Here is a 72,089-nt window from a genome sequence, read left to right on the forward strand (position 1 = left end):
CCATAATTGTTTTAAAACATCACAACCACCAAACAAAAAAAATTGGGCTCCGGCTAATTCTCGAAATTTCCATCATTGCCCAATCCTGAAGCTCAATCCTTCACTGCACCATCACCACCGGCTCCACTTGCCTCTCCACCATGATCCTTGCCAGCGCCTCCACCCTCAAGCATCGGGATCTCCTCAGCCTCTTCATCATCCTCCAGCTCTGCCAGCCTCGCCTTCCAGCCCTCCACGTCCCATGTGCTCCTGTCGAAAGCAGGATCCTGAGCCTCCATAGCCATTTGCAGCTGGATCTTGTACATAGCTATTGCAGCAGAGACCTTGGCATCTTGGGTGATCTCATGCTTCTCATAGTCAAAGTTGATCAGCATCTTGGCAGCATCATCCTTGGTGGCTCGAAGCTCCTTCTCAAGATCAGCTATCTTGAGATCCTTCAACACCCCAACCTGTTGAAGGTCAGCAATCTGGCGATCCTGATCCTCAACGTGGCCAACATATGTCTCTACCTCAACAAATTTCTGCAAGGAAGACAAGGAATGACCTCAGAAATCAAGTGATCCTTAGACTAGCAGGATACACAAGCAGGACAGTGATCCTTACCTCGTTGATGTAATCCAGACACTGTTGGCGGAGCAGGGGCAGACCTTGCAAATCCTTAGAGGCCTTTCTCTTCTTGCTTCCTTTTCCCCTGATAGGTGCTTTAGGGGCTGAAGCAGTTGGGCTAGCAGCAGGAGTCTTCTTCCTTGAGGATTTGACATTAGTAAGATCATCGATGCCGAACTTCGAAGCAGACTTAGAGGATTTTCCAGCGCCTGCACAACCAAAACAAGATAAGTATCTTAATTTTATTTGACTCTCATTATATAAATACTCCTTAAAAGAGGATACTTACTTGACATTGTGACAGAAGCAGAGGATACTTCCTGAGAATCCTGGGTGGTGACCTGGAAAGTTCTTATTTCAGGATCAAGCTTCCTAAAGGCCAAGAGTCTCTCTTTTGCAGCAGGAGTCAACTTAAGATGAGAAACGGATATAGCTGCACAATAAGGAAACAAAAGAATGTCAGTGATCCTTATGCTAAAGGATAAGTTCTACGGTGATCCTTCCAGGATCCTCTATCCTACCATGGGTAGCCCACTTCTTAGGCAGATCCCTCCCATCAGGGATGGTATCTCTCCTCACAAAAAAGAACCGCCGCTTCCAGTTCATGTCATTTTTGGTAACTTTGAGAACAGGGTGCTCTTCTCCAGCCTTTCGTTTGAACAAGTATCGGTGGGATCCAAAAGTTGTGAGATCATACATCTCAGCCAGCTCCGCCATACCCAGATCAATTCCTTCTTGTTCGATGATCCTTTCAAGGGTGCATAAAACCCTCCAAATCATCGGCATAGCCTGGATATAGCAGATGCCGGTAAGAGAGAAAAAGGACTTGGTGAACTGTGGGAAAGGATACGAGTATCCTATCATGAAAGGAGTGACCGGGAAAGCAACCCAAGTCTCAGAGATGTAATCGCTCAGAGCGGTAGGGCTAAAAGATTTAAAGAGGGTGTTCACCGGAAAACAATGACGGATCTTGTCAATTTGAGAATCAGTAAAACAACACCTCTCGGTGGGGGAATCCTTGATGATCCCTTGACCCTTCAAGGGGCTGTTATTCTTAGGATCCTTGCTGGGAGAGTTCCGGAGCAACATATTGAACGAAATAAGAAAAATAGAGCAAGCAAGAGAGAAGGTGAAGGGGAATACCTGTTCAATCCTCTGGTCGCGGTTATAAAGGGAAGAGTCCTTGAATTTAAATGCAAACGATCCTATCCCTATTTCTATTTATAATGATGATTTGTGCAGGGTTGTCACCTCCATGACGTCAGATCGCAACAGATAGTTCATTCTTAACGGCTATATATCCGTTGAGTTAGTTATAGATAAGATCCGGTAAAATATAACTCGTTAATATTATATAATTACTCCTTATATTTTGGGGGCAATTGTTAGGGCAGGATTTTAATGACATGTGATCCTTACATGATATCCTAACGAGTGATCCTTGTTTCTTTGGCAGATAGTGATCCTCAGAAGAGCTTCAGGATCAGGATCATGGATCATCCTAAGGATCCTCATACTAACGATTGTTCTCTTTGAATTTAATGTTGTTTTGCAGGGATTACGAGTTGGACCTGGTCTTGGCAACGTTATTAAGGAATCTTTCACGTAAATCTCGCACATACATCACCGGAAATAGACGTTGTGGAGAATATGGAAACTTAGCACAAATTACGGGCAATTAGTTAGGCTAAATTTACTTCTATTTCTAAAGGGGTAACGAGCTAGTAGTTAGGTGACTTGCCTAAAATTCAACCACACACGCTTATATAAATGGCACTCTACAGCATTCGGAAGACACAGCACATTTCTCACACGCTCTAGCATACGATACTATAGTGATCCTTGTACCTAGCTCGTTACCATCCAAAGTTGTAAACATTGTTTGTTGTATTGAAGTTTGGTGATCGGTAGTTTCCATCATCCGAGGTTTTTTATGCCGGAGATCATTCATTGATCAAGGGCTTTTTCCTCGTATAAATCCTTGTGTCACTTGTGCAATTTTCATTTAAGTGATCCTTATCTTTGTTCATCATACCAAGCATCATTCCCCGTTTACAAAGAGTTTGGTTGCATAATCCTTGTGTGATTTTTGACCAAAACAGTATGCACACCACTTTGATTTGTCTTTAGTTGCAGCTGGTTTGTCATTTTTTCTGGGCCATCTGGCATTTTCTCCGAGATTCTGCATTGCAAGGATTAGTTCATGGTTATCAACGGAAAAACAATATTCAGAAATCGGAGGATAATCCTCATCATCTTCTTCTTGGTCAACAGCATGCACATTCTGGTTGTCAGTTCTGTTATAGGATTTGAATTTGTTGCTTTTGAAAGAGGATCCTTGCTTTTCTTGTCTTGAGGATCATGCTTGTCTCTCCTGGGTCCTCTTGTCATCCTCTAACCGGATGAATCTGAGTGCCCGAGTCCTTACTTCATCTAGGTTCCTGCATGGTGTCATAACAAGATCATCATAAAATAATGAATCCCTAAGCAACCCCATCTTGAAGGCTTCAACAGCCGTGGCTATATCCAAGTTGGGAATGTCCAAGGATTCTTTACTAAATTTGGTTATATAATCTCTTAATGATTCGTTAGGACCTTGAGTTATCCTATATAAATCACTAGTCAAACGTTCAAATTTTCTGCTACAAGAAAATTGATTATTGAATAAGTTAACTAGGTTAGCAAACGAAGTAATAGAGTAAGGGGGAAGACTTAGCAGCCATTTGAGAGCTGATCCAGTAAGAGTGGATCCAAATCCCTTGCATAGGCACGCTTCCTTTAACCTTTCTGCAATCGGATTGATCTCCATCCTTTCCCTGTATTGTGCTATGTGTTCCTCAGGATCCGTTGAACCATCATATAGCTTCATAGTTGGAATATGGAATCTTTTGGGTATCTCAGCATCACAAATTGGTGGTGCAAAACGAGATACCTTATGGCTTCCATCTGCAATCTCCGGGATAGGTTTGACCACCCCTGGAACACTTGAAATCATATCCTTCAGTTTCTGCAGTTCTTTAGCCATAGCATGGTTGATACCTGCATCCTGCATGAATCCATGGTTAGTGGTAAGAGAATTATTAAAAGTGTTACCTCCCATTGGGTTCAAGTTAGGAATACTGGATATGAATCCATATTGCTGGGACTCTGGGATGATGGAGGGACCAGTGGAAGCAATGGTCTGCATTGGAATAAAATCTCCTTGATGGACATCTGAACTTCCTGTTTGCAAACTCTTCAAGGATCCTGGCATCTGGAGGGATCCCTGAAACTAGGATGATCCTGGAACAAAGGAGGATCCTTGAACCTGGGATGATCCTGGAACTAAGGAGGATCCTTGAACCTGGGATGATCCTGGAACAAAGGAGGATCTTTGAACCTGGGATGATCCTGGAACAAAGGAGGACCCTAGAACCTGCTGTGCTCCTGAGTAGGCTCCTGAATTCATGAAGGATCCCATATGCTGGGTATAGGATCCTGCTGGCTGGAAATATGAACCTGATGCCTGAGTCACTATTGCTGAGCCGAGGTGTACTTCTCTTGATCCACCCACATGTTGAATGTCTGGGACCTCTGATAGCTGAGAAGTAATCATCGGAGTATCAAAATTCAAAGATTTGGGCATCAGTGGAGAATGATCCTCTGCCGTTTTCTTATGTCTTTTGAGAAATCTGATTTCCTCAAGGATCCTGTCATTAGTTTCATCCTGCCGCTGAATACGATCCCTCATCTGCAAAATCAAAGTAAATATATCACTAGTACTGGGAGCAGAAGAAGTTGGAGCAGAAGAAGATGGAGTTTTAGAGAAAATGGGAGTAGGTCTCTTCTCAGCATTTTTCTGAGATCCAGCAGGTGGTGGAGGCAAAGGTGGAATGCCCTGAGATGAAGTGACTGCAGACATCGCTGTAGAGGTATTCTTCAACGATGAAGCCATGTATGCAATGATCCGGAATGATCAGCAACGGGAAACTTTCTTATGAATGAAGCACCAATTGCCCCACGGTGGGCGCCAAACTGTTTTGGTCAAAAATCTCACAAGGATAATGCAACCAAACTCTTTGTAAACGGGGAATGATGCTTGGTATGATGAACAAAGATAAGGATCACTTAAATGAAAACTGCACAAGTGACACAAAGATTTATACGAGGAAAAAGCCCTTGATCAAATGAATGATCTCCGGCATAAAAAACCTCGGGTGATGGAAACTACCGATCACCAAACTTCAATATAATAAACAATATGTACAACTTCGGATGGTAACGAGCTAGGTACAAGGATCACTATGGTGTAGTATGCTAGCACGTGTAGGAAATGTGTTGTGTCTTCCGAATGCTTGAGAGTGACCTTTATATAAGTGTGTGTGGTTGAATTTAGGTAAGTCACCTAACTACTAGCTCGTTACCCCTTTAGAAACAGAAGTAAATTTAGCCTAACTAAATGCCCGTAATTTGTGCTAAGTTTCCATATTCTCCATAACGTCTATTTCTAGTTATGCATGTGCGAAATTAGCGTGAAAGATTCCTTAATAACGTTTCCAAGACCAGGTCCAACTCGTAATTCCTGCAAAGCAACATTAAATATAAAGAGCACAATCGTTAGTATGAGGATCCTTAGGATGATCCATGATCCTGATCCTGAAGCTCTTCTGAGGATCACAATCTGCCACAGAAACAAGGATCACTATTAGGATATCATGTAAGGATCACAGGTCATTAAAAATCCTGCCCTAACAAGCGTTACCAGAAATCTCGTTTTGGTTAAAAATTTCCAGAATATTTTATAAGAAAAGTCCTCGTTTTCACAAGGTTTTTTTTTAATAGTTGTTAAAACTTTAAATCCTGAGGTCGGCCCTGCATGGCACCTTTCTACGAAAGTTCGACAATATGGGTAAATCACTTGTATATAGGAGACACCAGCGGTGCATCCATCATGTTCTATCCATATGGTTTCCGTTTCGCGGGTCAGTGTCATGCGTGTCGACATAGCATAATTGCGATGACTCGACCCAAACAAGGATGGGTCGACTCAAGTCTCGGTAGATGTATTGGGTAGGCTGAATGATGAACTCGTCTTTCGAACTTAGCTTAACAATATAAGCAAGGGCGATAAACGACAGTTGATGCATTGCGAACGATGGAGGCATGCGATTTGAGTAGATTGAATACCACAAACGTTAACCCCACGTGGCCCTTTTCCACGAAATTCTGCTAGTAGGGTTGAAACATCACCATGTTCCAGCCTTATTAGTTTTGTTTCGTGAAGCGAGGTCACACGAGTTAACCTAACACTGATAACACGAATAATGATGAGCGATAAGAGTATCGTTTCGATGAGCTTTGCGCGAAGAACGTTTAAGCAGAGAGCGACGAGCGGTTTGCGACACTTGTCTAGCGATCCGCGATAAACGATTCGCAGCAAGCGATTAAGCGATAGGCTAATAGCGATTAGACAAAGGTTGATTCGATTCCTCAACATCATAGAATTCTGACTAACATTGAGCCCCACACGGCCTTTTTCCACGAAGGTCCATTGATACGGTTAAAGCTTTGCCGTTTTAAACATATAAGTTTCGCCTCATGAAGCAGGGTCGTGTGTGCTACTTAACTTGATAACACCAAAAGACTAGGAGTGATAGCAATGATTGATGAGTGATAGGATGATTCACACAGTAGAGATCACGATTCACACAATATAATTGATATCGATTTGCGAGATAGATTCAGAGATAAGCACAAAGAGTTATGTGTGCGATGCTTGATAGATTCAGGCAGAACTGCGATTGGGTTTCGATATGGACTTACGACTAGTCTTGCGTTGCTTCAATTGCTCTTCGGGGTTAACTTATTCAAGTTCATCGATGTGGCAATTGTGTTGCGTTCGCCGTCTTACGAAAGTCTCACAGCGATGCGATTTAGTTTTGATACGCCTTGCGATCGATTTGTAGTGTGTCAAAATAATCCACATAATAATAAATATTAGTATAATAATAATAAAAGTAGTATAATAGGGCTACGTTCCAACTCCACATGGCACTTTCTTCACAAGACTTCGGTTAGTATGGCGAAACACCGTCATGTTTCCACCATACGCCTCCGTCCCATGAATAGGTGTCACACTTTGTCAGACATGGTCAAGACGCTTATATATAGGAAGTACCAGCGGCGTATCCACCACGCTTAACCATGCCCTGAACGTAAAGGCATCATTGAAATTTACTACGATCTCCGTGCACTAACCAAGATAATCCCGTGTGCACCCGTGATTAGTTGATTCTTGCACGTATATCGTACCTTATCTCAAGAATGCATAGTAGGGTTGAAATGCATTATATAGTACATAGTGCTAGCATATAGATTCGTGCGCGAATACGAGAAAGAAATAGAATCCATATTGCGTCGATTTGACGCATAAGGTTCCACACAAATGTAACGGCGATAAGACGTACGATTACAACAACATTAGAAACGAAGTAACGTTGTTGTGGAAAACTCCTGCGGTTGCTGCTAAAGTTCTTCAATGCTGTGGCCCTGAGTGACAGTTCCAGGTATGATGACCATACTTGTTGCAAGTTACGCAGTACCGGCAGCCTGTTCCAAGTGGATGATGATACGTACACCGGAGGCACTGGGGATGGCTTCCAGTGTATGTGCGTTCCGCAAGAACTGGAGCAGATCGTAGCGGCTCAGGTTTCGAATCTCTTCCACGTTGGGTTCCTTTCTCTTGCGGTTGGGCTGAACTTCTTGAGATGATGCAGTGTCGTCGGAAGCTTCGTCTGATGATTCACTTGAGGCGTCGTCGGAAGAATCCTTCGAAGAGTTCTCAGAGGAATCGTCGGAAGGATCTTTAGAAGAGTTCTCATGGGAGTTGTTAGATGAACCGTTGGTAGATTCGCCAGAAGAATCAATGACAATTGCTTGATGAGCCTGTTTGACTGGATTCTGGGAGAAGAATCCACTCAAGACTCATTTGTCGTTAATCTCTGCAGCCAGTTGATAGGCTTCTTCTTTGGTAGCAGGTCTTGCAGCTTCGACGAAATCACCCACACACTCCGGCAAACCGCGAACATACTTCGCGATGGCTTTCATCGGAGTGTCAACTTGACTTGGGCAGATTACACTAAGCTGTTTGAACTTTGCAATGTAGCCAGCATTGTCACCTTTGTCTTGCTTGATTTTCCAAAATTCGTCTTCGAGCTTCTGAAGTTCGTGAGGAGGGCAGTACTCTTCCTTCATGAGTTTCTTCAACTCATCTCAGGAGAGAGCATAAGCTGCGACGATCCCACGTTTGCTACGTTCGGCGGTCCACCAGTCGAGTGCTCGTGATTGAAATACTCCGGTAGCGCAAGTAGTTTGGAAATCCTCGGGGCACCCACTCTAAAGAAGGGTAACCTCGATGGCATCAAACCACTGGAGTAGTTGAGAAACATCGCCTTCACCCGTGAAAGGCATTGGATCACAGGCCTTGAAGTGTCTGTAGAGGAATGCAGGTTCCGTCTTAACGTCTTCCGGGGTTCGAGAGTTGCTGAGAGAGTGCACTCGTGCGACAATTTGAGGGATAACCTTAGCCACTTCCTTGGCTATAAGGGAAGCAATCCTCTTATTGTCACTTCGTTTGGCGCGTCTCCTGGCTGTCCTTCTCGAGGTAGAGTTGTTGGAAGGCATCTAGACAGAAGGATTTGGAGTGAGATTCGATCATAATGGTTTTTGAGTTCTTGATGCGATTCGATTCGATCAAAACTTGATATAGTATTATATAAACACATAGGAGCCACATAGGAGGCACAAGATTCCTAAGTTCTCACACAATTGATTTGTTTTGTATATATATATATAACTGTAGATTATACATTTACACTTAGATATCGATGCAGAATTCGCGAGGACGCGATGGAGAGAGAAATAGCGAGAGCGAATTCGAGTAATTAGACATCAGTTTTGTTGTGATTATTCAGTCGTTGTTTTAGATTGCGATGGCTGTGCGAGTTGTGCGTTTCGTAAAACAAGGAGCGAAAACTGTTAAATCGAGAAATCGGCAATTCGCAAAGTTTAAATTCGTAAACACATAAGCGTAATTGATACCGTAGGCGCAAAATAGGTAGAATGCCTTGGGTGTTTAGGCGTCGACTACCCAAGTAACCCAACTATACCCAACAAGTTCGTGCACACGCGTTGACCTAGAAGACTTATGCTTCCACTAGGATGCAGCTCATGGCATTCGTCCTCCTAGTCGTCACGTAACTCGAGTCGTCGTTATGGTCGAGTCCTTGGTGAGAGCTTTTATAAACCATTTTATAGAGTGGAACAGTTGATTAAGGTATGGGTTTCACCCCTGACTTAACAACTTCGTTCCTAATTGTGGTTGTGCTCTTCGAATAAATCCGAGAGTTCCACTAGAATTTCGAAATGGAGACCTTTCGTCGAGATGCGGATGTCACTCCTGGCTCAACGAAGAGTTCTCGTGCTAGAAAGATACGCTGAGTGAGTGATCTTATCGAGAGTTCTTGGTTTTCACACTTGGTCTCGACTGGATCACTCGGTTTTGTTAGGCGAGTATTTTTGAAAACATGTGTATTGTGTATGCCTTAGGAAAGGCTAAGTAACATTCCAGCCTTAGGAAAGGCTCTTCGTGTGATACTGTAGTATGCGGTGTTCACACAAAGTTGTAACTTTTAACAAATTCGATCGAGAGTGTCAAGTTGGCCCAAACAAATCCTAACAAGTTCGTAGGAGTCGGCCTGTTGGTACTTAGACTATAGACTAGGTCAATCCCAAGACATCGACCCGGACTAGGTCGAGTCACAAAACTTCACCTAATTCCCTATAGTTATGGCTCTGATACCAATCTGTCACACCCAAATCTGTCACACCCCAACCGATGGCGGAATCATCGGGGCGCGGCACTAGGCGAATCAGATTGCTCAAGAGAATCCATAACAACTATATTGCGATAATAATTATTACATTTGTTATCCCATACTAACAACATTACAATCACATAAGTTATCACAGATTTCTTGTCCTCTCGAACAATACAAATCCGACAACCTAGATTTTATGTGGGTTTCTAGACTTCCTAGCTTGATTTGACGTAGACTTCGACTTATATACCTGCAACATACGTTGAAAATAACGTCAGTACGAAGGGTACTGGCGAGTATACAAGTTTTGATAGTAGCATAATAGATAAAAATAAGTGCTGTGAATTCCTATATACATAACGAGATACACAACATACGCACTACCAGACTAATGCTCCAGCTTTGTCTCTACGGCTTAGATTCTCGATTGCTCGAACACCTAAACTAGACCCCGTCGGGTGCTACAGATCCATACTAGTTAAGGCGGGAATCCGCGAGTAAAATTCCTAGCGCATACATACTAGCATCACGTGTAACTATGCATAAGTCATTAGCAAGTGATAGATTGATTGATTGATTGAACACATTCGATTTGCTTGATTGATTAAACACATTCGGTTTGCTTGATTCATTGTAAACGTATGTTACACCCAAAATATGATTAAAAAGGGATTCGAGTATACTCACAGTCGGTGTTTAACTAGTAAACACAACTTGGTTGGATTGAGGGGTGCACGTCCGAAATTACCCTGATTACAGTTCGATAGCGTAAGCGTTGGATAACGTGTTAAGAAGTTGGGCAGTAATCTGGTCGGAAAGGCTGCTGTTCGATCGGATGGGCTGTCCGATCGACTTGCATGTCCGATCGGCTAGCATATTCGATCAGGTAGCCTGTCCGATCGGCTCGCTTGTCCGATCAAATGGGCTGTCCGATCGGCTTGCATGACCGATCAACTAGCCTGTTCGATCGGCTAGCCTGTTCGACCAATTAGCCTGTTCGTTCAGCAGGTTTTTGACTAAGTTTTGAAGGTTTTTCGGTGGTTTTGACTGAGACGGTGTGCTTTCGTGCTAAACAACTGAAATTCCAACATTTCCGACTTGTTCTGATGGCCGGGAATCACCCCGTTCCATCAGGTTTGGCCGGTTTTTGACGGTTTTCCCTTGTAAATCCCGGAAATCACCCGTTCTTGATTAGAAATCAGATCTTGAACCAACTCAACACTATGAATGAGTAGAAAAGTCGGTACAACTCTGATTCCTTCGGTTTTTAAGTGCATTAAGTGTAAAAGAGTTGAAGGAAGGTTGGAAATCCATCTTTCAGTCCTTTCACACATGATTGAATGCAGATTTGTACAAAAAACATTGTTAAATCTTGTGGAAATCCTCCAGATCTGAGTTGTTCTTGGTGAAATGAGGCCAAAACATGAAGTTCATAAGAACACCATGATGACATCATCTTAGAACACCTCAAATCCGCTGATTTCATGGTTAAAAATTAGAATTTGAAGGATAGAAAGATGTAAGATTGCGTTTTGATCAAGAAAGTACAAGATTTGGGTTGAAAACTTACAAGAATCGCGAGGAATCGAGAGAAAAAGAGGCAAAAACGTCCTGGCCGGTCGAGAGCTGTCACTTCACTGTTCAAGTGAAGTGAATGGCTATTTATAGGCAAGGAGGAAGAAAGGGAGGGAAAGGTAGGCCGTTCGATCGGCTGGCCCAGCTGTTCGGCTGGTCTGTCCGATCGGCTGGCCCAGCCGTTCGGCTGGCCCAACCGTTCGGCTGGCCTGGCCGTTCGGCCGGCCCAGCCTATCGACTGGTCCTTCGTCGTTTCGTTTCGGCGTTGCGATAGTTTTGTCTATACATAAACTTGTATTTATTTATTATCATCATTATTATTATACATCAGTACACGTTAACAATTTTCGATTTCGATTTGAATTGATTTGATTCGATTCGATTAACTTCACCAACACCACAACTATTATCATTATTTATTATTATTATAGATATATATATAGGTCCATACGTAATTATCTATATTTCGATTCACCTTGCGATAATCGGGTTGCGCGTGACCTCGATTGCGCTTTCGAATATTGCGACGCATCACGGCCATCAAGGAGGGTAGTATCGGTCCTCTCTTGATGTCATCGCGAGCGTTGGTATGTTTGATGTGATTTGATATTGAAAATACTGAGATATAGCATTATAATAGATATTGATACATTATGATCTGAATCTCCGGTGCTTGGCGTAACGAGTATAGCAAGTAGTAACAACGCACAAAAGTGCGGGTTGTTACAACTTTTGTGCTCGGTTTTCCAAATTCGATCCGATCGGATCGGATCGGTTGTAATTCAATCCGAGCATGAGCAGACCCTCGATCGGATCGGATCGGCTCATGAACACCCCGTACGTATGCTCACAAAAGTTCGAGCCAAATGCAATTTGGGTCTCCGAACAATTTAGCTAGGTCGAGTTCTCAAAATCTTTTTTTTTTTGCTTCTTGAATCCTCGTATGGTTAGCTAGGTCGAGTTCTCTCTTTTTTTTTTTGCTTCTTGAATCCTCGTATGGTTAGCTAGGTCGAGTTCTCAAAATATTTTTTTTCTTCTTGAATCCTCGTATGGTAAAAAGTGCTGACATCTGAGTCCCTGCATCAAACTTCTGTTAGATGGATCCTCATTTGATTAGCCGGTTGTTAGTCAACACCCTATACAAAGCCCTAAATCGTCTCAATCTTCATGCAACATTCGATCAACACTCGAGATGGCAGAAATGTATTGGCGAATTCTTTCAAGAGACGTGTATTGCGATCCTGAAGACTATGTTGAAAGTCATTGTTTTTCCTCTTCAAGCAACCCATTTCAGGACCAAACAGAGCATACTGAAGATGTGGATGAGTCTGACAGTGATGAAGATGATGTAGACTATGTTACTGAAAAGGATAACAAAAACGTATTGTTAAATTTTAAAGTAGATACGCAAGAATTTAGATCATGTGTTAACATTGACCCAGAAGAAGTCAACGACATAGTTGAGGATGCAAGAAATATGATTGTTGATATGGACCTTATGCACAAAGACATAACATGTGATATACATGACTTCAGTGAAGGCAGTGAAGAATGCAGTGTTTTGGAGAGGGTTGCTAAGAAAATAGGAAACAAAAAAAAAGAAAATTTGTTGAAATTCGTGACTCTTTGCTTCCATTTTATATTGGCCAGTTGATTCTACCTAGGAGAAATTGAATGAAATGGTTAAAAATTATGCTGTTAAGGCCCGGAAGCAAATTTACATTTTGAAAAATGAGCATTTATGGTACCGGATTGTTTGTTTGGGTACAAATCCTAGTCTCAAGTCTCGGAAGGTGGGTGAGGGGAAAAATGGAATTACATGGGGTTTAGGGTTAAAACATGATAAAAGGCACAGGAAACCCACTTACCCCTTTACAGATCAGATCTCAAGGAAGACAAGGGCAGACGTTTTGTATTCATCAACAGAGGTTCTCTTTGGCAGATGTTTGGTTCAACAGTCTTTGTGTTTATCAACACAAGTTGTTTGGTTCAACAATCATTCTCTGTTTCAGTAGATATTCTCTGTTTCAGGGATATATAAAATCCCGATTTTATATTCTTTGTTTTTAAGATTTACTGAGTAATACTTGCAATTGTTTATTTTTTGTCTGGTTAGTTTCTTTCAGATTTTTTTTTTTATTTATGGTCTTCTCTTTCCATGTTGATTTTTACTTTAAAAAAAAATAATTTTGTGTTGTCATTGTTTTTTGTTTTCATTTATTTGTTTTCGGATTCATCATTGTAACTTTTAGATATTTTGAACTTTGTATCATTATGGATGTCTTATTTTTTCAGATTTAACAGGAAAACAGGGAGAATGTCTTTCTACAAGTGCTTTTCATCAGTCACCAAGGAATTCTTGGTACTGTTTTAATGTTTATGATTTAAATTCATGTTTAATTTGTTTTACTAATACGTATTTTGAAATGCTTATCATTGACTGATTACGTATGTGTTTATCTTACATGTTATACCCGAACTCTTTTGCAAGACATGGTTATCATCTGCTGTTGATAATAACAATGTTGTCATAAGGTGTGTGAATGATAAGACTTGGTTGGTTAATTTTGCCGGACACAATGGTCGTTTTGCTTTCATGGAAGACTAGGAAAAAGTTGTTGCTGATCTTTCTTTATCCGAAGGAACGGTGCTTGTATTTAGGAAAATCGGACCATATACTTTTTTGCTGACACCTTTTATGAAGGTTGCACCTTATCGGCATTGTCAGCAAAAGTTTGTTATGTGCAGCGCTATTTCATCTTTTATGGATAAAAAGTATATTGAGTCTTTCTGCCATTTTGTTAATGAAAATACAGTTGAACGTTTGGTAAGTTATAGTCATATCTATTTCTTCATGTTTTTAAACAGAGTAGATTATTTTTAAGGATGTCAATGCTAACATTTTTTTTATTGTAGCTTCTACCCACCGATTTTGTGAAGAACATTATTGGTGTTTCTAAGCTGAAGGGAGCGATGGAGGTTTATATATGCCTGGAATTGGCTTGATGCTTTTATTGAAAAAAAATCCTATTAGCATGTGTTATTTCTTTGGTGATGGATGGAAGAAGGTCGTAGGTTTTCTAGGTTTTAATGAAAAATGTGTTGTTGCTATAAGATACCTTTTTACTACAACTTTCATTTGACTCTCTTTGATGTAAATCGATGTGAAGTTTTGGTACCTAAAGCTGTAATGGAAAATACGGCTGGTGGTGTTGATAAGCCTGCTGGTCAGACTTCTAGTGCTACTCCTGTAGTAGTTGAGTTACCTGATAACCAACCAGCCTTTGATGATGAATCTGATTCACTGGACGAGGATAATGATCATCATGACTCAGGTGATGGTACTTCTAGCAGTGACGTTTCTATGGATGATGTTTCTGATGATGAGGACGATGAAGATAGTGGTGGTTCTTCTGATGATGCTAAAAATGATCCTGATTATCATCCGGTACAATTTGTATGGAAATTTGACTGCCGCTTTGTAAGTTATGTTATCTATTCATTTTATGCATCTGTTAGACACGTTTAGTAGATTTGCTAAAGTTATTTTAAAAATATGTACATCTTCATATTGATTATTGTATTTTTATTTTATTTTTAGTGCCTTAACGCAAGAGTTGCTGAGATGTCGCGTATTAACATGTCGTTGAAGTTGACCATTCAGAATCTGCATGGAGTAGACACTGTCATTGATTTCCGACCTGAGAAGCATGATCAAGGCTTCAGATATGCTGCAAGTCAATGGCGAAAAAAGTTCCTCATTCCGAATGATATCAAGGCACCGCAGAAATGCACATTCGTTTACGAACCTGATATTGGCAAGTTGATTCTGAAGAAGGTGTCCATGTAGTTTGTGTTGTGGTTGTTGTTAGAAACTCTTTTAGTATTTTGTACCAACCTTATCGTTTGTGATTTTAAACAATTATATATATATATATATATATATATGGGTTTTTGTAATGGTTGTATCTAAACCGTTTTGATGTTCTGTTTTGTAAACTTATTTAAGATATGTTATGTGTTATGGTTGTGTCTAATATTGATTAGTTTCTTTTGGACTTTTATACATTTGTATTGTATGACTCTTTTTTCTAATTATGGATGCCTATTTCTTCATAAATAACACGATTTATGTTTGATTATAAATTTGTATGAGTATTTTTGGAAACTGTTTTTTTATTAACACTGTTATGGAAACTATTAAATACATAGTCAATTTATATTTATGTAGTTAGTAAAACTATTTTTAAATATACAATATAATCAATTTATAGAAAGTATTAAATACATTTAAAAACAAATTTGTAAATTAGTTTTTTTGTTAATATACAATGAAAAAAAACACAATCCGAAAAAAAAATATTTATAAGTTTACATATAATACATAATTTCGTGAAAACCTGTATTTATATATTTAAATTTGTAATCACAAATTTTATGTTTTATAAATTTATAATATATCTTCTTTTATAGAATCATGATATATTTTTGTAAATAATAGAAAATTACTTGCACCATAATTGTGCCTATTACTATAACCATAAATAACTTTCTCTTATAAATATACATCATACCTAAATCATCTTCATCCAATTCAAAGTTCAATTATCATTGAAGATGCTTAATTGTTTTTTACGTTATCTATCAAACAACAAGATGAATTCTTGGGTATGTCGATGTTATTATCAAATTTATTTCTTTATTACATGTTTGTATTAATTTTTACTTTGTATACAGATTTTATCGAAGAGTTACCACAATTGGGTAGCTGATTACAAGTTAGCTCCTGATGGTATTGTTCAAATCATTACGATGGATGGAAACATGTTACTATAACCGCTTTTCTTTAGTAGTATTTGACAAATTTTATAAGACTTTCTTTAATATAAATAATTATTTTTGTACTTGCAGCTTATCGATAGATTTTTTGTTCATCATAAGTTGAAGAACATACTACCTACAAAACATGTTACTATAACCGCTTTTCCTAACCGTACATGGTTGGTTGTTATGGAAAAACATGGTCAAAATTTTTATATGACTACAGGATGGAACTCCTGTTGAACATTAGTTTATATCAATTTTGTAAGTCTGCACTAATTATTTTTTTACTTTCTATTAAAATGTGTTATTCATGGTTTTCTAAAAGTCACCCGTGTTTGCACACAGGTCTTACTACCGGTAGTATCTTATAAATCAACCCTTCATCCAAGTTAAAAACTAACAAGGACCAATCTATAAACCACAAAACTTTAGTGACTAACTTTAAATAAAAAAGACCACATGTTTTGCTATTTAGTCCTTGCTGTTTTGAACATATACATTTATCGGTACAAAAGGAAGATAAATTTTCTGCACACAAACATTCTCGTTGTGCAATTTGGGGAAGAAATAGATACATAGGAAACCCTTCTCCTCTGCTGCTTGTCCTCTCTCTCCCCACCATTAACGGACCCCACAATTCCTCTTAACCCCTTCTTCTCCCCCTTCTTTTCCTCTCTCACTCACTGCCATTATGCCAGCTTCTTCCTCAGGTACTCCCTCTCTCTCTCTCTCTATATATATATATATCTATCCATCTGTATCTATATCTACACACACACTATTCGTTCTTGTATTGTTCCGATTCCGCTCTTAATTTCAAATTCAGCCTCCAAACACTTAGATTCTAGGTTAAATTGTTGCGATTCTGTTGTCAATTTCAATTTAACCGTGAAATAGTTCGTAATAATTAGGTTAGTTATTGCGATTTTGTTGTAGATTTCAAATTCAGCCTCCAGATAGTTCCGTTTTAGGTTAAGTTGTTATGATTCTGTTGTCAATTTCAAATTTATCCGCGGAATAGTTCGTAATTAGGTTAATTGTTGCGATGTTGTTTTGAATTTCAAATTCAGCCGTGAAATTGTTTGTAATTAGGTTAATTGTGGCGATTTTGATTTTGAATTTGTAGAGACGAGGAACAGGTGGAGGAAACGGAAGCGAGGAGAGCAGTCTCGAAAACCTAGACATCAACCGCAGCTTCACCACGATGAAGATGATGAGGATTATGAAGAAGAAGAGGATGTTGACCTTGATCAGAACAATACACATCCTGAATTTGATGATGACCCTAGCAATTCGTCTGATCCGGTTCCGGCTCCGGTTCCTGTTCCTGTTGCAAGAGCCGGAAGTGGAGCAGAGACGGAGGTTTTGTCGGATGGGGCGGTGAGAGTGTCGGCATTTCCTTCGGTTGTAAAGCAGACGGTGAACCGGCATCATTACTTGGTGATGCAGGTTGCTGCAAGGGAGAGGGCTTGTCAAGGTGGAGATAGTACTGGTGGTGGGATGAATTATTTGTTTTTGGAGAATGTTTCGCACGGGCAGCTTCAGGCGGTGTCTGCTATGCCCAGGGATGCTCCGGTTTTGGCTGGCGGAGATTCGGAAGGGTCTTATGTTATTACGCCGCCGACGATTATGGAGGGACGGGGTGTTGTTAAGAGATATGGGTCGAATCGGGTTCATGTTGTACCGATGCATGCAGGTATAAGTTTTTGGCACTATAAGATTATAATTATTCTGCAAAAGAAAACACATATTTAGACCCCAGTATGTTGCAATGGTTCTGCATCTCTTTGCTTTGATAACCTATTTTGGAGAATTAGGTTTTAGTAATTGTGTATACTTGTTAACCATATAAAGTGGCTTGTATTTCATTTTCTGTTGTGAGTTTTGGTGTTCTTTTCAAGCAGATTTAGACTCCATTTGTATGTTGCAGTTATTCAGCCCTTTTGTTTTTTTTTTCACTCACATGTATAATTAGGGTTTAGTAATTGTATGCACTCGCTACTCATATAATGGCCTGGATATGATTCTCTGTTGTGGCCTGGGGGTTTTGGTGTTCTCCTCAAAGAGTTTTAGACTCCATTTGAATGTTGCAGTAATTCTCTTTGCTTTGTTAATCGAATCTATCTTGGACGATTAAGTTTTAGTAACTGTAAAACTTGTTAACTATATAAAGTTGCTTGGATTTGATATTTTGTTGTGCGTTTTGGTGTTCGTTTCAAGCAGATTTATACCTCATTCTACCTTGGATAAATAGGTTTTAGTAAATTGTATGACTTGTTAACCATATAAAGTGGTTTGGATTTGATATCTGTTGTGCATTCTGCTGTTCATTTCAAGCAGAATTAGAACTTTATTTGTATGTTAGTAATTGTATGCACTTGACACTCGTTACTCATATAAAGTGGCTTGGATTTCATTTTTGCTGTGGATTTTATGTTCTTTTCAAGCAGATGTAGACCCCGATTGTATGTTGCAGTTGTTCTGCTTTTCTTTGCTTTGATAACCTATCTTGGAGAAATAGGTTTAAGTAAACCATATAAAGTGGCTTTGATTTTACTTTCTGTTGTGGGTTTTGGTGTTCATTTCAAGCAGATTTAGACCCCATATGTATGTTGCAGTAATTCTGCTTCTCTTTTGTTTTTTTTATCTAACTTGGATAATTAGGTTGTAGTAATTGTATGCACTTGTTACTCATATAATGTGGCCTAGATTTGGTTTTCTGTTGTGGGTTTTGATGTTCTTTTCAAGCAGATTTAGACCCCATTCTATCTAGGGTAAATAGTTGTAGTAATTTTATAACTTGTTTACCATATAAAGTGGCTTGGATTTGATTTTCTGTTGTGCGTTTTGGTGTTCGTTTCAAGCAGATCTAGACCCCATTTGTATGTTTCAGTAATTCTGTTTCTCTTTGCTTTTTTTACTTGTAATCTAACTTGGATAATTAGGGACTTAGGTTTTAGCAATTGTATGCACTCATTAGCCACATAAAGTGGCTTGTATTTCAATTTCTGTTGTGGGTTTTGGACTTTTGGTGTACTTCTCAAGCAAATTTAGACCCCATTCTATATTGAATAATTAGGTTTTAGTAATTGTATGCACTCGTTAACCATATAAAGTGGCCTGATTTTGATTTTCTGTTGTGCTTTTGGGTGTTTGTTTCAAGGAGATTCAGACCCCATTCTATCTTGGATAACAAGGTTTTAGTAATTGTATGCACTCGTTATCATACAAAAGTGGCTTGGATATGAATTTCTGTTGTGGGTTTTGGTGTTTGTTTCAGGCAGATTTAAGCCATGTTTGTAAGTTGCAGTAATTCGGTTTCTCTTTGCTTTTTTTTTTTTTTAATTTTTTGATTTAACTTGGATAGTTAGGTTTTAGTAATTGTATGCACTTGTTACTCCTACAAAGTAGCTTGGATTTGATTTTTTGTTGTGGATTTTATGTTCTTTTCAAGCAGATTTAGAGCCCATTCGTATTTGCAGTAATTCTGCTTCTCTTTGTTTTGTTAATATATCTTGAATAATTAGTTTTTAGTGATTGTATGCACTCGTTAACCATATAAAGCGGCTTGGATTTAATTATCTATTGTCGGTTTTGGTTTTCTTTTCAAGCAGATTGGTTTTCACCAACGACAGTAAACAGGCTAGAGAGACAAGCCGTGCCACATTTCTTCTCCGGGAAGTCCCCAGACCATACTCCCGAAAAATACATGGATTGTCGTAACCGTATAGTTGCTAAATACATGGAAAATCCCGCAAGAAGGTTGTCAGCTACTGACTGCCATAGTTTCTTATCTGGTGTGGATGCTGATGATGTAACTCGAGTCGTACGGTTTCTCGAAAACTGGGGTGTTATTAATTACTGCGCTGCTCCACTAAATCATCACGAGCCGAGAAACGAGGACTCACGTCTCACAGAGGATTCAAAAGGCGAACTACGTGTGCCGGCAACTGCTCTGCGATCTATCGATAGCTTAATCCAGTTTGATAAACCGAGATGTAGGTTAAAAGCATCAGACATATATCCAGAGTTGGCCGTTGAAAATGAACAAAACTCCGATTTGGATAGCAGAATTCGCGAGGCATTATCTGAAAATAAGTGCAATCATTGTTCGCGATCTCTTGGTATAGTCTACTACCAGTCTGTCAAAGAGGTGATTTACAAACCATATTGTTCTTCCCATTCTAAGCAGTTAATGCGGTAGAAAATTAGATATCGGTCAAGGACCGATTTATAGATATCGGTAATCGCGGTGGGATATCGGTAATTTTAATATCTTGCTGAATTTATATATGGATATAGCAATTTAACACTAACAATTCGGTATACTCTCCTACCATTAACAAAATAACCTATAGCAACTTGCAAAACACTTAACAATTGTAGCAAGTATCAACTGATTAAGACTTAAAACACTAACAATTAACAATTAAGACTTAAAACACTAATAGCAGCAATAAGAAGAAAAACAAATGGTAGAACTAAGAAGAAAGGTACTGATATCGGGAAAATTGGTGATATACCGGCCAAATATCTGTCCAATATAGGTCAATATATATCGGTACCAATATTCTGACCGATGTTTTGCATTGATATCTCACCAGGGGATCAATAACCGATATATCACTGATTCGGCGATATTAAGTGCATAATTTCTATTTCTTGTTTAGCATTTATTTGTTAAAGCTTGTATTAATTTTATGGCAGATTGAGACGTTTTTATGCTTGAGCTGTTTCAATGAGGGGGCATTTGTAGCGGGTCATTCAAGTCTGGATTTTATTAAGGTTGATTCCACCAAGGATTATGGAGATCTTGAAGCTGACAGCTGGACCAATCAGGAGACCTTATTGTTACTAGAAGCCATGGAAATTTTCAATGAGAATTGGAGTGAGATTGCCGATCACGTTGGCACTAAATCAAAAGCTCAATGTATCCATCATTTCGTACGCCTTTCGATAGACGAGACTCCTTTGGAAAGTATTGAGATTCCAGATGCTTCAAACTTGCCAAATGGTAATGGATGTGGAAAACCAAAATCATATGCAAATGGGAAAGGTATGTCTGCAATTTCAAATCTTTTTTTTAATCAAAGTTATGTCTGCAACATTTTCTTGCTAATGCAGCGTCCGTTATTGAAGACCTTGAATCCGAAGACAGGTTGCCGTTTGAAAAATCTGGAAATCCTGTTATGTCTCAGGTGAGTTGCTTGTTTGTCTTGGTTTATCATATATCTTGAAATATACGAACACTTGACAGTTATACAAATTATGTAGAATTTTTACAACACAGTACATTTTGATCTGTGTATCAACTTTGCATCTAAATATGCCAAACATCACCTGAATATTTCATTGGTTCATTAACCATTTTCCTCTTCAATTTCTTATGACTCCAGTGATCTCTGATGAACAGTTTTTGTTTGAATGAAGGAACAAACTAAAAAAAGGAATAATTATCAACATCATAAGAAGCTAATTTTAATGTTATATTACTAGTTTCGTGAAAATAACGTTAAAAGCGCGGGACGGTTAATCATGCATCATGTGGTGGCTTACATGCACTAATCGGCCTTTGTCCCGATTGCCGAGTATTATGTGTCTTATGTTCAAAGCTTGATGCAAAACTACCATCGAGGCGGCCTCTCTATTCCTACGGGGTAGAGGTAATAGGTAAGGCTTACCCTCCTCAGACCCTACCTTAGCTTTGCTATTGGTGGGATTTACTGAGTACGATGATGATCATGATGATGATAAGAAGCTAATGTCACCGGGTTTTGATTCATTAATGTACTAGGTTAGAGACGCCTGTATTACACGGGTTGAAGAAAGAAAATATTAAATAGCTAGTAATGATGGTTTATTAGGTATTACAAAACAATATTCCGGGATAAAATATATTTACAAATATAAGAGATATAATACGAATGTTGGGCTCACATAATTGTGACACATGGTGCAAAGAATTACTTATTTATTAGGTATAAATTTTCTACTTCCGTGGCTATGTTTGTCCCAATTTTAAGCATGACTAATCCCTTATTTTATGTCAGGGAACATTATTTTATAACTTATTAATATTGGGTGTGTCTAGAAAGTTATTTAGTAAGAATATTTGGTGACATTTTGGTCTATGTTGCCCCTTAGAGAAAAAAACTAATATTTGATGGTCATCCTATTTCTTTCTTATGCTGTTACCTTTGTATTTGGTTTTTAGGTTGCCTTTTTGGCGTCTGCTGTGGGGCCAAGAGTGGCTGCAGCCTGTGCACACGCATCTTTGGCAGCATTATCGGAGGATGATCGTCAAGGTGCTTCTGAAAATGCAGGAGTGATGGACGGATCTGGGTCTGAAAATAGGTATCTTTTTAATTTCTTTCTGCTAACATTATGAATTTTCAACATGCTCTTGCATTATGTTTTTATATGTTTTCAAAACCTGCGTCAAGGGAAGCGATTGGTCTGCAACAAAAAATTGCAGCAGGATAATACACCAAAGACACTTAAAGGTTATGATTGAAGAAACTGTAAAAACAAGCAGAAACTAGGCTAATAGATCCACTTCTGAAAAGTAAAAACTATACATCTATTTTTGTACAAGTAAATATGCATTTCAGACAACGTTTATATAAAAGCAACTCAGATACATCAAATTACAAATGATGTTATAGAATATTAGAATGTAGAACATATTAGATTAAGTTACATTTTTAATTTGATATTCGCAGCTTATTGTTCATATAATACAGTTGTTGCTGACATTTTGATTGCTGCTAATGATATTTTGCTAGTCATTTTTCCCTTACTTGTATTGTTTACCCTGCCTTTCTATAATGAAAAACGAGCTACATTATTTGTGTTTGTTTTAAAGGATGAACTCAGAAAACATGAATGGTAGAGATGCCAGAAACCCGACTCAACAAAAAGGTGGATCAGATCTTGACCTTTATTGTTCTTGTTTTATTTCTCTTTTTCTGTAACCTTGTTGTGTGACCTCTTTTTTTTTTTATTATGTCTCTCAGTTGAGAACTCTGGAGCCAATAATGCTACTCCTCTATCTTCTGAAAAGATGAAAAAAGCAGTAAGAGCAGGTCTTTCTGCAGCTGCAACTAAAGCAAAGCTGTTTGCAGATCATGAAGAACGAGAAATCCAAAGGCTATCAGCGAATATAATCAATCAGCAGGTATATATATATACGTCTTTGTACTGAAATCGAATATCTTGGAATTATATGTATGGAAATTAAAAAAATTTGGACAAAAATCGTTTCAGATTAACTTAAATTTTGTTTTGACCTGTCAAGACCTGAAACCAGTCTATTCATAACTGGACCGGTCATGGCAAGCGGTCCATTGGTCCAATCCGATTCAAACAGTTATGATGTCATAAATAATTTTAAAATCATAACTACATTTATAGCTAATTTAAAAAAAAATATGAATCTAGTTTATATTGTTGTGCATTTGCACATTTAGTTAAATATAAAGCCTTAAATAAGTAAAATATGGAGCATGAACAAGTAAATGAATCGATAAATAAGATTTTGAAGCAAAAAAAAGATAATTTCGAAAACTGGTTCGGTTCAGCGATTCAAATACATTCAATCGCAGCGGTTATGTAGCTGGTTTCTGGTCCGGTTTTGAAAACAATGTCTGAAGCTATTCGTTATTTGATACGGTCATTTTGCCACCCCAACACAACATTAGGGTGTTCTTTTGTACACTGTCCGCCTCTTTAAAGCACATGGACTCTTTGTTTTGCCTTCTCATTACTTTACCATGTGTGTTATGTACACGTTTTAATATAAAGTAAGATTCATATACACGGTTTCTGACAACTTATTGATGCTGAACATTCTCAGTTTTTATTTATTTGATCTAATTATTAGAGTGTATTCAAGTGTGTTTACTTTCATGATTTTGTTTAAAGGTAAATCTGTTTCCTGCAGTTGAAGAGGTTAGAGTTAAAGCTAAAACAATTTGCTGAAGTGGAGAGCTTATTAATAAGAGAGTGTGAACAGCTAGAGAGAGGAAGACAACGAGTATCAGCTGAGCGGGCCCTCATCTTTTCCTCCCAGTTCGGACCCGCTGGTGTATCGAGGCCCACAGGTGTCGGCCCTTCAATGGTGAACAATAACCCGGGACCAAGCAGGCAGCAAATGTCGGGTTCAGGCTCAGGTTCACCTGCTCAGCCCTTCATATCTGGGTTCCCGGGCAGCCAACCAATGCACCCACAGATGTCTCAGCAGCCCATGTTTGGGCTGGGTCCAAGGCTTCCGCTTTCGGCTATAAACCCTTCAACAACTTCATCAGCCTCACATCCCATGCTGAGGCCAGTGTCAGGAAGTAGATCTGGTTTTGAATAATTTAAAAGATTTTATTAACACTATCTTAAAATTACCCGGAAAGGTGAATGTGGAGCTGATAGGGGGTTGTCGCCTGATTAGGGTGCTCCTTATGTTATCCTGACTTAATATGCTGTTTTTGACGTTAGAAGATTGTTGGTATTATGGTGTTGTACAGTGATATTGATCATGTAGCAATTTAGCATGTGCGTTGCATTATGATATGGACTTAGATATCATTGTATGTTTTCCTTATTTAACAGTGTCGTCGTTTTGATGAAAAGTCGAGTCAAAGTTACTAGTACAAAGCTTGAATTAGGTTAGTTTTCTTTTTTGCTTTCAACCTCTTGTATTTAAAATGGAGATCTAAATAGACGTGATAAAAAAATATTGTCAAGGGGTTGAACAGTCGATGCCATAGCTGTTCATTGACCGTGCTTCCCTTGTATATTTTTATACGTAAGAACTGATGGAACTGATGGATTAGATCAAATACAAATGATCATAGTTGTAAGAAGGGTACAAATGCTTCTAAAAATACCCACTACAAAAAAAAAAAAAAAAAACTTAAACATCCACCACCACCCAAAAACCTAAACCCTCACCCACTCCCTCTCCATTTTTTTTTGCCGAGGGGGTGGGGGTTTTTGGGTAGTGGTGGAGGTGGGGGTAGATGTTTAGTTTTTTTTTTTAGGTTTTTGGGGGGTGGGGGGGGGGAGGTTAGGTTTTTTGGGGTTTTTGCCGAGGGGGTGGGGGTTTAGGTTTTTTGCGGGGAAGGGGGGGGGGGTGTTTAGGTTTTTGGGTGGTGCTGGGGGTGGGTGTTTAGGTTTTGGGTGGTGATATAGTGGGTTTAATTTTAGGTTATTGGACACTTGTCACTCTATAAATCATTCTCACACTTCTTACAATTAAGAGCATTTGTAGAATAACTTGACCCTAGAATTGATTTAATGTTTTATCTTCTATTTAAGTTAACTAATTTTTTTGAATGGAGTTAGTGGGTTGGATAAAAATGACAAAAGCCAGAGACTAAAATGACAGAAAACAAAACTATTTGGACTAAAATGACAAAAAAAAAAAAACTATTTGGTCTAAAATGATAATTTTGGTCAAACCTCAGGGCCTAAAATGACAATTTACTCTCTATTTAACTAAACGAACGAAATTTCTTGTTCGTGTTTGTTTGTTTAATAAACGAACGAACACAAACGAACTTCCCGCCAAACATTTCACAAACTGTTCACCGAACATTTGGTTCGTTTGCAGCCCTAAATACAACCTTACTTACCTATATTCAAAGTATTTAAGTGAAAAATAATTGTTTTTAGAGTAAACTGCCATTTTGGTCCCTGTGGTTTGGCCAGTTTTGCCACTTTAGTCCAAATCTCAAACTTATTACATCTGGGTCCCTGTGGTTTGCATTTTGTTGCCTAACCCCATTTTTTTTGACTGTTACAACCGCCTATTTTGTCCTTTAGTGCAGGGGCATTTTGGTCCATGTTAATTTATTATAACATTTCAATAATTAATAACATTATCTTCAAGAACATCATCAAACTTCATCATCAAAACCCAGAAAATCCAGAAAATCAAGAACATCATTTTCAAGAAAATCAAGAACCCAAAACAAAACCAGAAACCATCACAAAAATCAAAATACAGACAACAACAAATCAAAACAAAAACCGCTTTGTAAAAAGAAACGAGGCTCCAACAACAAATCAAAACAAAAACCGATTTGTAAAAAGAAACGAGGCTCAGATCTGTATCTTCAAGAACATCATCAAACATCATCATCAAAACCCAGAAAATCCAGAAAATCAAGAACATCATCTTCAAGAAAATCAAGAACCCAAAACAAAACCAGAAACCATCACAAAAATCAAAATACAGACAACAACAAATCAAAACAAAAACCGATTTGTAAAAACAAACGAGGCTCCAACAACAAATCAAAACCGGCATGGCTGCAAACAGAGGTTGCAAGCGCACTTGCCCTCCTCCGATTCTGCCACGCCAAGCTGCGGAAAATCTCAAATGTTGACCCAATTTTGACTCGGATTAGGTGAAATCATCACAGCCTCGTGGTGAAAATCTCAAATGTTGACCCAATTTTGCCCTCCTCCGATTCTGCCACCACCGTCTCCCCACCACCACCCTCCACCACCGTACACCCTCACAACCGCCGCTTGCTCTTGCTCCAGCCCATATTTAACACCTCCATCAAAATCAAACCCTAGCGGCGGCGATGACGGTGGTGATTTATTTGGAGAAGAGAGAGACGGGGTGAGAGGAGAGAGACGAAGGAGAGAAAGAGACACGACGTCATCGGCGATGACGGTGGTGTTCCGTTTTTCCAACAGGTTCCGACTCCACTCCCCTTCTATTTTGACTTTCCTTAAGTTTTCAAGCAAAAACCGGCAGATGATGTGACTTTTCTGTTTTCCGGCGACATGGTGGTGGTGGTGTTGGACGACGGCGACGTTCACGGGAGTGGCGGTGATGGTGGTGCTTGGAGAGAGAAAGAGAGAGTGTGTTGTCGATGATGATGATGAAGATGAGCTGCTATATGTGTATATTAATATATATATATATGTATATATATATATATTAATTTTTGAATTAAGAAAATATTAAATGAAAAGCAAAATGACCAAAATGCCCATGCACTAAAGGACAAAAAAGGAGGTTATAACAGTAAAAAAAAATGAGGTTTTTGAATTTTGGACTAAAATGGCAACAAAATGCAAACCACAGGAACCCAGATGTAATAAGTTTGAGATTTGGATTAAAGTGACAAAACTGGTCAAACCACAGGGACCAAAATGACAGTTTACTCTTGTTTTTAATTAGCCAACAACAGCTACGTCAATATCCATATTATATTATCGTCTTTACTCCTTGGGCTTAGTAGACAACTGAAAATCATTATACTTGTTATACACAAACAAAACCATAGAAATAACTACACAAATAAATATTATCATATTCATAAGTGGCGCAGCTATGAAGGGGCCGGAGGGGGCATCTGACCCCCCGAACTTTTTGCTCAGTAGTGTTATGTATGTACGTTTCGTATAGAATTTTTTAGGTATATACGTTTTCGACCCCCCGGTTTTATAAAAAAAAATATTTTTTAGGTATATACTTTTGGTCCGGTGACTTCCGACCCCCCGGTGAAAATTTTCAAGCTTCGCCACTATCATAGCATATTGCAAGGATAGAAAATTAAAAACGGTTGATATAAAATTAAGAGTAAACTGCCATTTTGGTCCCTGTAGTTTAGGCATTTTTGCCATTTTAGTCTAAATCTCAAACTTTTTACATCTGGGTCCCTGTGGTTTGCATTTTGTTGTCATTTTAGTCCAAAACTCAAAATCTCTGATTTTTTACTGTTTTAATGTCCCTTTTTTGTCTTTATCTGAAGGGGTAGTTTGGTCATTTAATTTTCATTAAAACAATTCATTTATTAAAAAACCCCCCAAATATAAAAATCCCCTGATCATCATCATCTTCAACCTCATCATCTTCAAACTCTGCACCTCAAAAAATTCAAACACCACCACCTCCTCCACCATCACAACCCACCACCACCTGCCACCACCCTCTCACACCCCCTGCAACCACCGCCCAACTACCCAACCCTACCCCCACCCCTTTTCTTCTCAGACTTCACTTTTCAGTTCTATTTGGTCTGCTTCTTCATCCCTCCTTCCTTCCCTAAACTGCTTCCTCCACAACTACAAAAACAAATATCAATTTAACTATATCATCACACACACACACACACATCTTCCGCATTTCATGCCCTAAATATCTACAAACCACCACTTCACAATCATGTCTGAAAACCCAGAAGAAAAGCTCATCGCCGTCGCCCGTCACATCGCCAAAACCCTAGGTCACACCGATAACGCCCTCACCGACGACATCCTCCAAATCTTCTCCAATTTCGACAACAGATTCAGAGAAAAACTCACCGGAACTCTTTCACTTTATTGCTCAGACCTGCTGCTGGATAGGGATGACAAAAAAACCCGAGCCCGACGGGTATACCCGAAACCCGACACAAATGGGACGGGTATACCCGATACCCGACGGGTATTGGGCCGGGTATGGGATTAATTTTAAAAATTTTCGCGGGTATGGGTCGGGTATGGGATTAGGTGATACCCGACCCGATTACCCGAAATCACATACCCGTTTACCCGAACTATATACCCGATCATATACCCGATTTTTTTTTAATTTATACTTTTATTTCCATTAACCCTTGTTTATTAGTGATTTTTTTAGTATGTTCATAATGTGAAAAAATAATTTTACTTTTAGTATATGCATTTGATAATAGTATTTATATTTTGTATGTTGTGAAGTATATGCATGTGAGTGTATAAGTATTATAAAATTATTATTAATTTATGATAAAACTTATATGTATGTAATGTACATTTTTAATTTATAATAGTTGTTGTATAAATAAAATAATATAATAATTACAATAGTAAAAAAGTGTATTTAGAAATCCGAACGTATATCTTTTAACAAACTAATGGGTAAACCCGATACCCGTGGGTATACCCGATACCCGACGGGTAATTACCCGACAAATACCCGACGAGTATTGGGTCGGGTATGGGACGCGATTTTATAACCGGGTACGGGTATGGGATTACCAATACCCGATCCGAACCCGACCCATTGCCATCCCTACTGCCGGAACCTTGAGGGTAGTGCCGGAACTGTTTCACTTTATTGGTACCTGATTTGCGATTCCTTCTCTCTCTCTCCTCTTCTGATTTGGGTGTGGGTGTGGGTGTGCGGTTATCGGAGACGGAGGGGTGTGGGTGTGTATGGAGAGGTGGTTGTGGGTTCCTGTCGGCACAAGAACGGCCGCCGGCCGGCTGGATTCTGCTCAGTCGAGAGAGAGTGGCAGAAGGTGTGGTGGATGTGGTTTGCAGAGAAAACAATGGGGTTAGGGTTATATATGATGTGAGAGAGGGAGAGTTATATATATATATATTATATATAATTAATTTTGTTTTAATTTATTAGAAGAGTAAATCAGAATGACCAAAATGCCCCTGCACTAAAGGACAAAATAATCAGTTTTCAACAGTCAAAATAGAGGGTTTTTGGATTTTAGACTAAAATGGCAACAAAATGCAAACTACAGGGACCCAGATGTAAAAAGTTTGAGATTTGGACTAAAATGACAAAACTGTCCAAACCACAGGGACCAAAATGGCAGTTTACTCTAAAATTAAAATATATTTTTACTAGGAAAGAAATACTTAAAATGTAAAACACAAAATGAAGAAACATACGTGAAAGAATATATTTTTACATAATAAATAACCAAAAAATATAAAAAAGCCTTTTTTTCGGGAAGAGAATATATTTTCACACAACGAAATAGCAATCTCTATCATGACAAATTAAAATAAAATGGGAGTAGACATCAACATCTCACTGAACTACACTATGGCGAACTTGTGGACTTCACTACACCACAAAGTGAAGATTTTATAAATATATCTCCTCTTCAAAATATCATAACAGTAACAAGAAAAGTAAATAAAGAGATATCTTCAGAAAATTGTATATTGTTAAATTCCGAAAACATTACATGGGATCCTTAGGAATTTTAAATTTGTCATACATTGGCAAACCTCATAATCAACAAGTGACATTTATTTATTAACAATTTTTATACCTAAAATAATCATGCATTTGTAACGATTTAATTATTTAAACCCGCGTCACTCTTGTGGAGGATAATCACCATACCATTGACAACTGAATAGTGAATTAACGACATAAATAAAAACATGTAAATTAAGGCAATGAGAGATTTACGTTTTTTACACTAAAAATGTAAAATTTAAATCACTGGAATCGGGAAGAAGCCTTCAATACTGAAATGAGGCCCCAAATGATGGAATATGTCGGACAACTAGGCCAAACCGCAACATAATTTGGGACATCAAGACACGTCCATTCATCGCGTATGGGCTCAATAACTTTGCTCGTAGTTTAAGTCTACCCGGTCCAAATAATAGCCCGCTAACTTTTTAGAAAAAACCACTTAAACACAAAATCACAATATAATCAACGCTTTGATCCTCTTTTTGCAACTTTTCTTTATTTGTATATCAAAACCTTTTCTTTCAAAAAGTGTGGAAACATATCTTTCATAAAAAAAACTTTATTGAATCTGCATCGGGTCTGCATCCATAGCAAACAAAACACGTGAACCATATTTTGGATGCTTATGGCGATCCCCGTGAATAAACATGACACTCTTTAGTCTTTATCTTATTACATCAAATGTCTATTAATAGCATTTCATTATATAAAAAAAGACTAAAGTACATATTCCAATAATACATCATATATTTTAGGTTTTTAAGTTCCATAATTCATAACATAACATTTTACCCGTCAAACTTAACCAAAAAAACATTGATATATTAGTTTTCATGTATTTGTTCAATGTGTCATGCCCTTAGACCGCTCAACGTATAATAAGATTTAGACAACCTGCGTAATTGTCTATGTGACACGATTTTAACAGTCTCTTTTTATTTTGTGTCTTGGGATATTTGCGCACTCGTTGTCTATGTGTGCCAAATGTCAAGATTTGAATGGTTTATTTAGTAAATGTATATAAATGAAAATATAACTCAATGTTAAGTTTTAGAGATAATATCATTTTTAGTGATTTTTCCCTTGTAAGTTTTGCTTATTTTTATTGATTTTTTCCCTTATAAGTTTTGCTATTTTTTAGTGATTTTTTCCCTTATAAGTTTTGCTATTAAGTTTTAGAGGTAATATCTATATTTTAGTGATTTTTTCCCTTGTAAGTTTTGCTATTTTTAGTGATTTGTTCCCTTGTAAGTTTTGCTATTAAGTTTAGAGGTAATATCTCTATTTTAGTGATTTTTTCCCTTGTAAGTTTTGCTATTTTTTAGATATTTTTTCCCTTGTAAGTTTTGCTATTTATTTATTTTTCAATTGCATATGTGTATGTATATGTAACACATGTCAAATAACCAATGTACAACGGTTACTAACCAAAAGCCCATGAATATAACATACAAACAAGAGTATTCACAACTCTTGTCACATGTACAACTTTCACCACCTCCAATGGCAAACTCCTTCATCCTACTACATCTCTTCTTCATCCTATCATTTCTTCATCTCCACCATGCCCAATCTCAATCCTTATACACACTCCAATCCCTCCTTACCACCTTCAATGCACGAGGTACAACCAACTACTGCACCAACAGTCTCACTAGCAGTGTTGCAATCAACCTCCCCACCCCTCCAAACTCATCTCTAACACTTGTTTGCTACAACAACACCATCACCCAACTTCACATAACCGGAAACAACAACAACAACAACAACTATGAAAGCATATCAACAACCGCATTCTTCTACACGATATCGGCTTTGTTCCCGAGCTTGAAAGTGATATCATTAGTGTCCTTATCCCTCAACGGGCCTTTACCCGCAACAGTTCTTGCTAACACATTCTCCTCGTTAGAAATACTCAACATTAGCTCAAACCGATTTAACGAAAACCTACCCATCGAGCTATCTTACTTAAAAAATCTTCAAACACTAGTGTTTGATCATAACGACTTCACAGGTAATGTCCCTGACTGGCTTGGCTCCCTCTCGTCTTTAACTGTTTTAAGCTTTAGAAACAATTCCTTTAACGGGATTTTACCGTTTTCGCTAGCGCGATTAACCGCTCTTCGTGTTCTGGATCTCTCAAACAATCGTTGGTTATCCGGTGATGTCCCGGTTGATTTTAGAAACTTGACTAATCTTCAAGTTTTAAACCTTGAAAACAACCAGTTTGGGCCTAGTTTTCCTGTTTTGCATAACCGGTTGTTAGTATTATCACTTAAGAATAACCGATTCGGTAACGGTATTCAAGGGTACGATCTACGATCGTTTTACCAGCTGCAAAGGCTCGATCTTTCGTCAAACGAGTTCAACGGGCCTTTTCCGGATTTCTTGTTTTCGCTTCCTTCAATATCATATGTTAATATTTCTAGCAACAAGTTTACTGGAAAGTTAACGCAAAATGTTACGTGTGGGGGTGAGCTTGGAACGGTTGATTTGTCGTTCAACCGGTTTACTGGAGAGTTGCCTGGTTGCATGCAGAGGGATGTTGTTGTGATGTACCAAGGGAATTGTTTGTCGAATGTGGGTTCGAACGGGCAGCATAATGTATCGTTTTGTCGTAACGAGGCGTTAGCGGTTATGATCGAGCCTCGTGGAAGTGGGAATGGTTCGGAGAGGTCGTCGTCGAAGGCTAAGATAGTTGTGGCTTCTAGTGTTGTGGGTGGTGTTGTGGTTGGAGGGTTTGCATTGTTTGGTGTGGTGTTGGTTGTTGTTAGAAGTGAGTTTTTTGGTGGTGGGTGTGCTGCTACACCTCAGATTAGGGTTTTGCTTGAGAAGGTTTCACCTGCTTATACGGTTAAAATGCTCAAAGATGCAAGTAAGAAACTCAATTCCTTATTTAGTTATTTTTATAAACTTAATCATAAACAGAAATTGGTTAGTTCAAGCTCGGATAAGCCGTAGCAACAAGTCTATACAAAAGACTGCTTAGTCAGTATGTCACATCATTTCAAATTCTAATTTTTCCTCTGACAGTAAACCATTCGAAAACTCCAAGTAACACTCCACTATTTACCCATTTTTTGTACTTAAAAAAAATTATTGTGAATGGGTGGTCCCCACTCATTCCAAACCTTACCCGCCCGGTTGAGCAAACCTCCTACCACTAAACCACCTCCTTCGACACGGAGGTTTGTGGAGTGGACCCCATGAGCGGACTTGTTGTTGCATCTCTAAGCTCGAGCTTTTCTCATTTGGTTTATGAGGGATATCGAATTTTGCTTGTTTTGAGCTCTATGTCTAAAACTTAGGCTCGGCATGTCAATAATTTTCAAGTTTGAGTTTGACTCGGTCCCATCTACTATATTATTTATTGAATATTAATTTTTTTCATATAAGTATTTACAACTATAACTTTATGTATATAATATTTACTATTTTGTTTTGTCTTAATTTTGATATAATAATTCTTATATAGTTATACAAATATATGCTATCTTGGTTATATAAATAATATGTTCGTATAGGCTCGTAAAGCCGATATATGAAGCTTAAGTGCAAGCTTGTTTAGGCGATCGTTAAAAACTTTTAACAAAGCTATATTCAACTAGTTTACGAATGGCTTGAGTTAGTGTTAGACTAATTACATCCTATAGTTAGGAGGTAGGAATGCCTATCAATTATCACTCACTCATCACTCATAACTTTCAATCAAGTTCCGCTAAGTCATCAAGCATTATTCCATCACTAGTGATAGATTTTAGTGGAAATGTCCATCACTTGTGATGGAAGTTCATTCATTACTCACAACTTTTTTTTTTTGTTTTTAAATTACAAATTAACAATAAAAACACTAAAATTATAAATTATAAATTTCATTTAAATTAAAAACAATATTTCTAGAAATATTTTAGACTACAATAAAAATAAAAACATACATAAAGAAAACATACTCCTCATCCGAATCAGGAAATTCCAAACCTAAAGAACCTACAAGTTCAATTAAATCGTATCTCAACCGAAAGTGAATTTCTTCATCACGCAAGTCTTGCTGGATATTTTCGGGAACGGGAACTTGTGTAGGAGGATCCGGCACCCAATCTGGAGATATTGCACGTCCGTCTTCTTTGATTAGCGTATTGTGCAATATGATACATGCATATACTATGTTATGTATTGTTTTCTTATTCATTGCACGAACCGGTCGGTTTAGTTTGCCTCATCTACCTTTTAAAACACCAAAAGCCTTGTCAACATCTTTTCTTGCCGATTCTTGCAACCTTTTGAACGCCTTTTCTTCTTTGGGCGGCTCGAACTTGCTTCAAGTGCGTTATACACCGTCTCGAAAAATTCAATCGTCTCATTGTTAGAAAACGTTTGGCTATCGCTATTGCTGTCCATCGGAAACGTCGAATTCGTAGGAAAATCCATTTGTGAAATATGTAAAATGTGTGATATATGTTTATGTTTTGGTGTGGGTGAAATGGTATAAAAGTGTGAAATATATATAGATTGTTTAAGGGTTTTTTTATTAAAGAGTAAACTGCCATTTTGGTCCTTGCGGTTTGGCCAGTTTTGCCACTTTAGTCAAATCTCAAAGTTTTTGTATCTGGGTCCCTGTGGTTTCATTTTTGTTGCCATTTTGGTCCAAAAGTGAAATTATCCCAGATTCCCCTAATTAAACCCTCAACTTTTGTCCTTTTCCACAGGGGTAATTTTGTCATTTTAGTTTTATATAACTGATTATTAATTAAAATAATAAAACTCTCTAAAACTAAATAAATCAACCAGCACATCATCTTCCCCAAGTTGTTTCAAAACCAGCATAATCGATCCCCTAATTCACCAAAATCCTCTCTCTCTCTTTCTATCTCTCTCTCTCTCCTCTCTGCCGCCACAAGCACCAAAGAGAGAACCCCCTACAAAAAAACAATCCAAGATCAATGAGAGAACAGTCTGACCGGATGTTCATCGGTCAAAACCCTATAACAGCAACCGGTGAACACCACTAATGGTGGGTTTCCGTTCATGAACAAGGAACAAAGACGGCTGCCGACGGCTATGGGTATATAACACCACCGCCACCATGAACACCACCACCACCGCCACCGCCACCTCCTCCCCCTTCTCACTACCACCACCATGAACGCCGCCATCACATCCTCCCCCCTAAGCTCAACCCCATCTAATAAACCGAACCCAAGTTATACATCTGGTTATACTCGCCGGAGAGGGTTTGGGGGTTGGAGTGAGAGTATGAGGGTTTGGGGGTTGGGGGTTGGGTTTGGGGAGTGTGTAATCCTCTGTTCCTTCGTGTGTAATCACTCGTCTCGCTTCGATCGTCTCCGTTTCTTCTGTTATTATCTTCCGCCATTGAAGAAGATGATAGAGGTGGAATGTGTGGGTTCGGAGACTCTAAACTAGGGTTTCTGCTTGCTCTGTTTTCTTTTTGTTGTTATGTGGATGAAGAGAAGATTATGAGGGTTTTGTTGTTGTTAAATGACCATTTTGTCCCTGAGAAAAAGGACAAAATAACAGGGTTTGTTTTGGAGAAATCTGAGTTGATTTTGCTTTTGGACCAAAATGGCAATAAAAATTTAAACCACAGGGACCCAGATGCAAAAACTTTAAGATTTGGACTAAAGTGGCAAAACTGTCCAAACCTCAGGGACCAAAATGGCAGTTTACTCTTTATTAAATAACGGTCCAATTCAAATGGTCAAACACCACACACGGTCGAATTTTTAAAGTTTTCACGCGTTAAAAAGTTAATGTATTTTGGGTTTGACGCGTTATATTGATGGGTGGCGGCGGTGTTTTTTTTGTTTCCATGCATGGTGGAGGGCGGGGCGCCCCGACCCCCTTATACATACCAAAAGAGTGGACAATACTTCAACCAAAAATAGATAATGAAAACCTTCCACAAATAAAAATAAAAAAAACTAAATCACAATATTAATTTCATACCCAAAATAGGATATAGAATGTGCGATGTTTAAACCCTAACGTCATAAATTTTAAATATTGTTATTATTTTTGTGAACAAGCCTTTTTAATTCATTTGTCCATAAAATTATTTGTGTATATATTTTAGTTTATTCACTTTTCAGGTCATAGATATTAAATTCTAACGTTTATTATATGCTTTTTGGACCATCGGTTCATATATCCATGGCGTACTGTCGTTCACGTGAGCATATAAATCCATGAAAATCATTAATCGACGGTGAGCGGTGTTGGACTGTTGGGGCCTCTGTGTTTCCACCTTCTGATGATATATTATTAAGTAACTAAAGATTCACAATTTGCTAAAAACAAGACAAAAACCCAAAAATATGACAACTGACCAACCTACAAACAAATGGAATCTGGGCCCAAGGATATAATTGAATTGAATTGAATTAGCCTAGAGATTTCCATAGGCTGATTGTGACTGTTCCATGAATGGTTCTCTTTTTATTTGGATATAATAAGAAGTCTATGGTCCGGGTCGAGCGGTTTTAGTTTAAACTGTAAGTCAAACTGTTAGTAACGTTGATTTCCAATTAGTGTAAACTAAAATCAAAACGTTTGGCGGGCGTTGTGTTCTAGCGCCCCCATGCCACATCACTATATTAAAGCTCCAAACACCGCACCGAGGACGTTAAAAGGGGGGTGCCACCTAAAATCAACCAATCACTCCTTTTTTTTGTTTTTTTTAATTTCTAGTTAAACCACAACATGATAGCTAAAAGGTGGTTAGTTAAAGCCCATCATCTATATGAGAGTAAAGTGACATGGCGTTTTGTTGATAATATCTCAGTGTAACTAAAGAGTAATGAATCCAATTATCTATGAAGTCTTTGTTGAAGAAACATTTTATTTAATCTATAACTTTCTTATTTCGATTAGATATGTCTATTTCTTTTTTTTTTTTTTGAAAAGTTGAGAGCAAAACCAAATTGATGACCGGTTTGGACAATTTAACTTAATTAAACCGAATCATAAACACCTTAATGCAGGATATATTTCTGAGACGATGAAGCTAGGAGCGGTTGGAATTCTATCATATCGAACTTATGTTTTGGGGGAACTAATTGAAGCTACAAATAATTTCCACGAATCCAACCGCATGGGTAGCGGGTCGCATGGTCAGGTTAGACGTGGCTTGTTTTACCGATGAAGTAATTCACCGTACTTTAAGATTTATGGTATTGTTTTTGCTAGTAGGATTGAAACACATTATGATATATTGTATGTGTGACAGCTTTACAAAGGGCAGCTTAGTGATGGTACTTTGATTGCTATTAGAAACTTTAAAATGAAAAAGAGGTGCACCATTCAGAGCTGTACTCGCCAGCTTGAGCTAATTTCTAAACTCAGGCATCCGAACCTGGTCAACCCAGTCGGTCACTGCTTTGACCGCCAGCTGGACGAGTCGGCCATCATCCGTGGTGTCTTTCTCGTGTTCGAATTTGTCCCAAATGGAACACTCAGAGAGTTTCTAACAGGTCAGTATTCAATTTCAAGAAACAAAACATCAAATGCTTTGACTTTTGAGGTCAAACTAGTTTTTCCTAGAATCATTAATTGGTATGCATATTGCTTAAATATAGCACCATAAATACACATCATTTATAGTTGTTTGTCATATACCGGTCTGATTATCAAAAATTTTCTGAAAACTTGAAACATTACTAACAATTTGGAAGTCAAATATCGGTCCGTTTGACTCTATAAGTCAAACCAACAATCTCCAAGACTTTAACATACCTGAAATTTAAATTGACAGCTGGACAGAAACTCTCCTGGGCACAGAGGCTTGCGGCTGCTATCGGGATTTCGAAAGGGATTCAGTTTCTAAGCACACATATCACCCAAAGAATATTCCCAAACAACCTTAAAATAACTGATGTTTTGTTGGATCAAAGTTTTAAGGTGAAGATCAGTGGCTACAGTCTTCCTTTGCAAGCAGAATCTAAGGTATGTAGTTTCTTGTAATTCAAGTAACGCTTCTGTAAATGCAAGTTGCAATAGTATAAGGTTTTTGACTGCAGGTGGCTGGACATTCTGTCTCCAAATCATGTGAAACTCTTAGCAAAAGGTAAATAAAATAGTTTGACTTTTCCGAGGTCAACATTCGTCATGCGTCTCCCTAATGTTAATATACATTTTTTATAGGTTTGACTTTGAGGAGAATGATCATGACCATGTTTATGACTTGGGAGTTATCATGTTAGAACTCATCCTGGGAAGACCGATCAATTGCATAAACGATACAACTATTGCTAAAGACATGGTTAGTCATAGTTATGAGTATATGTATGGTTATATATATATACAAATGAGTAGGGATTGAAAACCAATCCGAACCTGAAACATTTGAGACTGGTAACGGAAGACTGGTTTTTGGGTACAACTTACGGGACCAAATATGAGATTAGTTTTAAAAATCTTCATGGGTATAAGACGGGTATGGTATTATGTGATACCTGGCCTAATTACATGAAAGAAACATACCCGTAAACATTTTTTTTATTATTATTATTATAATTATTATTATTATTATTATTATTATTATAATTATTATTATTATTATTATTATTATTATTATTATTATTATTATTATTATTATTATTATCCTTGAGATCTCCGATTTTTAGTTCTTATATTGCTAGTATCCTTGAGTGATAAAATAAAATAAGAATAAAAATATTAAAACATGTATTTGGGAATCCCAACAGGTAATCTTTTAACAAACTAAGGAGTATACCCAATACATACTAGCAGATATTGAGTTGTGTATGGGACGTTTTACAATCGAGAATTGTACTGATATTACTATTGTTTGTCCCAAACTTGTCCCATTGCCATATCTACAAATAAGTAGATCTTGGTTGTTTCAACCTAATGCGGTTTGAAGGGTTACTTTTTGTTTCAGGTACAAGTAAGTTTGGTTGTGGACGAGATAGCTAGGAGGAGTATAGTGGATCCTTTGGTTTGCAAAGAATGTTGTGATGAATCTTTGAAGACTCTAATGGAGCTTTGTGTTAGATGCTTGTCTAATGATCGACCCTCTATCGACGACGTGTTATGGAATCTAGAGTTCATAGCTCAGGCCCACTTATCGTCAATTGAAGAGCCAGTTAGTAATCGAATGTCAACATCCATCGAGTGTATAACATAGAAGTTGAATTAGTTTTAATCATCTAGCTAGCTTATGCTTATACACGTTTCCCGAATGATGTTCGTCGGGTTTAACATGAAAAGTTTGCTTGATAGGTTGCCAACGAAGTATCGAATTGCAAGTCACGTATTCGATACATGATGTTCTTCGATTAAATACAACTATTTTTACTAGAAAATAAAGATTTGTGTGTTGCACAAATGAATGACAATGATCAATGTATAAAAGAAAAAAAAAAGCTAATCAATCATAGCTTAAAAACTCATTAGGATAACATGATAAACTAAAGATCTAGCATGTTTATAATGGGATATATACATTAGGTTAAAGATTCTTTGTGTATATTACATACTGTAGGGAAAGAACAAAACATTCAATCTGGAGCAAAAATCTTTTAGGGAGGGTCGGGTACCAAGCGGGTAGGCTTCCCCGGGTTTCAACCCGGGCCAGCACACCGCCGCCACCACCACGGATAGGGTGGCGGTTGGCTTGGCCAACACCTAAACCCGCTTGAGATTCGCTTTGTTCGAGATTTTTTTGACCGTTTAATTTAGTATTTGACCATTTGATTTAAAAAAAGTATTCAAATTCAAATACTTACCCTTCTTCTATTTAACCACCCATACTATCTAACCAACCCACAAAACTCTCCATTTTTATATTTTTTCATATACCACTTCCATCTTTCATATTCACAAAACTTAATATGGCAATCTCGTGGACCGAAGAGGAAGATATCGTGTTATCGTTGTCTTATGTAGCAATCCATCACGAACCCACATCTCCTACTCGACGGACCACTTTTTGGAACCCGGTGCACTGCCAATTTGTAACCCATGTTGGTGAGGCCAATCGAACCGTGGATCCAATAGATTCATCATTCGCGTTTATCTGTTACAAGATTTCAAGATTCCATGGTAGGTTCTTGAATGTGCCAAATCCCCACAACGAGCTCTCTGAGGAGGAAGTTATTACAGTGGCACTAATTGACTACAAACACCACTACAACAAGGACTTTAACCACGTAGCGGCGTGACGAATTATTTCGACCTATGTTTTAGTTTTAAATTTTTAGGTTTTATGTTATGTAAATTTTTAAGTATTGTGTTTTATTTTGATGTAAGGTACTATTAAGCTTTATGTTTTAATTAGGTATTAAGTTTTAAGTAGTGGTAATGTAAAGTTTTAGGTTTGCACGTTTAATTTTATTTAAGTTTTAAGATATTTAGTTTTGAGAATATATTTAAATTAAAGAAAAGTTTGTCGCTAGCGTAGGCGTCACCACCACTTACTAGTTAATAGGTAAATTGAGTATTTTTTGAGTTGGCGAGTGATGGTTGGTCGGGGCTAGGGTACTTACCCTAGAGCGTCCCTTCCTCCCTTATAGGGATGATGACAATTCATTAGCTAAGATGCCAACGTATTGCGAGCTTGAAGCAACATGAAGAATTGTAGTTGTGTTAAAAAAAATTCTCGAAATTCCGTTATAAATTCTGTTGAAAACAAAGTTGTATTAAAAATAAATTAATTTTTGGTATCGTAAGCTCTATTGAGCGGTACCAGCCTAACCGATTACAACCGAAAACCAGTACTGATATTCGTATATTGGAACCGTGTCGATATCCTTTTGAGCATATCACGATTTTATTTTTTGGGTTTTCTCTTTCGTTGCTATAGTAAGTATCAGTATCGTAACAAACGAAACTGATATCAACCGAGTTCCCGCGTGCGAGGGAATTTTATTTATTTTTAGAATGAAGAGGAAGAGCCAATCCAAAAGTAATGTAATTTTTATTGGGCCGAGAATCAACCAATGGACTACATTAAGATACACAAGCTTCAAAACTAAATAATTGGGTCACACATTGGGTTTAATTTTTTATTTCTTCATAAGATTCTATGGAGCATGGGAAGTCAAGAAGCTCCTGTTGGTATCTAAATTCTAAAGTCAACCATTTGTATAAGATGAATCTTACTTAAAACTCAATTACAAGGAAAAAAATCCATTAAGATCAATATGGTTTTAAATTCTTTGTTGTAATTTAAACCTTATATCTAATTCTAATACAGTTACTCATTCTAGAATTTCTTTATTGGAATTAAACCATACGCTAAAAACAATATAAATAATCTTACCTTTTGATTTTAGAATGTCATATATAATACTAGTAGTCTAGTAGTCACCAAACAGAGAGTGATTTTCAAACCATTTAATTAACTTATACGAACTCGGTTGGTTAATGGGTTGACTCATTTAACCCATTGAATTATATTATAATTTTTCATAATGTGTTTATACATCTTAAGTTAAAATGGTTGGGTATTTATTTTATACTATAGTTATATTAACAGAGAAATTGATATAAGCATCTAAAATTAAATTGTAATTTGTTAGGACCACTTTTTCTAAAATACTAAATTACATGCTAAGCAAGATCTTTCGGACATTGAAATACAATTTTGACACTTAATAGAAAATTTTTACAAAATTTGGGCATGACCCGTTTGTAAAACGAGCATACCCCCTGTTTTGACATAACTTACAACGTTTACACTACGACCTATTTAACATAAAACCATCCCAACAAAAACAACAAGTTTTCAATCCTAAAACATTTCAACAAGTTTAACAAGTAATAAACATGACCCAAAAGCATGCATATAAGTTGCGGAAGCGCTTGGTATCATAAGGCTTGAACATGTGCTCGTCCCATATCTCCAAATCGCCTAAAGAGGTGCTTTACCTACATTAACATTCACAATTTAAAAGGTTAGTTATCTCATGGAAAATCATAATCCTTTGTTTTAGCTTTATACATATAAAACCTTCTTACTCTTAAGCATACAGCAACCCAATAATTGGGTTAGGCATAACCACTCTCGTAGAGAGTTCGACATACACATTCGACCCGTGTAATTGGGTTTAGCATAAACACTCTAGTAGAGAGTTAAGCATACACATTCAACCCGTGGAATTGGGTTTAGCATAAACACTCTCGTAGAGAGTTAAGCATACACATTCAACCCGTGGAATTGGGTTTAGCATAAACACTCTCGTAGAGAGTCAAGCATACACATTCAACCCGTGGAATTGGGTTTAGCATAAACACTCTCGTAGAGAGTTAAGCATACACGTTCAACCCGGTGAAATTGGGTTTAGCATAAACACTCTCGTAGAGAGTTAAGCATACACATTCAACCCGTGGAATTGGGTTTAGCATAAACACTCTCGTAGAGAGTCAAGCATACACATTCAACCCGTGGAATTGGGTTTAGCATAAACACTCTCGTAGAGAGTTAAGCATACACGTTCAACCCGTGAAATTGGGTTTAGCATAAACACTCTCGTAGAGAGTTAAGCATACACATTCAACCCGTGAAATTGGGTTTAGCACAAACTAAACATTACTTTCATTAGCATACCCAAATCCACAAGGGATTTGTCGCTTACTTACTACATTGTCACGTTCGTTATACAAGGATAGCTTTACATTAAATTTATTATAAACGGGAAATATAATAAAGATTCGTGTAAAACGAAACTTACCTCGATCTTGCGCGCCTTCCGGTTTCTTGGTGCTTGTACCTTCTTCCTTTATGCCTACATCACGACATTCATTCCTTTGTTTAGTTTATCGCTTCATTCTACCATTTTTCCAAAATACACATACATTCCTCATTTAGGCATTTTATCGAACACATGGTAGGCATTATGGATATGGTACAAGGTACAAGTCTATAAAGCATGTTCCATGAGTTTATGATCACACAACAATCTCATTCATTCAATTTCACATAGTTATTCTATTCTACATCAATCTAATTATCATTCTAGTACTACAAGAGAGTGTGAACAGCTAGAGAGAGGAAGACAACGAGTATCAGCTAGAGAGGGTCGGGTACCAAGCGGGTAGGCTTCCCCGGGTTTCAACCCGGGCCAGCACACCGCCGCCACCACCACGGATAGGGTGGCGGTTGGCTTGGCCAACACCTAAACCCGCTTGAGATTCGCTTTGTTCGAGATTTTTTTGACCGTTTAATTTAGTATTTGACCATTTGATTTAAAAAAAGTATTCAAATTCAAATACTTACCCTTCTTCTATTTAACCACCCATACTATCTAACCAACCCACAAAACTCTCCATTTTTATATTTTTTCATATACCACTTCCATCTTTCATATTCACAAAACTTAATATGGCAATCTCGTGGACCGAAGAGGAAGATATCGTGTTATCGTTGTCTTATGTAGCAATCCATCACGAACCCACATCTCCTACTCGACGGACCACTTTTTGGAACCCGGTGCACTGCCAATTTGTAACCCATGTTGGTGAGGCCAATCGAACCGTGGATCCAATAGATTCATCATTCGCGTTTATCTGTTACAAGATTTCAAGATTCCATGGTAGGTTCTTGAATGTGCCAAATCCCCACAACGAGCTCTCTGAGGAGGAAGTTATTACAGTGGCACTAATTGACTACAAACACCACTACAACAAGGACTTTAACCACGTAGCGGCGTGACGAATTATTTCGACCTATGTTTTAGTTTTAAATTTTTAGGTTTTATGTTATGTAAATTTTTAAGTATTGTGTTTTATTTTGATGTAAGGTACTATTAAGCTTTATGTTTTAATTAGGTATTAAGTTTTAAGTAGTGGTAATGTAAAGTTTTAGGTTTGCAGGTTTAATTTTATTTAAGTTTTAAGATATTTAGTTTTGAGAATATATTTAAATTAAAGAAAAGTTTTGTCGCTAGCGTAGGCGTCACCACCACTTACTAGTTAATAGGTAAATTGAGTATTTTTTGAGTTGGCGAGTGATGGTTGGTCGGGGCTAGGGTACTTACCCTAGAGCGTCCCTTCCTCCCTTATAGGGATGATGACAATTCATTAGCTAAGATGCCAACGTATTGCGAGCTTGAAGCAACATGAAGAATTGTAGTTGTGTTAAAAAAAATTCTCGAAATTCCGTTATAAATTCTGTTGAAAACAAAGTTGTATTAAAAATAAATTAATTTTTGGTATCGTAAGCTCTATTGAGCGGTACCAGCCTAACCGATTACAACCGAAAACCAGTACTGATATTCGTATATTGGAACCGTGTCGATATCCTTTTGAGCATATCACGATTTTATTTTTTGGGTTTTCTCTTTCGTTGCTATAGTAAGTATCAGTATCGTAACAAACGAAACTGATATCAACCGAGTTCCCGCGTGCGAGGGAATTTTATTTATTTTTAGAATGAAGAGGAAGAGCCAATCCAAAAGTAATGTAATTTTTATTGGGCCGAGAATCAACCAATGGACTACATTAAGATACACAAGCTTCAAAACTAAATAATTGGGTCACACATTGGGTTTAATTTTTTATTTCTTCATAAGATTCTATGGAGCATGGGAAGTCAAGAAGCTCCTGTTGGTATCTAAATTCTAAAGTCAACCATTTGTATAAGATGAATCTTACTTAAAACTCAATTACAAGGAAAAAAATCCATTAAGATCAATATGGTTTTAAATTCTTTGTTGTAATTTAAACCTTATATCTAATTCTAATACAGTTACTCATTCTAGAATTTCTTTATTGGAATTAAACCATACGCTAAAAACAATATAAATAATCTTACCTTTTGATTTTAGAATGTCATATATAATACTAGTAGTCTAGTAGTCACCAAACAGAGAGTGATTTTCAAACCATTTAATTAACTTATACGAACTCGGTTGGTTAATGGGTTGACTCATTTAACCCATTGAATTATATTATAATTTTTCATAATGTGTTTATACATCTTAAGTTAAAATGGTTGGGTATTTATTTTATACTATAGTTATATTAACAGAGAAATTGATATAAGCATCTAAAATTAAATTGTAATTTGTTAGGACCACTTTTTCTAAAATACTAAATTACATGCTAAGCAAGATCTTTCGGACATTGAAATACAATTTTGACACTTAATAGAAAATTTTTACAAAATTTGGGCATGACCCGTTTGTAAAACGAGCATACCCCCTGTTTTGACATAACTTACAACGTTTACACTACGACCTATTTAACATAAAACCATCCCAACAAAAACAACAAGTTTTCAATCCTAAAACATTTCAACAAGTTTAACAAGTAATAAACATGACCCAAAAGCATGCATATAAGTTGCGGAAGCGCTTGGTATCATAAGGCTTGAACATGTGCTCGTCCCATATCTCCAAATCGCCTAAAGAGGTGCTTTACCTACATTAACATTCACAATTTAAAAGGTTAGTTATCTCATGGAAAATCATAATCCTTTGTTTTAGCTTTATACATATAAAACCTTCTTACTCTTAAGCATACAGCAACCCAATAATTGGGTTAGGCATAACCACTCTCGTAGAGAGTTCGACATACACATTCGACCCGTGTAATTGGGTTTAGCATAAACACTCTAGTAGAGAGTTAAGCATACACATTCAACCCGTGGAATTGGGTTTAGCATAAACACTCTCGTAGAGAGTTAAGCATACACATTCAACCCGTGGAATTGGGTTTAGCATAAACACTCTCGTAGAGAGTCAAGCATACACATTCAACCCGTGGAATTGGGTTTAGCATAAACACTCTCGTAGAGAGTTAAGCATACACGTTCAACCCGGTGAAATTGGGTTTAGCATAAACACTCTCGTAGAGAGTTAAGCATACACATTCAACCCGTGGAATTGGGTTTAGCATAAACACTCTCGTAGAGAGTCAAGCATACACATTCAACCCGTGGAATTGGGTTTAGCATAAACACTCTCGTAGAGAGTTAAGCATACACGTTCAACCCGTGAAATTGGGTTTAGCATAAACACTCTCGTAGAGAGTTAAGCATACACATTCAACCCGTGAAATTGGGTTTAGCACAAACTAAACATTACTTTCATTAGCATACCCAAATCCACAAGGGATTTGTCGCTTACTTACTACATTGTCACGTTCGTTATACAAGGATAGCTTTACATTAAATTTATTATAAACGGGAAATATAATAAAGATTCGTGTAAAACGAAACTTACCTCGATCTTGCGCGCCTTCCGGTTTCTTGGTGCTTGTACCTTCTTCCTTTATGCCTACATCACGACATTCATTCCTTTGTTTAGTTTATCGCTTCATTCTACCATTTTTCCAAAATACACATACATTCCTCATTTAGGCATTTTATCGAACACATGGTAGGCATTATGGATATGGTACAAGGTACAAGTCTATAAAGCATGTTCCATGAGTTTATGATCACACAACAATCTCATTCATTCAATTTCACATAGTTATTCTATTCTACATCAATCTAATTATCATTCTAGTACTACAATCAAGATCATACATCAAGATAACAAGGATTCTTAACACTATGATCCTACTAATCTTAACTCAACTTCAACAAATGGGGTTTAACCAATATATTTCCTACAAGCCAGAAATCAACATGATTCTTGTTCTAGAGAGAAATTCTAACTAAGATTTCTCCTTTTTGATACAAGAATTCGAGATTTGGTTGAACCCATCTTTCTACAATTCATAATTTTCATGATTAAAACTCACCTCTTTACTAGCCAAGGTTAGATGCTTGATTTTTAGGGCTCATGCATAGGAATTTCACACAAATTGTGACTCAATTTGCTTGATTTCTAGTAGCTAGGGTTTGGCTCCCCTTTTCTTCCTCCCCTGGATCGTACGAACACACACACACACACCAGTGTTTGTGTTTTTGTTTTAATTATTTCTTAATTAACCCATTTATTCACTAATTACATAACTAGCCCTCCCACTTAGAGAGTGTATTTTACTTAAGCATTTTTATTTAACTAGTTATCACTATACCATGACTTTCATTAACCAAGTTAATTTCTTTATTTATCATTTACCATTTTAGGGTGTTACAAGTCTACCCCCCTTAAAGGAGGTTTCGTCCCCGAAACCTGATCATAATTTGAATATTGACATACCGAAAAGAAAAGGATAGTGCCTCCTCATCTCGTCTTCTGCTTCCCACGTAAGATCCGAACCCTTCCGGTGCTGCCATTGTACCAACACTAGTCTAACAGCTTTGTTGCGGAGATTCTTCACCTTGAAATCCTTAATGGCTATGGGCCTTTCGACATAATTTAACCCTTCGTCCAACTCAATATCATCAAGAGGTACTAGTGCCGTCTCATCCGCAAGGCACTTTCTTAATTGTGACACGTGGAAGGTATGGTGAATCCCGTCTAGAGCAGGCGGTAATTCTAGTCGATACGCAACCCTTCCAACCCGAGCTAAGATTTTAAACGGCCCGATGTAACGAGGACCTAGCTTTCCCCGTTTGCGAAAACGGATTATACCCTTCCATGGGGACACCTTTAGCAAGACAAAATCTCCAACTTGGAACTCAATAGGACGCCTTCTCTTGTCTGCATAAGCTTTTTGCCGATCTTGAGCTGCTTTCAACCTTGTTCTAACCATTTCGATCTTTTCATTCGTTATTGCTATTAAATCACTTGGTGCAAGCTCCCTTTGTCCCACTTCGCCCCAACATACGGGAGTCCTACATTTTCTCCCGTATAATAGTTCGTAAGGTGCCATTTGAATACCACTATGGTAACTGTTATTGTAAGAAAACTCGACCAGGGGCAATTGGTCGTCCCAACTTCCTCCAAAATCTAAGGCACACGCCCTCAACATATCAACGAGCGTTTGAATGGTTCTTTCTGACTGGCCGTCAGTTTGAGGGTGGTAGGCGGTACTTATGTGCAACTTCGTACCCACACTCTCGTGAAACTTCCGCCAGTAACGAGAAGTAAATCTAGTGTCCCGATCCGAGACAATCGACACGGGCACTCCATGACGGGATATGATCTCGTTCATATAAATTTCTGCCATTTTCTCGGAAGAGTAAGCTTCTTTGATGGGTAAAAAGTGAGCGCTTTTTGTAAGTCGGTCTACGATTACCCATATTGTATCGTGCCCTTTCTTTGTTTTAGGAAGTTTGGTTATCAAATCCATCGTTAATTCCTCCCACTTCCATACCGGTATCTCCAAAGGTTGTAATTTCCCATACGGCTTTTGATGTTCTACTTTCACTTGGGAGCATGTTAAGCATTTCGCGACGTATTTAACTATGTCACGCTTCATACCCGGCCACCAATAATTGGCTTTCAAGTCCCGATACATCTTTGTAGCCCCGGGATGGACCGAATATCGAGACTTATGTGCTTCGTCGAGCAAGGCAGCTTTGGCTTCGCAGAATCGCGGAATCAAAATTCGGCCGAACCGCGTCTTAAGCCCGGTCGAATTTTCTTCTAGATTATCGATCACACCTTTTAGTCGTTCCCTCTTCAGGTCTTCCGCTCCAAGCGACTTTATCTGGGATTCGCGTATTGCCTCGAGTAATCGTGGAGTAACTATCATCTTCATGGATTTCACTCTTATGGGAGGTGGATACTCTTTACGGCTTAATGCATCGGCTACTACATTTGCCTTCCCCGGATGGTAGAGGATATCGCAATCATAATCCTTGATAAGTTCCAACCACCTCCGCTGCCTCATGTTTAGGTCTCTCTGTTCAAAGAAATATTTAAGGCTTTTGTGGTCCGAGTAAATGGTGCATTTTGCCCCATATAGATAATGCCTCCAAATCTTTAATGCAAACACTACCGCCGCTAATTCCAAGTCGTGTGTGGGGTAGTTCACCTCATGAGGCTTCAATTGTCGCGAAGCATAGGCGATAACTCTCCCTCTTTGCATTAGAACACAACCTAATCCCTGGTGTGAAGCGTCTGAATAGACCACCAGGTCTTCGGTTCCGTCTGGTAACGTTAGGATCGGGGGACTTGATAGTTTTTCTTTCAACATTCGAAAAGCCTCCTCCTGTTCTTTTTCCCATACAAACTTCTCTTTCTTTCTTGTCAATTTTGTTAAGGGTAAGGCTATTTTGGAAAAATCTTGTATGAACCTTCGGTAGTATCCAGCAAGACCCAGAAAACTTCTTATCTCTGTTGGATTTTTCGGAGGAACCCACTTCATTACAGCATCGATCTTTGAAGGATCAACCATAACACCCTCCGCATTTATCACGTGCCCCAGAAACTGTACCTCCCTAAGCCAAAAGGCACACTTTGAAAATTTTGCGTAGAGCTTCTCCTTACGGAGAGTTTCAAGTACTTCACGCAAATGTACCGCATGTTCGTCTTTGCTTCGTGAATAAACCAAAATGTCATCTATGAATAAAATTACCGATCTATCCAACATGGGTCGGCATACACGGTTCATAAGGTCCATAAATGCCGCCGGCGCATTTGTTAACCCGAAGGACATAACTAAAAATTCATAATGTCCGTAACGGGTTCTAAATGCGGTCTTTGGAATGTCTTCTTCTCGTACTCTAACCTGATGGTACCCCGATCGCAGATCTATCTTGGAGAACCAACTCGCCCCTTGTAACTGATCGAAAAGGTCGTCAATTCTAGGTAAAGGGTAGCGGTTCTTTATGGTTAGCTTATTTAACTCCCTATAGTCGATGCACATGCGCATCGACTCGTCTTTCTTCTTAACAAATAAGACGGGCGCTCCCCAAGGCGACACACTTGGGCGTATAAAGCCTTTGTCTAGGAGGTCTTGTATTTGTGTCATTAATTCCCGCATTTCCGTGGGAGCTAATCTATAGGGAGCCTTCGCGACTGGTTTCGCATCCGGATTCAATTCGATATTGAACTCCACTTCTCGCTCGGGAGGGAGTCCCGGCAATTCCTCCGGGAATACATCCGGAAATTCGTTCACAACTTCAACATCTTCAAGCTTTGGGAAGCTTTGTTGAGTATTTACTACGTAAGCTAAGTATGCTCTACTCCCATTGAGCACGTACTTAGTGGCTTGAACGAGAGTACATAGCTTCGCTTCCATCTTTCTTTCGCCTTGTACATTTAATCGTCTTCCACTTGGGGCTCGGAGATGTATGGTTTTGGTTTCACAATTTATCTCCGCGTGGTTTTGAGACATCCAATCCATACCCACTATTACCTTGAATTCCCCCAAGATCATGGGGATAAGATCAATAGCAAACTCCTCATCCTCAATGGTCAATTTGCAATTTTTACATATTTCGTGCAACAAGAAACTTTTGCTATCTGCTATCTCTACTTCTAAGGGCATCGACATTCGTTCAATCTTAAAGGATGGATGTTGAACAATTTCGCTAGAGATAAACGACATGGTAGCTCCGGTATCAAATAAAACGTAAACCGGTATAGAATTTATTAGAAAAATACCTGAGACCACATTTGGCTGGGACTTGGCTTCTTCAGACGTGATCTGAAACATTCTCCCCTTTGCCCTAGAACCCTCTTGCTTCCTATCTTCTTTCTTTGACCCTTGTTGAAGCTTTGGACATTCCGACTTGATATGCCCTTTTTCGAAACAGTTGAAACAAGTCTTTGGGTTATCCGGGCATTGATAGGACGAATGCCCCTCCTTACCACATTTAAAGCACCCCTTCTTACCTAACAAACACTCTCCGGTATGGAGCTTTCCACACGTCTTGCATGGTGTAATCCCACCCTTCGACTTACCCTTTCTTCCTTGATCCTGAAACTTCCCCTTTTTGGATGGACTAAAACTTGCACCTTTTTCACTCGGCCTCTTTTCACCTCGCTCCTCTTGCCTTTTAATTTCGATCTCTCTATCCCGCGCTAAATCAATGAGCTCTTCAAGAGTTTCACATTTTGAGGGAGTGATGAACTCTCTAACTTCTGCTTTTAACACGCCATAAAAGCGACTTATCTTCATCCTCTCTGTTGTTACCAATTCTCCACAGAACTTCATCTTATCCATAAAATTGTTTGCTATTTCATTCACTGATTCGTTTTTCTGCCGGAGGCGTAAGAAATCCTCCTGAATCTTGTCGATGGCCGACTGAGGACAATGATATCTCATGAAGGGTCCCTTAAACTCCTGCCAAGTCATAACTTGCAGTTTGTCTTCGCCTACCTCCTTGCTATGAGCATCCCACCAATCCTTCGCCTGATGGGTTAGTAAACCGGTAGCGAACATCACTTGATCCTCCTTATCACACCGACTTCGTATAAAGACCGCCTCTATGTTCGAGATCCATCTTTGACATTCAACAGGATCTATTTTACCGTCATACGTCGTCGGATGGCATGCCATAAAATCCTTATAAGTGCACCTTCGTTCCTTACCTCTACCCTTGGATCCTTCGATTAATTCTTTCAATTCTTCAAACCTACTGGTCATCATAGCATCCACCACACCCAGAACTCGGCTTTCTACTTCTTGAGCCAACCGTGGTAGATTGGCTTGTATAACCCCTTCCGCTACCTCAGTGACTCTGTTCTCGAATGCTTCTTGTCTAGCCGCATCATTGTTATCATCATTATCATCATTGATATTTCTTGCATCGGCCATCTACACAACATCACATTTATATTTAACACAACTAACAAGCTTTCATTACGTCATAGTTCATTATTCCAAGTTTATTTCATCCACCTTCCCTTAGTTGCATTTTACTTGCCTTTTTAAATTTTTTACTATTCGTTCATATTATTCGACTCGTCACCTCCGATTATTTCGAGTCCATCACTTCACAATTTCTATTTATGGTTCCCCATACCTATGAAGTCCCACATGGACTTTTCATCACAATTTAGTAGGCTTTCAATTGATACGGGAACTTAGAATGGGTAAAAACAAGGCAAATCAACGAACCAGTCCCGCGCTAGCCGTCGGCGACGGCAGGGTAGCCCGTCGGCGACGGCTCTTAAAAATGGGCGTCGGGTAAAAGGTCCGTAGACAGGAACTTAGGCCGTCGGCCAAAATAAGGCGTCGGCGACGGACATACAGGGCGTCGGCGACGGCCTTCCCCTGATCGTTTCGCTGCAACTTCATTTTTTTGTGTTTTAACCCACTTCCAGGTCCGTACCAGCTGCCCAGGTTCCGGAATTACTTGTTTCGCTACCCATAATTGTTACTTCACATATTTAACTTAACCTTACATCTTAAACTCATAACATATACTAGCATTTATCGAAATCATACATTATTACCTCATTGGCGATTCGGGAGCGAGCACACTTTCGAACGAGCCATTGGTTTGAGTTCAAGCATCGCGTTAAAAGCTCGAATCCCTCAAACCTTGGCTCTGATACCAACTTGTTAGGACCACTTTTTCTAAAATACTAAATTACATGCTAAGCAAGATCTTTCGGACATTGAAATACAATTTTGACACTTAATAGAAAATTTTTACAAAATTTGGGCATGACCCGTTTGTAAAACGAGCATACCCCCTGTTTTGACATAACTTACAACGTTTACACTACGACCTATTTAACATAAAACCATCCCAACAAAAACAACAAGTTTTCAATTCTAAAACATTTCAACAAGTTTAACAAGTAATAAACATGACCCAAAAGCATGCATATAAGTTGCGGAAGCGCTTGGTATCATAAGGCTTGAACATGTGCTCGTCCCATATCTCCAAATCGCCTAAAGAGGTGCTTTACCTACATTAACATTCACAATTTAAAAGGTTAGTTATCTCATGGAAAATCATAATCCTTTGTTTTAGCTTTATACATATAAAACCTTCTTACTCTTAAGCATACAACAACCCAATAATTGGGTTAGGCATAACCACTCTCGTAGAGAGTTCGACATACACATTCGACCCGTGTAATTGGGTTTAGCATAAACACTCTCGTAGAGAGTTAAGCATACACATTCAACCCGTGGAATTGGGTTTAGCATAAACACTCTCGTAGAGAGTTAAGCATACACATTCAACCCGTGGAATTGGGTTTAGCATAAACACTCTCGTAGAGAGTCAAGCATACACATTCAACCCGTGGAATTGGGTTTAGCATAAACACTCTCGTAGAGAGTTAAGCATACACGTTCAACCCGGTGAAATTGGGTTTAGCATAAACACTCTCGTAGAGAGTTAAGCATACACATTCAACCCGTGGAATTGGGTTTAGCATAAACACTCTCGTAGAGAGTCAAGCATACACATTCAACCCGTGGAATTGGGTTTAGCATAAACACTCTCGTAGAGAGTTAAGCATACACGTTCAACCCGTGAAATTGGGTTTAGCATAAACACTCTCGTAGAGAGTTAAGCATACACATTCAACCCGTGAAATTGGGTTTAGCACAAACTAAACATTACTTTCATTAGCATACCCAAATCCACAAGGGATTTGTCGCTTACTTACTACATTGTCACGTTCGTTATACAAGGATAGCTTTACATTAAATTTATTATAAACGAGAAATATAATAAAGATTCGTGTAAAACGAAACTTACCTCGATCTTGCGCGCCTTCCGGTTTCTTGGTGCTTGTACCTTCTTCCTTTATGCCTACATCACGACATTCATTCCTTTGTTTAGTTTATCGCTTCATTCTACCATTTTTCCAAAATACACATACATTCCTCATTTAGGCATTTTATCGAACACATGGTAGGCATTATGGATATGGTACAAGGTACAAGTCTATAAAGCATGTTCCATGAGTTTATGATCACACAACAATCTCATTCATTCAATTTCACATAGTTATTCTATTCTACATCAATCTAATTATCATTCTAGTACTACAATCAAGATCATACATCAAGATAACAAGGATTCTTAACACTATGATCCTACTAATCTTAACTCAACTTCAACAAATGGGGTTTAACCAATATATTTCCTACAAGCCAGAAATCAACATGATTCTTGTTCTAGAGAGAAATTCTAACTAAGATTTCTCCTTTTTGATACAAGAATTCGAGATTTGGTTGAACCCATCTTTCTACAATTCATAATTTTCATGATTAAAACTCACCTCTTTACTATCCAAGGTTAGATGCTTGATTTTTAGGGCTCATGCATAGGAATTTCACACAAATTGTGACTCAATTTGCTTGATTTCTAGTAGCTAGGGTTTGGCTCCCCTTTTCTTCCTCCCCTGGATCGTACGAACACACACACACACACACACCAGTGTTTGTGTTTTTGTTTTAATTATTTCTTAATTAACCCATTTATTCACTAATTACATAACTAGCCCTCCCACTTAGAGAGTGTATTTTACTTAAGCATTTTTATTTAACTAGTTATCACTATACCATGACTTTCATTAACCAAGTTAATTTCTTTATTTATCATTTACCATTTTAGGGTGTTACATAATTGTTTTATATACATTCGTATTTTTTTGTCGTAAACTTTTATTTTGAATATATTAATATGCACCAAAAAGTTAAAAATATTTTTTAGGTTAAACGGGTCATGTTCAGATCAATCCGTGAATATTCGTGTCATGTTCGGATTTATGTACCTGACACAATTTTTGGGTACATGTCATGTTCGGGTTCAACCCACAAACACAACCCTTTTAACACCCCTAGTCTTAGGGTGTGTTTGATTCATGTACATATTTAGGGAACTGAAATTTGTGAAATAAATTGAATTTGGATATAAGATTTGTAAAAAGATTTGTATATATTTAGGTTGCCCCATCATCGACCCACTGCCATTGTCCACTACCACTGTCTAGTGGACAGTGGACAGTGGCAGTGGATCACAATTACTCTTGACACTACCTACACTGCCACCTCTCTTCCGCTGTGGTGGAGGTGTTAACGTTGTAGGTGATAGTGCACATTTGAAAGAAAGAGTTAAATGTCATTTTAGTCCCTGTGGTTTGTACTATTTTGCCAGTTTAATCTAAATGTTTCATTTTTTGCCTGTGGGTTCAAAAAGGTTTCACCGTTGCCATTTTAGTCCACTGAGTTAACTTCATCCATTTTTTCTGTTAACGAGAAGGACAATTCGGTCATTTTATATGTAATTCTGTTAACTAGAAGGACAATTCGGCCATATACACCGAATTGCCCTTTTCGTTAACAGAAAAAATGGATGAAGTTAACCCAGTGGACTAAAATGACAATGGTGAGACCTTTTTAGACCCACAAGCGAAAAATGAAACATTTGGACTAAACTGACAAAATGACCAAAACCAATGAGATTTAACTCTTAAAGAAATGTTTTCGAATGAACTTAATCTCATTCCATATCTATTAAGGGCATGTTTGGCTAAGCTTTTCAAAGTAACTTATTGACTTATTGGCTTAATCAAAAAGCCAATAAGTCATTTTAGTGTTTAACAAATTGAAAAGTGCTTTTGAAAATGGCTTTTTGAGATGAATGAAAAGGAGTTTTTAAGAAGTCACAATATTGTGACTTCTTGGCCAGCTTATAACTTTTCAAGCTTCAAATTACCAATATACCCCTTATTTACCCCCTTATATCATACAAAACATGTTTTACATCGACCAAAAATCTTAAAAATAAATTTAAATTGGACAGCGAGACAGGCTGATTTTAAGTTAATTTTCAATGGAAATGTAAACTATATCTTAAATATAACTTTAATGAAAAAAGAACCTTAAACTAAAACACTAAATATAAAGAAAAGTAAAAATAATAAAGTCCAAAAAAATCAAGAAAGAAACAAAAACACAACTAGGATGAAAGCACTATTTACACAACTTGCTAATTGTAATTTACGTCAAAACGTAGACCAACTTGAACTTATACTAACACGTGCATAAAAATAAGCACATAAGAAAACATTTACGACGTGTTGCAGCGGTGTCGGAACGTAGAGTGACTCGAATTTATACTGTCTAGCTAGTGAAAACGTATTATATTTGACTCAACTTGTTTCGAACAAAATTTAAGTCAAAACGTAGAACTGAAAACATACATAAAAATAAGCAAGAAAATGTATTATATTTGACCCGACTTATTTTCAGAAAAAAAATTGCGTCAGAATGTAGATCAACTGAAAAACGTATATAATAACAAGTATAAAAAAATATTATATTTGACCTAACTTATTTTTGAGAAAAATTTACGTCTAAGCGTAAATTAATTTGAATTTATACCAACATATACATAAAAATAAATACGTAAAACTGATTACAAAGTTCTTAAAAAATTAACGGGTTGTAAATGTTAACACTTAAAACTGAAAGGTATAAATATACAAAAATAGAAAAGACAAAAAAAAATAAAAAGTAAAACAAAAAAAAAAGACAAAAGATAAAAAAAAACCCCATAAAACAAGTTACTATACAAGTCAATTGCAAATGTAAAAGACAAAATATAAAAAAAACCCAAAAAAAAGTTAGTGTACAAGTCATTTATAAATGTAGGATAGAGAATATTTATGTTTGCACAACTAGTAAACTAGTGGCATCTTAGGGGTTAGGGGTGAGATAAGACTTTAAGATCAATAGGTCTTGGGTTCGATTCTCATAAGGGGGGTTTTCCCATATTTATTGGGTTTCCTTCTGAATTCGTGTATAGACATTATGCCTAGTGGAGATGGATATGATCGGGTGGTTCCGCTGGTGGCACGATGATACTCCAGTGGTCCGTCAGTGAACCAAATTTGCCGTTCAAAAAAAAAAAAAGTAAACCAAATTTAGATAACGATAAAGAAAGACGCCAACCTATTTTCAACAACAACAAAACCAAGTGTCGGCACCGACACGGTAATAGTTGTGGCCTTTCATTGGACTAGATGGGCGGCAGGGATAATAGTGCTAGGCAGCTGCCTGGCACTCCCGTATTGGTCCAACAAATTTACGATTTTATCCCGATTTAAATTTACGATTTTGCCATCAGTTCAAAATTATGTTTTCGCCCCCACTTAAAAATAAATTTACGCTTTTGCTCCCAGCTAAATATTTCAATTTTGTCCTCGGTTAAAAATTACGATTTTACCCGTTTCAATTTACAGTTTTGCCATTAATTTTTTTCCCTTAAAATTACGATTTTGCCATCAGTTCAAAGATGTTTTTACCCCCACTTAAAAATAAATTTACGCCTTCGCTCCCAGCTAATAATTCCAATTTTGCCCTCGGTTCAAAATTACGACTTTGCCCCGTATAAATTTATACTTTTGCCATTAGTTTTTTTTCTCACAGCCAAGTTACGATTTTGCCCTCAACTTAAATTTACATTTTGCCAATTGTTTTTGTTTGTTTCCCTGGTGACATTACAATTTTGCCCCCAGTGTAAAGTTACTGTTATGCCGGCAGCTTCCTGGCACTACCTCATTGGTCCATTTAATTTACGATTTATCCCCGAATTAAAATTATGATTTCGCCCTCAGTTAAAAATTACGTTTTTCCCATCGTTTTAGTTTTTTTAGCAAAACTATAAAGGCTTTTTGTTTTAATTTGTTTACTCGATTTATTTTTTTTCGTCTCAATGAGCTGCCTAACACTGGCTCATTAGTCCTGAAAAATTACAGTTTTGCCCTTAGCCTAAAATTACGGTTTTATCATCGTTTTTCTTTTTTCCCAAGCAAAATTATAGTAGTCTTTTTTTAATTGGTTGAGAATTATTCGGCTATCGCCCCGCAACACGGGCGGGGCATCTACTAGTTAAGAACAAACACAATAAGAGCAAAGACAAGAAAAACGAAATATACCATCTACTTCTTTCCCCTTTTTCTTTTTTCATATTTTTACATCTCCATTCTTTAATATGTTTCTTTGTCATTTTCGGTATATACCAAAAGATAGCATTCAAATTTCCAAGACAACACACAACACAACATACATCGCCGATTGCATTGATCATAGATGCTCATCTTGAAGCAAAAATCCAAAAGACTGAAAGGCACCGCCCTAACTAGAGAACAACATATTTAAGAACAAATGGACAATGACCCGAGTATCGCCTGATGACTAATACTTAATGAGCATTAGGGGGGTCGGGGCGTCCCGTGATGGAGCAAACTTCACGTGTGGTGGTCCGTGATATACCGCCGCTGCTGATCTTCTTCACACGTGGACTTCAACATGCGTCGTACATATCACGTGTGAATTTTCAAGGGTTGTTTGTATATCATCTGTTGTGTTATATCATCTATCATGGTGTGGTGAGTGATGGTCACCTCCGCTAAAATCAATCACTAGTACACCACATTTATTGTTTTATTTGTGTTTAATGTTAGTAATTTAATTCCATCTATGCTTTTTACTCTTGATAGTGAGACATACAACTATCCACGAGTGAAAACCGGTTCTTTCGAGTACAAGCCAACCGTCGTTAGTGATTGTCCTTGGCTTTTGTTAATAAAATACAAATCAACCCTCGCTGGTTTCTGTCAAGAAAATAATCATAATTTCTGGTTTTTTATCATATAATAAAATAGAAGAATTTGTATTCGACTAATTTTTTTTTCCTTCAATAGTTATTTTTTTCCTTCGACTAATTATGTTTTTTTTTTGTCAATTAAACTACATTTGCTCATTATATTAAATCAATTAAAAATAAGGGTAAATTACACTTTTTGTCCTTTATGTTTTAATCGGATTGTAATGCATGCCATTTAACTTCAATAATTACAATTTCTTTGTTAAAACCATTACACCCGAGATCATTTGACACTAACCTGATTAAAATTTTCAGTTAAGTCCTATCACATAAGGGTCGTTTAGTGTTTTTACCAATTTAATTAAAAATAAATTTAATCAAACAACGAAAAACTAATATATATATATATATATATATATATATATATAGGATGAGGATAATTGCAGAATACTAATTATTCGAGAACAAAAAAAAAAAGACTCTAAATCACTAAATTTTAGGATTTAAGGTTCATATTTTTTTTAACTTTTATGTTTTTACATTCATATGTGTATTATATATACATAAAAAATCATATATTTTTACCTACACATAGCCTACAAACATGTTGGAAATTTAACATTGTAACACCCCGTGTTTTCGAATGTCAAAGTCAAAGTCCAAGTCAACTTTGACTTTCTTTGACTGTAAATAGTCTATTTTAAGTTTTATTTGTATTATGTGGAGTAAGTGTTGTAATCAGAAAGAATTGAAGCAATCGAATGTTTGATCGATGCGAACCGATTTACGACTGTGAATAGTAGGAAGTAACAATGCGATAAAGTTAACTAATCAGTAATCAAGTCGATCTAACTATCATCGAACTCGAATCTCGAATTACGCGAACTTTGGTTGTTGTTATACGTGTTTGTGTGCCTTATGTGTTACCTGTGCGTGTTTACTTTATGTTTTGTGTGGTGATCAATCGAAACTCGAAACGAAACTCGAAACTCAAACTGAATGCAACCGAAATAGAATTATGACAAATGGTAACGTAAGGATAGGGTGAAGCATAGGTGATTGTATGTTAGATATAGTAGTTGGGACTGAAAGTAATTTAAATAGGAAACTCTATAGTACTCGTATCGCCTTCAATCGAAATCGAAATATCAGAAATCGTCGCACCGAACCCTCGAACCAGACTGCTAATCGATCAGGTTATCGGCCGATCGAACGGCCCAGCCGATCGGACGGACTGTCCGATCGAGCAGGCTGTCCGATCGGGATGCCAGCCGATCGGCCAGCCCTTTCCTCTTTTGGAGCCTATAAATAGGGCTGTCATTGTCACTCTTTACCACTTTTGGAAAGCTCTAACCGACTAGCTCGTGCTCCCCTTCTTTTCTCAGATTTCTTCCGATTCCGGTAAGTTTCCATCCTAAATCTTGTACTTTCTTGATCAAAACATGCTCCTACATCTTTCTATCTTTCAAATCTTGATTTCTAACCGTGAAATCATCAAGATCTAAGCATTCTTGGATGATGTCATCATGGTGTTCTTCAAGAACATCATGTTATGGCTTCAATCCACCATGAATAGCTCGGATCTAACCGATTTCCACATAAACAAGCTAAGATCTATCAAAGATCTAAACATTTACATGATGTGAAGGATTGAAAGAAGAAATTCCAACTTTCTTTCAACTATTTTACACTCAATTCCTTCAAACCGGTAGAAACGGAGCTTGAACCAACTCACTAATCATTCCAATAGTTGTGTGATTCAAGATCCGGATTCTATCTACAAGGTTCACCGACTTCGGGTTAAACGTTAGGCCGCAGTTCCGAACCGTTCACCGGCCGGACTTGGGTGATTCCTGTCCGAGCAGGAGGAACAAGTAAGAACGAAGGTTCCCTGGTTAAGCTCGTTGTCAAACTACCTTAATATAACGTCAAATAATCAGAACAGCCAAGTGTTAGACGAACAGGCCGACCAGGTCAGGATGCTGGCCGAACGGTTAGGCTGTTCGAACGAGCAGCCCAACCGATCGGACATGCCAGCCGATCGACCAGGCCAGCCGATCGGCTAGCATATGCCCCACACTTAGAAATTTCATGAAGTATGGTATTGAACGAGGTACTGTTCGATCGAACAGCTGTTCGTCAACATTACTCCTTGGATCATGAGATACAATGCTTCAACACTTAATCGATTTTCAATTCGTTTGTCGTATAGGAATGCCACCCGATCGAGCATGCTATTCGATCGAGTAGGCTGTTCGATCGAGTGACATCCTGATGAGGACTACTACTGAAATTCCTAACCGATCGGTTATGCCGACCGATCGAACAGATCGTTCGATCGATCGACCTGAAAGGTAAGAACACTTCAGTGTTCTCAAATACTACAACGAAAACTTCAAAAGTTCAAATCCTCACACACAAACACATCTTACTCAAAGGAAGAAACAATCCACTCGAACAGTCCAGCCGATCGAACCTACCGGCCGATCGAACGGACTGTCCGAACGGATTGTCCAGCCGAACGAACAACCCACTCAATCGAACCAACCGTTCGATCGACCAGGCTGTCCAACCCACTTACACTTGTTTCCATCCTATGTGTTCTTCATCGTTGTGCTATCGAACTATTCAGGCTAACCCTACTCTCAAGCGCTCCCTTCAATCCATCAATCAATCGCTGTGAGTATACTCGATCCCTTTTTGCTTTTAGCACTTTTGGGTGTTACATACGTTACTTATCAAAATCACAATCGATCACACTACTAAACTATTTGGACGCTAGCCAATATGCATGTATTACGTGACTAAATGAATGCTTGTTGATTGTGTTTACACGTGGAATGCTGTCTACCTGCCTTAACGACGTAGTACTATAGTTTGGACTCAGCACCCGTTCACACGGGGGTTGTTAAGGACAATTACTTGCATGGATTACGGTGGTAATCATGTATTGCGAACCGTCTCGGACAGTCAACCCGCAGTCATTGGTATCGATAGGTCCATGTCGATAATTAACCTGCTTCGTTTTCCTCTGTGTACGTGCTGGTTATGCGTAAACTATTCGAACTCTATATGCTATTATCAAACTTGTATGCTCACCTTTACATTATATGTATTGACTTTATTTTAACGTATGTGACAGGTGTTTAAGATGTTTGCTTGCTAGGAAAGCGAGGCTAGAATAAAGCTTTAGAGGCCCCCAACAAATAGTTGTCTGTCAGGAATAAGCAACTAGAGCATAGTTGTCTGTAGATCTTGTCAGGCTGGGTCTTTAGGAGCATTTGAACAATATTTATTTGTTTATTTAAATCTGAGTTGTCAGAACATAATATTTGACTAGTTGTTATCTATAATAATTTGTTTGTTATTTGGGACACGGTATGGGACGTGTTATTTAAACTGAATAGTGATGATAATTGTTATGGAAACTTCTGGACAATCTGTTTCGCTCAGTGCCATGCCCTGATGATTCCGCCATCGGTTGGGGTGTGACAGATTGGTATCAGAGCCATAACTATAGGGAATTAGGCAGGACACGACCTAGTCCGGGTCGCTGTCTTAGAGACCTAGACTATAGTTAGGAACCAACAGACCAAGCTTATATGCCTCACTATTCTTGCCTTGCACTACACTGCTATCGCCTAATCATCTGACACCGAACGAGTAATTTGGTCGAGATTAGGTGTGAAAGCCTCAAAACTCTCGGCTAAATTATTAGTTACGGCTGCAATTTATTCACAAATGGGAGGAGATTATTCATCGGGAATAGGTGTGGAAACCGCAAACTCTCGACAGAATTATCTGCTCAATCTCCTCAAAATTTTACTAAAACAAGGAAGAAATTGCTAAGCTCAGCATCATTTGTCCCGATCAAGTCAAGACGACAGACATGGCCATCAAGAAGTATATTCGAGCTCTACCCGATTGTGTTGCCGATTTCGTTTCATGCCGCCAAGCCATCATCAATTGAAGAGACCTACCTGCTTGCCGCTGAGATCAATGACAAGCGGGTAAAGTCTGGTTTTTGGGATAAGCACACCAAGTCTCTGCACCAAGCCACCGCCACGTCAACCGTCGACACCACCACTGCTCAACCCCCAAGTCGTCAAGAAGAAAGAAGAAGTACAACAACAATAGCTCCAGCAACAAGAACTGTGCTGTGACAACGACTGCTGCTCCTCTGCAAGCCGTACAGACTCAGCAGTAGTCTCATCACCGACAAGCTCCAGTGATCAATGCGCCGCCAGCTAAGCGCGCTTACACAGGTCCCCACCCGCTCTGCCCGACATGCTCATACCATCATCCGGTGGGAATCGCCTGTCGTTTCTGCGCCCACTGCAACCTCTACGGGCACTTCACTGCGAACTGTCGCTATGGTCCCCGTCAAGCCCCAGTTCAAGCCGCCGCTCACCAAGCTCTACTTCCAGCCCCTCAAGGCCAACCTGCAGCTCAAGCGCCCGCGGTCAATGCTCGAGTTTGCTTTGCATGTGGTGACCCTAACCACTTTGCAAACATGTGCCCGAACAGGGTTGTGAAACAAGAACCCAACAGCAGCAGCAACAGTAGCAGCCTCAGCAACAACAGCAAGCAGCCCGTGCCAGAACCTTTAATGTCAATGCCTGTCAAGCCTAGGCTGACAACAACGTGGTTAATGGTACGTTCCTTGTGAATGGTATTTATGCATCATGTTTGTTTGATACTGGAGCCGATAACTGCTTTGTATCGTTTGAATTCGAGAAGCTCCTTAGTCGTAAGCGTTCTTATCTCCCCTCATCATTCGAAGTCGAAGTTGCTACTGGAAGAACCGTCGCTGTTAACTCTGTTCTTCGTGATTGTACCCTAGAGCTCAACAGTCACATCTTTCCAATCGACCTTATCCCCATGCAACTCGGAAGTTTTGACGTCATAGTAGGCATGGACTTTCTTCGCGAAAACCATGCTGAAGTTGTGTGTTTCGAAAAGATGATTCGATTCTCGCTCGCGAATGGTGATCTATTATGTGTGTACGGTGAAACAGCTTCGAAGGGTCTTAAACTTATGTCATGCGTCCAAGCTAGCAAGTATCTCCGCAAGGAATACAATGCTTTCTTGGCCAACATTGTAGTAGCGGAGAAGGAAAAGAAAAAGAAGGTTGAATACGTCCCAGTGGTTCGTGAATTTCCTCAGGTATTCCCTGATGACCTTCCCGGACTACCGCCAAGTCGTGATATCGACTTTCGTATCGACCTTATTCTTGGAGCTAACCCTATCGCTAAAGCCCCTTATCGACTCGCGCCATCCGTAATGAGGGAACTCTCGAACCAACTCCAGGAGTTACTTGAAAAAGGCTTCATTCGCCCGAGCACCTCTCCTTGGGGCGCGCCAGTCCTTTTCGTCAAAAAGAAGGATGGGTCGTTCAGGATGTGCATCGACTATCGGGAATTGAATAAGCTGACCATCAAGAACCGTTACCCTTTGCCTCGAATCGATGACTTATTTGATCAGCTGCAAGGTGCCACGTGTTTCTCAAAGATCGATCTGCGTTCAGGTTATCATCAGTTGCGCATACAAGAGGAAGATATACCTAAAACAGCCTTTCGCACTCGATACGGCCACTATGAGTTCGTTGTTATGCCTTTTGGTCTAACCAACGCGCCCGCGGTTTTTATGGATCTGATGAATCGCGTGTGTAAACCTTATCTTGACCGTTTCGTCATCGTGTTCATCGACGATGTCCTGATTTATTCCAAGTCGAAAGCCGAACACGCGCAACATCTACGTTTGGTTCTCGAGTTACTCCAGGGGAACCAACTCTATGCCAAGTTCTCCAAGTGCGAATTCTGGTTGGAGGAGGTTCAGTTTCTGGGTCATATCGTGAATAGTCAGGGTATTCATGTCGATCCCGCGAAGATTGAAGCAGTCAAAAGCTGGATTACGCCAAAGAACCCGTCTGACGGGCTATTATCGACGATTTATCGAAGGATTCTCTAAGATCGCTGTGCCGCTTACCACTCTTACCCAGAAGGACAGGTCTTTTGTTTGGGGAAATGAACAAGATTATGCTTTTCAAACCCTTAAGCGCAAGCTCTGCAATGCTCCCGTTCTCACGTTGCCGAACGGAAACGACGATTTCATTGTCTACTGTGATGCTTCCAACCTTGGTCTTGGCTGTGTTCTCATGCAATGAGACAAGGTTATAGCTTACGCATCTCGTCAGCTCAAAATCCACGAGAAGAACTATACAACCCATGATCTCGAGCTAGGCGCAGTTGTTTTTGCATTGAAGATTTGGCGACACTACCTGTATGGTACCAAGTGTACGATCTTCACCGATCACAGGAGTTTACAACACATCTTTAATCAGAAAGAACTTAACATGCGTCAACGCCGATGGGTAGAACTTCTTAACGATTACGACTGCGAGATTCGTTATCACCTGGGCAATGCAAATGTTGTAGCCGACACACTCAGCAGACGGAGTTATTTGCTTAGCATTCGCAATACCCAAGCCCAGCACAACCTCGAAGCTCTTATCCGTGAAGCCCAGCATGCTTGTTTTAATGAGTGCACTTTGAAGAAGGAGAGAATATACCACGATGGAGCTCAGCTTGTAAGCAAAGCAGATGGGAATTTCTATTATCTGGACCGAATTTGGATCCCTAAGCGGACCGATTTGCGAAAGATTATAATGAATGAAGCCCACAAGTCCCGATACTCTATTCATCCCGGTGCCGATAAAATGTACCAGGACCTTCGTTACAAGTACTGGTGGCCGGGTATGAAACGGGATATCGCCCTCTATGTTGGAAGTTGCCTGACTTGTGCGAGAGTTAAGGCTGAACATCAGCGACCTTCTGGCTTACTCGAACAACCTCCAATTCCCATATGGAAGTGGGAGAGTATAGCTATGGATTTCATACCCAAACTTCCACCCACGCCATCAGGTCACGACAGCATTTGGGTTATAGTAGATCGTCTGACCAAATCAGCCCACTTTTTACCAATACGGGAAGACTACTAGGTAGAACGACTAGCCCGAATCTACACCGACGAGATCATTTGTAATCATGGCACGCCTCGTGACATCATTTCAGACCGTGATGCTCGGTTACTTCGCGATTGTGGGAAACGTTTCAAGCGGCCCTTGGTACGTCGCTTAACCTGAGTACTACATTCCATCCTCAAACCGACGGACAGACTGAAAGAACGATCCGTACTCTTGAAGACATGCTCCGCGCGTGTGTCATAGACTTCGGTGGTAGTTGGAACAAATACCTACCGTTAGTCGAATTCTCGTACAACAAAAGCTATCATGCCAGCATACAAATGGCAATCGAATGTATTATGTGGAACAAATACCTACCGTTAGTCTATTTTAAGTTTTATTTGTATTATGTGGAGTAAGTGTTGTAATCAGAAAGAATCGAATGTTTGATCGACGCGAACCAATTTACGACTGTGAATAGTAGGAAGTAACAATGCGATAAAGTTAACTAATCAGTAATCAAGCCGATCTAACTATCATCGAACTCGAATCTCGAATTACGCGAACTTTGGTTGTTGTTATACGTGTGTGTGTGCCTTATGTGTTACCTGTGCGTGTTTACTTTATGTTTTGTGTGGTGATCAATCGAAACTCGAAACGAAACTCAAAACTCAAACTGAATGCAATCGAAATCGAATTACGACAAATGGTAACGTAAGGATAGGGTGAAGCATAGGTGATTGTATGTTAGATATAGTAGTTGGGACTGAAAGTAATTTGATTAGGAAACTCTATCGTACTCGTATCGCCTTCAATCGAAATCGAAATATCAGAAATCGTCGCACCGAACCCTCGAACCAGGCTGCTAATCGATCAGGTTATCGGCCGATCGAACAGCCCAACCGATCGGACGGACTGTCCGATCGAGCAGGCTGTCCGATCGGGATGCCAGCCGATCGGCCAGTGTAACATCCCAAGACACGAATGTTTATAATTGCCATGTGTTCTTATATGACTTAGCACGAAATGAATAACTAGGTTATTTAACATAGTTAAGTGTGTGTGTGGTTAGAAGTACTAAATGACTAAAGTTATACCCATTTATGCTTTAGTGGCTAACACAAGGTGTAACACCCCAAAACTCGAACTATTTAGTTGCTAGAATGTTACTACATCTAAAAGAAGGAAATGTAATAACTAGGTTATTAAACCTAGTTAAATGCTTTGTTTAAAACCAATAAGGATATGAAGTTGGGTTAAGTATGAACAAGGGACAAACATGAGGGGTTGAAAATGGGTAAAGAGAAAGACAAAATATAAAACAAAAATTAAAATCATAAAAGCCCATTCTGGGTGTATGTGTGTGTACGGGCAGAGGAGAAGAAAAGAGGGGGAGCCCTCTCAAACCCTAAATCACAGAATCAGAGTGGAATTCAAGATTGAATCTTGTGCATGGACCCAAATACACGATCATCTAGCCCTAACAAACACATGGTAAGTTGTAATTTTGGATTTGATGATGTTTGTATGAATTGGGTTATGATCAAACTATGAAATTGTGCATGTAGAGGTGTTAGAATCACCATTTAGATTATGTGTTATGAACAGGTTCAATTAATTTGATTATTTAAAGTGAAACCCACAATTATGAATGAAAGTGGCGACATGGGTGTTCTACCCATGTCCAATTCTTGTTTGATGTACTTGTTCCTAGCTTGAAATAGGTTATGTGATGTTAGTCTAGGGTTAATTCTATGAATGGAATGTGATTTTGAGCACTCTCTTAATGATTGGAATTTAGAAGGAGATGACTATGCCTAAACTAGTTGTAAACTATGCATAGTAGGTTGTATGCACACCAAGTGTTTGATGAAATGCTTAACTAGTGGTAATAGATGATATTGTGTCCGTGAAGAGTGTAAATTCCTAGCATAATGAGTTGGTTGTGTTAGTGTTAGTAAATATGCAAAAAGGAAGGTGTCTTGAGTGAATTTCATGTTTCAATTATAATAGTCATGTAATCGGTAAAAGATGGCATCTTAGAGGTCCATGAACCTTGTTGTTGTAAATGATACATATTATGTGATTCATTAGTTTGGTAAACATGAAAGTAATGTGTTGTAAGGGATGACATGTAGAATCTTAATCGAAAGCATTGATGCTAGGACCATGTTTCAACGATTAGTCTAAATGTGAAAAGGTTAGGTGGATAGGATCACAAGTACGTGTGTTGATATTGAATGCTTGGAAGTCAACATGACATGAAAGCCGATTGTTGATGTGATCAATTACCATTGGCTTGTGGATTAACATTCATGTGTATGTAAACGTTAATGAAGGATAGGCCCTCGGAAATGTGGACTTATACTTTCGGAGTTAGCAAGACAAGGGAAGCGGTATATCAAGTAAGAAGCATGGAGTCTATGAGGTAAGTGACTTTCGACTCACTTCTTAGTATACATAAGGATTTCTTGTTTGTAAATGAAGGGAAGCTATGTACGGTATGAAATAACTGAAAGTATTAAGATAAGTATTGATATAGATAGTTGAAGGTAGTTTGTGGGACCAAACGGGTCGAATAAATAAGCATTTAAGCGTAAACGGGACTTTATCACGTAAGGAACCCGTGATTTGAGTTTTATATGATAGGAGATATTGAAATAATGAATTTCATGAGTTTAAAGTTCAAGTAAACATGTTGGTGTGATAAAATTATGAACGGGTCAATTCTTGGTAAAAAGGGTAGTAAGCCGAAGACTTAAAAGTCTGAAATTTTATTAATCCGGATGTTGGGTTTTAACTCCATGAGATGGAGAATTAAATTACGGACGCGTAGGAAAAAGAATCGTGTAAAACGGATCAATAACGAATGAGTTATGTCCGTTTTCGTAAAACTTGGTTTGGCTGGAAAAATGCAGCAACATAAAACGAACTTTCTGCCAAAAAGGGGGCTAGGTGGGGCGTCTAGCCCCTAGGCGTCACGCGACGCCCCCCCCTGAATCCCAAAAATTGTTGTTTGCTCCATTTTGTCTTAGGAACTCGTTTAAACGCGTTTTAAGTTGCGTATGACTAATTTAACTTACGTTTTTATGAGCCTACGTGTATGCACATATGTAAATAGGTATGTATGTATGTATATATGTACGCAAGGTTTCAGTATGCCTGAATGTGGATATTATTATTAATGTACCTTATGAATGAAGTGTAACGCAGGTACAATAAGAAAGTCTCACCACAGGTTGCATAATCAGATGGAAGGCTGGAATGTAAAGAGAATAACAAATTGAAAAGTAAACAAGAATGAATCTTGTATGTTACAGTGTGTACTAAAGTTATTAATTTTGTGGTGAGTGCAGGTAGTACGAGTCACGAAGGATCATCAAAGAGTCGAGATCGAAGACCGAGTCACAAATGAGATTGTACGGGAATGTTGATGCCTATAATGTAGTAAACACAAGCTATGTTTTTACTTGGTAAATGTGTCGATTGATGGATTTATGTGAAAGAGTTATGTTAAAGTTAAATTTTAAATGAGTCAAGGTATTCATAATGAAAGAAATTTTATGGCACGAATTTCCGCTGCGACTCTTTGTCAAATACGAATTAGGGCGTAACAAGTTGGTATCAGAGCCCTGGTTTGAGAGAATTAAGTACGAGAGTATAAGTACTTGAACTCAAACCTGTGTGCTCTTGTGATAAGGAACCCGTACAATCCATGACTCGATCAAGATCTAAAGGTAGAAATGGAATGAAAATGTGTAAGTATGTATTAGATTATGTATTTGAAGGAAACTAATAGTGTGTTATGTGCAAGGTAAGCTTAAGAGCTTGAAGAGGATGATCCGTGAATACAGAATAGGATGAACGCTAAGGCGGGCAAAGGTGCAAATAGGCAAATTAACCCCAGGTACACACTACTAATATGTATGAGTACCGATGTCAAAAGAAAAAGGAAGGGGTCTCCTTGGGAGGGAAATTATTAAACGAAAGACAATGATGTGGTCTTGGGGAAGTTTTAGAAATGTGCACGAAACTGAAACCCATTTCTCGGGCATAAGGCGATGATTACACGAAGGCACGAAACTAGTGTGTGAATTGCGCACCTGGCCAGTACGCAAGAAGCATATGACGTTCGTGAGACCGTGGTAATTATTGCAGGTATGTCCGGTAGAACTGGGTAGCAGGTGGGCGCTATGTTGTAGCGAATGCGAAATAGCAAATCCATTGCGGATTTGGTTATGCTAACGAAGGTTATGAAAAGTTACGCGAGTCGACCGGTTCTAGCGAACAAGTCGAATAAGAATAAGCTACCATCCGTTTTGAACGGGTGATTTTGAATGCTCTAATGAATGCTAGAAGCTTAATCCGTTATACGGATTGAAAGAAGAAGTTATGATTAAATGCGAAAAAAAAACCAATTATTTGGGTAGTGGAATATGTATGCTTAACTCTCGTTGAGAGTGTTTATGCCAAACCCAATTATTTGGGTAGTGGAATGTGTATGCTTAACTCTCGTTGAGAGTGTTTATGCCAAACCCAATTATTTGGGTAGTGGAATGTGTATGCTTAACTCTCCTTGAGAGCGTTTATGCCAAACCCAATTATTTGGGTAGTGGAATGTGTATGCTCAACTCTCTTTGAGAGTGTTTATGCCAAACCCAATTACTTGGGTAATCGAATGTGTATGCTCAACTCTCTTTGAGAGTGTTTATGCCAAACCCAATTACTTGGGTAGTCGAATGTGTATGCTTAACTCTCTTTGGGAGTGTTTATGCCAAACCCAATTACTTGGGTAGTCGAATGTGTAAGAAAGAAGAAAGCTCATATGTGGATGGAACTAAAATGAAGTGATTATGATTCGACAACTGAGATGACTAACTTTAAAATCTTGTGTTGCATGTAGAAAATTATGGAAATGGTCTTTTATATAAAAAGTGTTATGGAATGCATACTATATGTGAATGCAAGAGTTATGTAAGTGTACGATAAAATGTATACAATGTCGTCCGTATAGTCGATTATGATGTTACGGGCATATGTTGACAAGTCGATAGTTACCTATGGTTAATAGTTGACTCTTGGAAGTCAACAAGCACAAGAAGCATGATTTGACGCGTTACTGCAAAAGCAGGATTATAGGAAGTCGTTTGATACATGTTATGTTAATATGTGATAATTTTGATTACCCGATGAATTACGTGTGTTGGAGAGGATATGAAGTTGATTAGATGTTTTGATGCTTGTTAGAAATGACTAAGGAAAGTTAAGTATGAATTATGCGAATGATATGATTGTTACATGTACAAATGAGTATGCTAATAAGAGCGTGGTTTCGATGAAATGAAAGTATAGGAATCACGTCGTGACGGACTCAAGCATGAAAGGATAACGGGTCAAGAAAAGGCGAGGAATCGGATACGAGCACGGACGCATAAGGTAAGTGATTCCTGTAATCACTTATTAGTACGAGTAAGTAATGTACTGTTTAAATTAATTGAACTTAATGTTTGAGGTCATATATGTGATGAAGTCTTTCGTTGTAAATGATTGAATTAAAGTTGACCAAAATGCCCTTGAAGGGTATTTTGGGCAAACGATAGTAAAAGTGGTTTAGAACCAAGTTGTTCGATCAAAGTAATGTTTTAGATAAGTATGGAAGGGAGAGGTATGGTCTTTGCGAGCCATAGACCTTACAATGCGTAAATACCCATTACGGGTCAAAATGAGCTTTTGAGCGAAAATTAGATTAAGAGAATGCTAGACATCCGAGAAATTAATCTTTATGATAGGCGTCAATGAAACCATTAAGTTCTTACGAGATTGAGGTCGATTAAACAATTTACGTTGATAAATGCACGAACGGGTCAAATGATTAGAAGGTCATAATAAGCCGAATGCATGTAAGTTAAGAATTTCCTTAATCCGGATGTGGGATTTTAAGTCTATATGATGGAATGTGAATTTACAAGCGTGTAGGAAGAAACGGGAGGTTAAACGGGTAAACGGGTCAAAAGTTACGCGCGTTTTAGTGCGCTCGGACGACGAAACGGATCTGCGAAAAAGGGACTTTTCTAGAGGCCGTAGCCGACGGGTTCCCACCCCGTCGCCGACGGGCTCCCAAAAGCACGAAAGAGGCCGACGGCCTAAAAGACTGGTTACGGGACTTTTGGGCGACGGGTATAAGGAGAGGCCGTCGCCGACGGATCCCCACCCCGTCGCCGACGGGTTATCTAGCCCGATTCTCTGATTTTGTCTTGTGTTGCATTTCCGAGTGATCCGTAACACACCCCGGTGTATCACTTGATGATTCGTAAAGATTCTCATGAGCATATAGGTATGCACCTTAGTAGATAAGCAAGTATGTACGTTTGTATGCATCTGTACACGTATGTAGAAGTTATGTAAGTAAGGTATGTATGACCGTGGGTACGTTTATAGTAGGAAAGCTAGTTCTATGTACGCAAGTGAGTACGCACGAAGGTATGCACGTATGTAGGATTGCGTGAAGACATGTGATGTGTATGTATGAGTAGTATGAAATGAATCGAATTATCCCGGATAGTAAATGTATGAATGTAATATGGTTAAGTAGGAAGCTAGAAACGAGTTATGACCTTAGGTCTATACGAGCGATAATTGTATGCACTTGGAAAAAGGTTTACCGAATGAAATGTTAAGTGATTGTATGTACTAGAAACTGGCAATATAAAATGAAAGACACTAATAAGAGCTCTGGATCAGACCCTGATTCGCGTGTGATTATGAAAGTTAATTACTAATCTAAAAAGATCACAATGCGTACGATCATAATTATTCATGGTTAAGACTTTTGCAAGAACCCCGAATGAATTACGTTGTAATGTGCCCATTAAATTAGTACGTTAGAAAGGTAAGAGAAGGAACGAGGAAGGTTTCGAGGACGAA

The 72,089-nt window shown here is 38.4% G+C and overlaps 4 protein-coding genes and 3 long non-coding RNA genes across 7 annotated transcripts; 2 read left to right on the forward strand and 5 right to left on the reverse strand.

Moving 5' to 3' along the window:
* Positions 1-16,365: 16,365 nt before the first annotated feature.
* On the forward strand, positions 16,366-24,461 carry LOC110941233 (SWI/SNF complex subunit SWI3C). The gene is made up of 9 exons (XM_022182859.2): positions 16,366-16,573; positions 16,990-17,559; positions 19,478-20,016; positions 20,571-20,919; positions 20,988-21,061; positions 22,078-22,217; positions 22,729-22,784; positions 22,880-23,040; positions 23,806-24,461. Exons 1-9 carry the CDS (start codon positions 16,555-16,557, stop codon positions 24,220-24,222), a joined length of 2,325 nt encoding a protein of 774 aa, XP_022038551.1. The 5' UTR covers positions 16,366-16,554; the 3' UTR covers positions 24,223-24,461.
* A 6,808-nt stretch (positions 24,462-31,269) lies between these two features.
* Positions 31,270-39,149, forward strand: LOC110941232 (probable inactive leucine-rich repeat receptor-like protein kinase At3g03770). Its single transcript, XM_022182857.2, has 7 exons — positions 31,270-32,725; positions 36,849-36,982; positions 37,094-37,337; positions 37,619-37,809; positions 37,884-37,930; positions 38,008-38,125; positions 38,768-39,149. Exons 1-7 carry the CDS (start codon positions 31,288-31,290, stop codon positions 39,011-39,013), a joined length of 2,418 nt encoding a protein of 805 aa, XP_022038549.1. The 5' UTR covers positions 31,270-31,287; the 3' UTR covers positions 39,014-39,149.
* A 2,291-nt stretch (positions 39,150-41,440) lies between these two features.
* LOC110939133 lies at positions 41,441-43,650 on the reverse strand. The gene is made up of 2 exons (XR_002591997.1): positions 42,561-43,650; positions 41,441-41,757 (listed from the first exon to the last, which is right to left on the reverse strand). It is a non-coding gene; the product is annotated as an uncharacterized LOC110939133 (long non-coding RNA).
* A 1,282-nt stretch (positions 43,651-44,932) lies between these two features.
* LOC110939132 lies at positions 44,933-46,711 on the reverse strand. Its single transcript, XR_002591996.2, has 3 exons — positions 46,579-46,711; positions 46,053-46,106; positions 44,933-45,249 (listed from the first exon to the last, which is right to left on the reverse strand). It is a non-coding gene; the product is annotated as an uncharacterized LOC110939132 (long non-coding RNA).
* A 248-nt stretch (positions 46,712-46,959) lies between these two features.
* LOC118492157 lies at positions 46,960-47,598 on the reverse strand. The gene has a single exon (XM_035989967.1). The coding sequence runs from the start codon at positions 47,596-47,598 to the stop codon at positions 46,960-46,962; it is 639 nt and encodes a 212-aa protein (XP_035845860.1).
* Positions 47,599-48,706: 1,108 nt separating this feature from the next.
* LOC118492158 lies at positions 48,707-51,435 on the reverse strand. The gene is made up of 3 exons (XM_035989968.1): positions 49,599-51,435; positions 48,968-49,232; positions 48,707-48,821 (listed from the first exon to the last, which is right to left on the reverse strand). Exons 1-3 carry the CDS (start codon positions 51,433-51,435, stop codon positions 48,707-48,709), a joined length of 2,217 nt encoding a protein of 738 aa, XP_035845861.1.
* A 786-nt stretch (positions 51,436-52,221) lies between these two features.
* On the reverse strand, positions 52,222-53,583 carry LOC110939131. The gene is made up of 2 exons (XR_002591995.2): positions 53,342-53,583; positions 52,222-52,538 (listed from the first exon to the last, which is right to left on the reverse strand). It is a non-coding gene; the product is annotated as an uncharacterized LOC110939131 (long non-coding RNA).
* Positions 53,584-72,089: the final 18,506 nt, after the last annotated feature.

The sequence above is a fragment of the Helianthus annuus genome, chromosome 5 (assembly GCF_002127325.2).
Source record: "Helianthus annuus cultivar XRQ/B chromosome 5, HanXRQr2.0-SUNRISE, whole genome shotgun sequence".
Classification (NCBI taxonomy): Eukaryota; Viridiplantae; Streptophyta; class Magnoliopsida; order Asterales; family Asteraceae; genus Helianthus; species Helianthus annuus.

Excerpts from the sequence above, each read along its gene's own strand:
- LOC110941232 (XM_022182857.2), top strand. The coding sequence starts at position 31,288 with ATGAATATAACATACAAACAAGAGTATTCACAACTCTTGTCACATGTA. Across the intron at positions 36,983-37,093 it reads GTAGCGGGTCGCATGGTCAG|CTTTACAAAGGGCAGCTTAG; the intron begins GTTAGACGTGGC and ends TATGTGTGACAG. Across the intron at positions 38,126-38,767 it reads CAACTATTGCTAAAGACATG|GTACAAGTAAGTTTGGTTGT; the intron begins GTTAGTCATAGT and ends TTTTTGTTTCAG.
- LOC118492158 (XM_035989968.1), bottom strand. The coding sequence starts at position 51,435 with ATGGCCGATGCAAGAAATATCAATGATGATAATGATGATAACAATGAT. Across the intron at positions 49,233-49,598 it reads CAAAGGCTTTATACGCCCAA|ATGACATTTTGGTTTATTCA; the intron begins GTGTGTCGCCTT and ends TTTTATTCATAG. Across the intron at positions 48,822-48,967 it reads CTTGCTGGATACTACCGAAG|ACGGAACCGAAGACCTGGTG; the intron begins GTTCATACAAGA and ends TAACGTTACCAG.
- LOC110941233 (XM_022182859.2), top strand. Across the intron at positions 20,920-20,987 it reads ATCATATGCAAATGGGAAAG|CGTCCGTTATTGAAGACCTT; the intron begins GTATGTCTGCAA and ends TTGCTAATGCAG. Across the intron at positions 22,218-22,728 it reads GGATCTGGGTCTGAAAATAG|GATGAACTCAGAAAACATGA; the intron begins GTATCTTTTTAA and ends TTTGTTTTAAAG.
- LOC118492157 (XM_035989967.1), bottom strand. The coding sequence starts at position 47,598 with ATGGCACCTTACGAACTATTATACGGGAGAAAATGTAGGACTCCCGTA.